We start from the raw sequence: 72089 nt of genomic DNA on the forward strand, positions 1-72089 counted from the left end.
TCGCTTTCATACATTACATGGGCCATGCACCGCCCTTTTAAATTTCTGCATGGGCTGCGCACCGCCCTTTGCATCGCTTTCATATATTACATGGGCCATGCACCGCCCTTTGTAAATTTCTGCATAAGGCTGAGCACCGCCTTTCATACATTACATGGGCCATGCACCGCCCTTTTAAATTTCTGCATAAGGCTGAGCACCGCCTTTCATACATTACATGGGCCATGCACCGCCCTTTTAAATTTCTGCATGGGCTGCGCACCGCCCTTCGCATCGCTTTCACATATTATATGGGTCATGCACCGCCCTTTGTAAATTTCTGCATAAGGCTGAGCACCGCCTTTCATACATTATATGGGCCATGCACCGCCCTTTTAAATTTCTGCATAAGGCTGAGCACCGCCTTTCATATATTACATGTGCCATGCACCGCCCTTTTAAATTTCCGCATAAAGACATTGCACCGCACCTGCCTTGTTTTATTATTATTTTATTAATGCCCTGCATATGCTCGCAGCCGCATTGCACCGCACTTGCATCGCTGTATTTCAATATTTATTCTTACTGACTATTTTCATCTAGGTTTTAGTTTCGCAGGAGCTTTAGCGCAACGTGGAACTATTTCTTCGGCAGCGAACTGGGGCAATACGTCGGGAAGGACAAGCAGACTTCTCGACAAGGGTCAAAGATCTACCTCGAACACTCGGCTCCAAATTCAAATTTCCCGTTCACATTCCAGCACAATCAATTTTCAGGGTTCTATCACAATGCCCAGTATCATCATAATTCGACACTGGGACAATATTTGCAAAGACTCGCACCGATCGTGATTTGCCATATCATAAGTGTCGTAGTCATCCCAGAACTACACACGGCCTGATTCTCGTGCAACCCCAGATATGTAGGCGATTCAGAGACCAGAGTTCGGCCGTAATTTTCTTTACCCTTAGTCCTCCACAATCCTATTAGCCGGGACAAAATAGGCTACTAAGTCAACGTATTTGCCCGAAAATTCTTTCATCATTACCATGCAAAGAGGGACAAGTTGTTGACACCCAATTTTGTCCCGCCTCTCCTCCGAAATACCTATTTACGCTTCTAATATGTTGGAAAATTAAAAAATATATGTTTATGTTTTATTATAATTATTAGCTTTATTTATACCGACATTTCATTATCCTGTCATTATCTTTACTGCCGTCACTACTACCGTTATTATCATTATTAATTATTATCATTATCATTAATTTATTATTATCATTATTATTATTATTATTATTATTATTATTATTATCATTATTATTACTACTAATTATTATTATTAGCATTATTATCACCGCTATTCGTTACTTTCATTTTATTATTAGTATTATTATAATTTTTACGTTTCAGCATTTTTTACCAATTTCTGCACACGTATCGCATTTTATTTCGCACAATTAAATGACAGCGTTTATTTATTGTTAAAATGATATTGCACGGCTATTATAGCATCATATAATTTTATTACCCGAGTCCTAATAATTACACATTTGAATTAGGCAATATTTTGTCATGCTCAGTATATTACTAATTAAAGTGGGCCTTTTGTTCAAATTTAGAAGCCAAGCCATTTCTTGCACTCAGTCCGTATTTTTGATTTATCGGATCCCAAATCAAAGTCCAATCAACCCATAAATGTTTTCTGACCAGCCCGTATTTTGATCCCAATTATTTTAGACAAGTTCATGTTTTAATTCGCCAGCCCATTCTTTAAATACCCAGTCCAAAAAATTGACCCAGTCCAAAAAAGACCGGGTCCGACCCTTCTCATTTTCCCTCATTTCACTTCACCTCCGCCGCACTCTCCCTCTCTCCATTTTCACTTCACCTTCGCCGCTCTCTCTCTCTTTCCTTCCTTTCGTCCTTCTTCTCCGCTCCCACTTCTCCCCGTTCTCCGCTTGTCCCCCACACACTGGTTCCTGTTCCCCACTTGATTCTTGTCTCCCCCGCTCCTCTCTCTCTCTCTTCGTCGACGAAAAACCCTATAAAAGAGGGTTTGATTAGTTGAAGAAGGGGAGTTTTTTTTGGGGATCGAAAATCTGTTGCATTTTTTTTAATTCCCCAAGCATTGAGACCCTTTTGAAGGAAGAGAACCCCAAAATCGCCTCACTAAAACGGGTTCTTGAAACCCCAAGAATCTGTTCGGTTCTCTTTGGATCGATGAAATTCCCTAAGAACTAGGTCTTTTCTTTTTTTTTCAATCGCTAAAAATTCCCAAAAAGTTTTAAACGCTCAGTAGTTGTTGCAGTTTCCGGTATCAAAGTCTATATCGTTGTTTTTTTTGTCTTACTCCTTTGGTATCTGTTTGGATTCGAAGTGGATACAAATTTGGAGCTCTTAGTGTTTCGAAAGAAATTTGAAGTGTTCGAGACTAGATCGAAACCTTCGCCTCACTTCGCTGCGCCCGAAGAAGGTGCGTTAATTCCCTTCTATTTATTTTCATCTTTCGCATTTTTAGCTTCTTAATTGTTATGTGTCAGCATTAGTTTATGGTTCGCATGATTTAGCATATTATTACGTTAGTTCAGTTTGGAATCTGTGAAGCATGTTGTATGCTGTGGTGACTGGATGAAAGGCCTATGCCCTGATTTTGCTTAGTAGTTAGACCTGTTTTAGTATGATAGGTCAATTTTAGCATTGTATGTCTTACGTGTCATAGTCTGTTAGGTCGAATATGACCGGGTGTATTGGGTTTGCAGTCGAGTAATTTGAGAATAGCATGAAGATTACTGATTGTTTGGAAGCGAGATATGATGTTTTTTTATGTCCTATGTTTAAGTTAAGAACTTTTTCAAGAGGTTTGCATGGTCGTCTGTGGCTTACATAATTTCTTGTATATGCTAAAAGGTTAATAATATAGAGACTGATGGATTGAAGAAACCAAGTAGCCTGTGCCAATGATGTTTGTTGTGTTTAACTTTGCGAACATGTAAAGGGATTAAATCAGTACAAAGAGGATAGATTACAATTTCTGGGCTTGCATAAAAAATGGATTATTGACCCTCCCTTGACTGGAACATGGACTAGTGTTGATTTTCTTGTTGAAATCTTAAGTCATGAAAACTAACTTTGTTTAGGTAATGTGATCCTGAGTCTTTTACAACTATCTGTATCTTTGAAAGAAAAAATGGTTTTCCTGCTCTAATTGCCTCGAACTGCCTCGACATACCCTGTTTTACCTGTTTTAATCACTATTGTCCCACTAAGTGTTATCAGAGATCCTATGCCCTCTGCAAACTTAATTTAAATGTTTGAAACTGCCTATGGTCTATTTTGGACTGCCTAAGTGACAATATGCTTAGTCGCATGCTCTTATGTTGCCCTTTTGCTGAATCTGAGTCTATTCTCCATTCTTGCATATAGTCGTTACCCTTTAAAAGCATCACATGAACCTGCCTAACGCATAGTTTCTCCAGTATTGTCATGTCTCTATGCCTATACATGTCTCTCTTTTCTCTGAAACACCTAGATGATGGTCCTAAATGCATTGTATGATACTGAAAGGATGTTGTCCTCAGTGAAGGTTATTTAAGGCTTATAAAACATGAAACGGGAATTGCTGGGTCTATCACCATTATAGTTAGAGTTATAGCATGCTTTCAATGACCCCAAGATCGCATGTTTGAATTCTTGGAATGGATGGACATGATGTACTAAATAGCTTGTTGTTTGTTGAGCCAAATCTTTGTTTTCTTTTAGTTCAAAATCTGGTCAAAGAAGGTGTATTAAAATCCAGTTATACCATCTGAACTTCTTTCATGAAGTTTGGATTTTAAATGAATTAGTTACTGATCAAAGGATGGAAAGATCAGAGAATAATATGTGCTCATTGTTTCGTTAGTAAAAGACGACTTGAATAGGTTTTTTTTTTTTTTTTTTTTTTACTTTGGCCATTCTTTAACAAGATAAAAAATCAGAATAGAGAGCGGATGACATATTTCTCTTAAAGATTCAGCTTCAAATCTGTAATGTCATCTAAACTGGTGCCTGTCTATGTGTTTAAAGACAAAGTATGTCTTCCTTGATGATGATTCCTGATCCCTTTAGTGTACACTTTCAGTTGTCATTTTTTTCGTCGCCTCTCTGTCCGTTGTTGTTGACACTGGTGGTAGTGTCCTAGGGATCCCTTTGATGAAAAAATGTTTCTTTTACAATATGATAATGTTTTTCAGCAATAAAATCTGGTTATGAATCAAGTTGACGGAATTGCTGTGTGTTCATGTATATAACATGATGGTCTCTGACAAAGTCAATGAATTTAGTTATTGGAAGATTCCCCTCTTATATATTTTTCTTGTCTGATCTAAGGATCTGTATACCATTGATGTACTAAAATCTTGTCATTGCTGCTCTTTTTTCGTTATTTTTAGTTGTTGTTGCCACATTTACTTCGGCACTTTATTCGTATGGTTCTTCTGCCTGATTATACGCAATAGGAATAGTTTAAGTTTCATTTATTTCTAGCTTGATGAATTATATTAAGTATTTAAGGTCCCACTCTTTTCTGTTTTGAATGATCTGTGGCCCCTTAGTATGTCTTGGAGAATTACTTTCGTTTCTCTTTCAAAGTGAGCATGATGACTTGTTGTTCAGCGGTAACATTTATCACATTCTTAAAGAAAGAAAAAGGTTAACCATAGGAATTAATTTGTACCCATTTCAGGATAGCTTTTTTTTCATATTATGCTAATACATTATATATGTTCAGCCTTATTTATTAATTACCTACTAATCCTTTCCTTTTGTTTTTTTTTTACGCATGACTATCGCGTACGAGTCCAAGGGACTCGTCTTCTTCCGCATTCGGAGTTGGGCTAAAATCCAACATAATAGCCTTTAAGTCGCCCAACAACAGCAAAACAGATCCGCAGCAGCCATTTTAGGAAATGGGCTGAACCCATTCCAACAGCAGTATGGCTAACGGTCCGAAAATGGGCTGAGCCCATTTAACAGCATTTGCCCCTCTATTTTATTTTTTATGCCGTAAATTTTGTATTGCACAATTAATACTTTACTTTGTTTATTTGTTTCCTTAGATAAAATGAACCTTAGCAAAATTAGTGGGTTAGCTTTAGCATAACGGGTAGTTAATTTAAGAGAGATTCATCATTAGCCCCCCCTAAGTTTCTTTTATATTTACAGCATATATAGTATTTATTTTATTGGAATAATTGATTTGCAAATAGCATGCCTACATATTTTGGGTTAAAGAAATCATTTTTATTCTTACTATCTTAGGAATTTCAGAATTTCACTAACATGCAAATATATTTTATAAATAACTCTTTAAGTTTTGAGTCAATTACACATATCTTCAAGCATAGTTAATAAAAGGATAAAGAAAGCTCACATTAGCTGTTTTTATATTTTGTTTAGGCTCTTAAATCGCAAAATCAATTAATATCTCACTATTTGAGTTGTTTCAAATATTTATTTAAACACTGCACAAACTCGCGTTTTCTTCTACTTATATATTTCATGCAAATCTTATTTTAAACAGCATCCTTATTTAAAGTCTTTGCAACATTTATAAGTTTATTTTAACGGCTTTTTGAAGTTTTCTTTTATGCAAATTATTATATTTTCTACATATCTTATTCTAAATAGCACATTTTTTTTTCTGAGCAACTTTTAAAAGTTTTATTTTAAATGGCATTTAAAATCTACTTTTATGCAAATTATTATATTTTCTCTAAATCCTATCTTAAGCAACATTCTTATATTTTTTCTTAAAAAATCTTAGCAACATTTCTCAGCTCTTTTCTTAAAATTTCAGGTATCTTATTTAGCATTAATTAATTAACCTAAGTTTGGCTGGATAACCGTAGTTAACGGATTCTAAAGGATGCCTAACCCCTTCCCTTTAGGATAATATAGAACCCTTACCTAGAATCACACTGATCAAGCAGACTATTAACGGAGGTTTAGTTAACTTTACCTTAGTTAATAATCAGGTGTCCTAATTCACCATAAAATCAATTAGGTGGCGACTCCTTAAAATAAAACAATATAGGAGTCTCCAATATGTTGTACTCCGCTTCAACCCGGGTTAAAATGGGGTATAACACCCATTATATATATATAACTTGAAATAACTATTTCACGCGTTAGCAGGGTATTTAAGATCCACTCTATATTAACTATACTCATTTTCTTCTTTCATCTCCTTATTAATTCTAGACGTATTTTCATGTAACAACTCATCCTTAAATTTTAAGTTTAACATTCTATTTTAGAACTTAAGACTTTTTACAAGTCAATGAGGAGGTTCAGGTTGGGATCAGAGGGGCTCGGGTGAGTTTTGAAACTAAAACGTTTTCATTTTGGTAGGGTAGGAATGTGGTTTTTTTTTTTTTGGGCGCAACAATAGTGCTTTGCGATCATGAGAGACTAGGTCGCAATTGCCCACTTGATTTCACAAATAGGCTTTTCAAGCCTAAAGTGTTGAATTCTCAAACTCTCACTAATACCCTTAGGGGTCGTTTGGTAGGAGGGATAGGATGGAATTGGATTATTAGTCTCATGGGATTGGAATTAATCCCATCATTAGTTGGTAGGATAACTCATTTGGTATCCCACCCAATTCCATGTACATGGGATAAAAGGTGGGACAAGTCATCCCACATAGAGAGTGGGATAAATTATCTTATCTTATCCCACCCAATCCCATCTACATGGAATAACTTATCTCTCCTACCAAACGACCCCTTAGGGTCTGTTTGGAAAGCCACCAAGGCAATTGGAATGGTTTGTAATTACACAGTTTGGCCTGTTTGTTTGAGCAAGTAATTACTTGGTTAGGTGGGAATTGAGTGTAATTGAGATGGTGTAATTACACTCTCCAATTCTCAAGGGGGTTGAGAATTGGTGTAATTACACGATTACTTTTTAGTTTCTTTCTTTTTTATTTTTATTTTAATTTCTTTTCTTTTTTAATTTATTTTAATTTCTATTATTTTAAATTCTTTTGTCTTTTTACTTTTACTTAGTTTTATTTTTAAAATATATTTTTCTTTATATTATTTATCTTTCATTTCCTTTCTTGTCATTCCTAACCTTTACTTCTTGAAATTCCATGTAATTGCTTGTATTTTTTTATTTTTTTATTTTATTCATTTAGCACAACTGTGTTATTATTCTAATTTTTAGAACTACCGCTCCTAATATTAGAAAGAATGAGTCATTGACAAACTTGGCATATAATGAGTGATGTTATTAAAGTAGAATTTCGTTGTGAATGAGGTTATGGACTTATATTTTTCCTTTCTTTTGAATTATATTTACTTAAGTTACGTTGGAACTTACTAATGTAATCTTGAAATTTGACATAAGAGTATTATGTTAAACTTCTTCTTTTTTTTGGGATTTTGAATTTAGGTTATATTTGCTATTTTAATTTATTTGCTTTAGTACTATTCACTTGTTATTTCACATTGGATATTGTTTATTTTTCACTTACAGTTGATAGATTTTTTTTGTCAAACATTTGAATAATGTTATAGTATTATATTTATAAATATTAAAAAAAAATTTGTCAAACCTCCAATCCATGATGTTCTCACAAAAAAAAGGTGTGCTTTTAATTTTTATAATTAATTAAAATTAAAATATTATTAATTTGAAAAATATGTATCAATTTTTTTTTACAATATTAGTTACAAATATATAATTATTAATTAATATATAAGAAACAATGTGTGGTTAAATACCTAATTTAATATCATTTATAAAGACACATATTTTTAAAAAATTAATTTTTAAGTTTTGATAATTAAATTTTATTTTTAAATTAAACTAACTATGTAATTATACTTGTGCAATCAAACAAAATGCATTGTAATTACATTATAATTACGTTATGACAAACAAACAGGTCATTAAAATTACAATACTACGTAATTGCTACCCTAGTAATTACACCACTTTCAATTACCAGGTGGCTTTCCAAATAGACCCTTAGTTGAATCCCTTTTATATCTAGTTGGGATTCATTAAATGAGATTTAAAGCCCCAAGTCCTAATTAATTTACACATTTCTTAGACTCTAGTTTCCTTTTTCAAATTTAAGTAAAGACCATACGTACAATGGGTGTTTTGTAACCAGCACTTAACTATATTTATGAGGGTAATTAAGTATCCATACCTACAACAACATTATCATGTTTTAAAACTCAACCCATTTACAAAGGCCTATTTAAACCCACAACCCAATTAACTATTCATAGTAAATGAAAGACAAAACATAAAAGTAAATAAGGCAATGAAATTTCACAATGATTATATTGAACTTGACTGGGCTTAAGTAGTTGATCACAGATCGGAATGCGGTCTGCAGAACTGGAATGCGAACCGCAGATGGCCATCGCATTTCAGGTCCTAAGTTCTTCTTTCTCTGTCAAATTCTGCAATGCTGAGTCCTCATCTGCGGCTCGAAATTCGATTTTGCGGTCTGCAGAGAAGATCTTTTCTGTACTTCTTCATTTTGTGTTTTAAGCACAATGTTTCCCCTTAAAATGGATAACAATTAAATTTGTAAGTGGTTGATAGGATATGCGTTTAGATTAATTTATAGTGTAAGATAGTAGCAAGTAAATAGTAATATATTGATAAATTAATAGCAAAGAAACCTTAGGAAGACAAGTTAGCAAGCTCTGCAAACTGGTCCGGTTTGGAAGATGCTCCCTTTAACCGAGCTAAAATACTTAAGAAGATTTCTCTGCCACTTTACTGATTACAAATGTGTTGAATAATGAAAAAACTAACCTAAAAAGGGAAAGAGTAGACCCCCTATTTATAGCTAACAATATATGGGCCATAGTACAATGTAAGAAAAAGTCTTTCTAAAAAAATCCTAAAATAGATAAGGCTGTGTTCGTATGGTCTGACACCCGTACAGTTGTGAGCGCAAATGGCGGAACGGTCAAATGACGCGTGGCCTGTTACATAACGGATTCTCCGGATCTATGTTGAATGTGCTCTCTTCTGGCTCGGGTTATCTATACACATCAAAATACCCTCGGTTTTGGCGTAAAGTTGAATGTACTACGACTCCTCGGTTTTCATTCCTACCGGTTGTTACGACCTTGATTTCCCTCGATCTCATATCGGACGGCCTTAAACTTTACCACGGTTCTTACCGGGTACAAATTGCATCGGTTTTTACCGCATACAGATAGTCCCCACACTTTCCGGATCGAAGTTTTACCGAAGTGACGGGAAGTGGAACAACTGCCTCGGTGACTTCTCTAGTAAGCTTTTACTTTGAAATAAGCGGCAAACAAAACGTCCTTTCATGTCACGTCCCTCTGACTTCGGGCACGTGTCACCTTCCAGTTGGACGGCTTCGATGTCCCTTCATGTCACGTCTTTCTGACTTCGGACACGTGTTCGCTCTTGGTTGGATGACTTCGGTAACCGGCTCAAAACTTTCTCTATATAATGCGTTACAGTGATCTTTTTTTTTTTTTTTTTTACTTTCACTTTTCTCTTCCTTCTGTGAATCCTTAGTTTCTTCTATCATATCACCCATCTTGTTCAGTTCTTGCTTCTCTTTTGAATTCTTTTCTCCGAAATTTGGTTTCTTAAAAAAATTGTTAAGAGAATTCCCCCGGCGTCCCAAAACCTTCACCATTTTCTGCAAAATCTTCTTAAATCTTTCCTTAGCTTTATTTGTTCATCTCCAAACCTTCATATCTACATATTTTTAGCCTTCAAATCTTCATATCTTCAACTCAGATCTTCATACCTTCATCCCAAATCTTTATACCTTCATATATTCATCATCTAAACTCAAGAAATGGCAACGGACACCGACTCTACTTCTCAGAATGTTCCTCTGGGTTCTTCTCCGGCTACCGAGCCTGTCGCCAATCCCGGTGACAAAACACAAACCACTCCCTTTGAACCGACCGCCAAAGACATTATACTCGTGAAATACAATTTTAACCACGAATTCACCGTTGAGAAGGCCGTAAAGACATCTGACTAGGGTTATGACATGAGACGTTACCCATCCTCGATCAAAGAGGAGCATTTAGAGGATCGTGGCCTGCCTCCGTCTTTTTGCCAATAATGCTAAATTGACTTTACCTTGTCCCATCTGATCCGACTACACTTCCCGAGGATCTTTCGAGGCGGTGTTATAAAAGTCTCTAAATGAGCAAAGTACCCCATTCTTTCCTATGTTGACGAGAACAGGGATCGGGGCTAGTACGAGCGTTTTGTCCGGGTTAAGACCGAGGACATTATACCAGCCAAATATATGTCTTTCCCGGAAAAGTGAAATGACAAACGTAAGTTTTGTGGCTTATCTCCTTTACGTGTCTTCGAGCACTTCTTCTAACCTTTTCTATTGTTATAGCTGAAGCATGGATTCCCGAAGCAATTCGCGAATTGGCCAGGTGGATTGAAAAAATCATCGGTCAGCACCCACATGATGATCGGACATGGGGAGAGTTGTTTCGTGACCGATGGATAGCGCAGAACCACAGTATCCTCTTCTTCCCCTAATTCTTGCCACTCTTCTTCGTTCCACTTTACTCCGATTTAATCCTTCGATATCCAGGTTTGGGTAAAGGCTTTTCGACCCCACAGCCTGCACCAGCAGACGAGCCTACCACACCGGGCTCGAATTTTGATATGTCAGGATCAGCACGGCTTATTGCCGAGGCTAAAAAGAAAAGGAAAAAAACCAAGTCTAAGGGTCAAAAGATAAAGAAAAGCTCAAAGGATGCTGCAGGTTCATCCGGAGCTCGAGGTCTGAGAGACGACCCCGAGGATGATATTTGGATTGCGACTATCACCCCGAGTCCTGCTGCCACTGGGGCCGAGGTAACTCCGATGGAGTTCCCAGAAGAAAATGTTGCTACTGACTTGTCGGGCCCGGCCACAGGTGGGGAAGTCGAGGCCCCTTTTCCCTCGTTAACCGAATACCTTCAAGCTTTAGTTCCACTAAGATCTGTTGATTTTATCGATATTACAGGTGACACTTTACTCGAGGTAGTGCCTTTGGTAAAGAGGACCAAAAGGGTCGACACAACTTCAAGGACCAAGTCACCTCCAAGGGCCAAAACAACTACAACTGCCGACCTGTCCCCAAGGGCCGAACCAGTTATTACGGTCGAGATACCACCAAGGGCTGATATAGCCCCAACTTCTCCTTATTGTTCGTCTTCGGAATATGAGAATCTTGATGACATGTTTGACAATACTCCTCCTGCAACGGCGGAAGCCTCGGGGTTCGGACACCTCCATATTCCATGGGCAATGAGAATTGCTAGCCGGTCCACTGAGTCAGGTTAGAGATCTAGACTCGTAGATATTGTTTCGGCTCCAAGTGTAGAGCCGAAGAGGACCAGGTCGACTATGGTCACTGTCCCTGAGGACTGCAGTTTTTTATCTCGCCCCGTGGGGGTTGCTAGTTATGTAAGACCTCTCATTTCAGATTTGGACAAAGAGAAGATGGAGGGACTCTTGTGGCAGTGCCTTTTAAACGGGGGTATGCACGCCGACAACCGGTAAGCATTCTTATCTACCCGTTCTAATAAGTTTAAACTTATCTAATGTAAATTTCACCATCTGCCGATTTCTTAACCTTGTTTATTTTATTTTTGTAGAGTGTTGTGCTTGTGAATGAAAGTTTCCTCCGAGCGCAGCACGAGATAGACGATTTACGGGGCCAGTTAGATGCTCAGGGCCGAGAAACGGAGAAGTTCAAACTTCTCTTGCAACAAAAAGAGGATCAACTGAGCCGGATCATTGCTCCTCCAACTCTCCAATCCGAGCTCGAGGCAGCCAAAAAAGAGAACCTCCGGTTGAAGATTGAGCTCGACGATATAGTTAAAAAAAGCAAAGTCCTGGAAGGGGACAACAAACAACTCAGCCGAGAGAATGCTGAATATGCCACCAAACTTGGTGAGTTCGAAGCTACCATCACCCAATTGAGGGAAGGGCTCGATTCAGTTAAAGGAGAGGCTGCAAAAATGGAGGAGAAATTCAGGAAGCTTAAAGTAGAGAAGACCACGGAAAAGGACAAGTTGAAGGTTATGGAAGAAAAGGCCGAGTCTCGAGCCCGGATAGACGATGAACTCAAAAAAGAGCTCGAGGCCGCTGTCCTAGCCAATGATGCCCTTCAGGCTGAGCTGGCATCTTCCAACGAGGTTCGGGTCACTCTTGTTGATATGAGGTCCGAGTTAGAGGAGAAGTTAAAGAAAGCTCAGGCTGACCTGGAGGAAGCCTATAAAGAAATTGTGGCTACCGAGGCTCGTTCTACCCTTTTAGTAGAACACGAGAGGTGGAAGTCACGAAGGGTTACACTTGAGGCGGTTCAACGGGGTTTTGAAGATCTTCCTGCTCGTATACTCGACACAAAGATGATAGAGGATAGGGCTAAGAAAGCACTCGAGGACAGCTCCGAGAAAGACCCTGAAGGGTCCGGTTCTGATGACTCGGGTTCTTCTTTGACAGAGTAAATAGGGCCCGTAGGAACTTCCTCTTTTTTTTTTTTATCTTTATGAAAACCACAAGTGTAAAGCTTCGGCCCATTATTCTATATATAAAATTCGCATTTCCTCCGATCTTTGAGTCGGGTATACTTTATGATATTGTTTCGTATAGATATTTGCTTCGTAAAAAATGGCTGAGGTTCGACCTTGAGCCCTTAACATTTTTTCTCTTAGAAAATTGAGCCAGCTTAACTTAGGAGTTATGGGCTTTACTTTATCCTATTCCTACTTGACTAAAGACTTATTGATGGCTTGCCCGTGGGAGCCTTTTTATGCTTTGTGAATTCAGACGTCTCCAAATCACTTTAGGCATTTAAGTCGAGGTCTTTAATTATTTGACCCGCTTCCAACTGTTCGAACTTTTTGTAGCTTGGGCTTCGGTTAATTATAACCTTAGTGCCTTCGTCGATTTTTTTGACGACAGTCCCCAGTCGAGGGTATCATTCATAAAAAGGCATATTTTGAAACGTATTTCTCAAAAATATTTCTCTTTGCATTTCACATATTTTTTTCATACAAAAACTAAGGACTTCATCCGACCCCTTTTATTCTTGCCGTAGCAAACACTATCTGGGCACGATTCATTCGATAGTTTAGCCTTTACATCGAAACCTAATACAGAAGGTTCAATTAAATCCAAAAGAAAACGAAAATTGTATCAACATGGACTTCATTTCTTACTTCGCTTCTTTGAGCTTTTCTCCAGTCTTATTATTTCCAACTAGGGTATCATAGTCCCCTAGTGTTTGTTCATGAAGCATGAACGGAGAAACACTATACGAAAATGATGTTGTTGAATGCCCAGACCCCAGTACTTAGTTAGTCTTCGAGTTCACGGCACTTAGCCTCATTCTTCAAAACTAAGGTAACACGTTGTACTTGTTGCCTCGTTAAAAACCTTGCCGAATAACCCACTTTGGGATAAAACCGAGCTAAGGAAAAGAGTGCAACACGTGTTTTCAGACCTAATTCTAAGACCTTTGATTTTACTCCGATTTGACCCTGCAAAGAAGAAAGGTAAGAATTATCGGAATTCACAAAGGGTTAACGGATCGTACCTTAGCAATAGTATTTTTTTTAAGTGTGCTACGTTCCAGTTGTTGTGCAGCTGTTGGCCGTCTCCAGTTTCCAATTGATATGATCCTTTGCCGGTTATTCCGGTCATCTTATACGGTCCTTCCCAGTTCAGACCCAATTTCCCATCATCGAGATTCTTAGTGTGCGGGGTAATCTTTTGAAGCACTAAGTTACCAACTTGGAAATGTCGAAGGTTCGTCCTTCGATTGTAGTATCTTCCCATCCGCTGTTTTTAAGCTGCTAAACGGACCAGCGCATTCTCGCGTAGTTCGTCCGTTAAGTCAAGCTTTACGGCCATAACCTCTTCATTTGACTCGTTTGTTGCATAACGAAACCTCAGGCTCGGTTCACCAACCTCTACAGGAATTAAAGCCTCGGCTCTATAAACTAGGGAAAATAGTGTTTCTCCCATACTTGACTTTGATGTCGTTCTGTAGGCCCATAATACTTCCGGCAAAACTTCCTTCCATTTGTGCTTTGACGACTCTAACCGCTTCCTCAGATTTTTTATTATGATTTAATTCGTTGATTTCGCCTGTCCGTTTGCACTCGGGTGATACGGAGTTGATACAATCTTTTTAATCTTCAGTCCTTCGAGGAAGTCATTAACCTTATTGCCAATGAACTGACGACCATTATCGCAAGTTATCTCGGCTGGGATGCGGAACCGACAAACGATATGGTCCCAAATAAAGTTAATAACTTCCTTCTCTCTAAATTTCTCGAAGGCTTGTGCTTCAACCCATTTTGGAAAGTAATCAGTCATAAATAAAATAAAACGAGCCTTACCTGGGGCCCACGACAAAGGGCCGACGATATCCATTCTCCATTTCATAAACGGCCAAGCGGACAGGACCGGGTGCAGCAACTCCCCCGGCTGGTGTATCATCGGCGCGTGATTTTGGCACCCATAACATTTACGGACAAAGCTTTTCGCGTCCTCTTCCACCCGGTTCCAGTAATACCCCCCTCTGATTATCTTCTGGACCAAGCTTCGGCACCCGAATGGTTACCACAGGTTCCTTCGTGGACTTCCTGCTACACCCCGTACTTTCGGAGAATCATTTGTTAAATTTGAATGTAAGTATGTCGAGCTATGGCTAGGTAAAACAACTTTGGATTGTGAGGAACGAAGCATTATTAAGTATATTGTTTAAGTAAGGGATGAATTATGATCTTGTAAGTCATAATCGGGAAGGACAACCTTGGAACCAAAGGACATGACCATTATCAAGTATGATTAATGATAAACATCATGTATGGAGAGTTCGGAAGACTCCGGGACCAAGCAAATCGAAGAAAATAAGTTTGTCGAAAATTTGAAAAAAGGTTGACAGAATTTTGGGTTAACTTTGGAGGGGTATATCTCCTAATATATTAGGAGTTTTAAGGTGTTTCAAAAGACTAAAATGAAGTTTGTCGAGTCTAGTTTCCAACGCAGCAAACCGCTCGTCGATACGACATCGGAGTAGAGAATTATGGACATTACAATTTAGGCTGATAGCAGACCGCGCGCTACTACAGTAACTGCTACAGTGCCACCGACTTTACCCACCTATAAAAGGGTCAAGACCCCATTTTTCTTCACCAAAAAAATCAGACCAAAGGCTCAGCCCACACAAAGGGCAATTATGTCTAAAAAGTTGAGGGTTTGAAGTGATTTTGGTTAACCGAGGCTCGGGTAGCGTATAGTTATGGTTCTAGTATTTTTTTGCGGTGGATTTTGGCGTGAATTCAAAGTGGATATTGAAGATATTGCTGTCTTAACAAGAATAAGGTATGAATTTCTCCTTATTAGTATTACTTTTAGTGTATTCACGAAGATAAAGTGATTAAATGGTCATATATTAAAGTTGTCGGTGGAGAAATCGGATAAAAATCATATGAGATGTCTTGTGGAGTATTTTGATATTGATGATGATATGGTTGATATTAGTATTGTTGTTGTTGTTGTTGTTGTTGGTTGTTGGATTATGATTTCGGGCTAGGGATATAAGCAGGGGAGATGCTGCCCGAATTTCGGCAACTCTAGAAATAATTATTTGAAGGACTAAGACAAGCGTATAAACGTGAGTCTAACAATAGCATAAATTTTCTTGAATAGAGATTTACGAGCCTGGGAGGACAAGCGTTGAGTAGTTAAAGTTAAGGCGACCAAAAAGGTATGTTAAGGTTGTTCCTTCTTTTCTTGGCATGTTTCCATATATGGTAAGAGCGTGATAAACCTTATGACTCGAGATTTGTCAAAGTAGAGCTTGTCATATTGTTGTCTAGTCCCGGGTGTTATGTTATTCTTTCCGAGGGGCCACATCCCCTCCCTATGCCCTTGAGTTTATAGAGAGACAGAAGAGACATGTTACAGTATCAGTGTCTTCAGCATATGCATGATATACATACATATATATATATTTATTTATTTTCTTTAGCCTGGCCACTTGGTCAGTGAGACAGAATGCCTGGCCTACGGGTTAGTGAGACAGAATGCCTGGCCGACAGGTTAGTGAGACAGATAGCCTGGCCCGACGGGTCAGTGAGAATTTTCAGTTACCTGGCCACTTGGTTAGTGAGATATATAATAGTATTAAATTGCATTTCATATGAGACAGGTCAGGTGAGATTTTCAGGGCATTCTTTGGCGTCCAGATTATATTATTTTCAGTTCAGTTTCAGTTGTTCCACTGCGTTACATACTCAGTACATTGTTTCGTACTGACATCCCTTTTGCTTGGGGGCGCTGCGTTCAAGCCCGCAGGTTCAAGTAGCCAGACAGACGATCCAGCTCAGTATGTTTTTCACTCAGCTGCAATCAGAGCACTCTACTTGGTTCGGAGCTGCAGTCCCTCCTGGTATGCTATTTTGACATATATATATGGGTATGATGGGGCCTTGTCCTGTCTTTTCTACAGCTCGTGTTCCCTGGAGGTCTGTAGACAGTTGTATGTAGTTGGGGTATTATGTAACCTTGTTGGCTCTCAGTCTTGTTGTTCAGCTTACATAGGAGCCTCGTCGGCTTGCTCAGTTGTGTAATTATATTTTGGGTATGTGTGCCAGTTCAGACGACATGGTCAGTATGTATATATATATATACAGGTTATAGCCTCGCCGGTTTGTTGTATTGTTTGTGTGCAGGTAGGCCTTATTAGTTTAAGTTGGGGGTTATTCCCACAGTTGCAGATTTGGAGTGGTTCGCTTGGGCCTAGGCGGGCATCGAGTGCCGATCACGCCACTCCAGATTTTGGGCGTGACAAACTTGATATCAGAGCAGTTCTGTCCTAGGATTTTCTATAGACCGTGTCCAGTAGAGTCTTGTTTTTGGGTGTGAAGCGCGCCACACTTATAAACAAAAGACTACAGGGCATTTAGGAACAATTGACCCTTCTTTCTCATCTTAGATCATGCCGTAGAGTTAAATTATAGGATGTGATGTCCCTGAATCTAATCCTAAATGTTTTGATTGTGGACAAGTAGTTGATTATACCGCTATGAGGTAATTGATGAGAAATGAAGTTGTTCCTCCGAAAGGTATGTTTCCTGCCTTATTGATATTGATGGACTTGGATATAAGAACCTGAGCTAGATACTACGGGTATTTGTGATCGCCCTGTGAGGCATTGGATGTGTTTTCTAGGCTGTGTGCAGGAATGAGGCAGTAAGAAGTATAGAGGAAACTCTACCGAAATTTTTACAACTGAATTGTTTGAATGTCTATGCTATAGAGAAAGAATGAAGGGAAAATGTGACAATCGGATGTTTGGTAAGTCATGATTGAATGAACCATTATGAGACGCTTTTAAAGAGAAGTTTTAGAATGATTTTAATTTAAGGGAAGGACCCTGGAGGGGAAAAATGATTAGTAATTAACGGGGTTGGAATGAGTGCATTTGAGATTTCGGGGAATTGAGATTTATTGAAGATATAGGGAAAGTTGGCACTAAGAATTAAAATGCACTATTACGATTTATAGATTGGTAAGTAAGAGATAATGAAAAGATATTGATATGGGAAAGGAAGTTAACGAGTAGGGGAAAGTTTTACTCTAGAAGTTTATACATACATAAGACCAGGACGGGTTGATGACAGGTGCATGAACTCGTTTTATCGGACTTTCCTATATGATGTGAGTTTACATTTGGATTCAGAAGTCACCAGTCATTCGACATCAAGGGGGTTTCTGAGTATTTGATAGTTGGTACTATTCTGAGAATCATTATGGCTAAGTTACTTCGGGTATTAATGATGACCTTGAACTCAAGAATGAGAAATGGATAGGTAAGTTGGAATGTAATTATGATTGACTTCTAGATTGCTTATATAACTTCTAAATGTGATGTTGCGTGGCCGACGAAGGAAGTAGAGATTGTATCAACCTTAGGAATATGTGGTGTATTTCTAGCTAATCCTTATAAGAAGGATTCACCTCAAATTTGTTTTAGACGGGTGTGTGAAGGTTATTTGACGATAGAGAAATTAAGTGCGATATCGGCTTATCTGTAAGGAAAGAAGAGAGTAGGTGTAAAAGTGAAGATAAAATATTGCAAGGATCGATTCGGTTGCTACAGGAAAGTAAAGGATGTGAGGTTGATTATTTTAGACAAAGAGGCAGGGTACAAGTATGAGTAAAGATTTTTAAGTAAAGTTATATTGCCAGGAGTTACAATTAGGATGTAGGAAGGTATGCTAAGAAGGCTTACAAATTTAAACATACGAAAAAAGAATATGAGAAACCAGAATAGCCCGAGGGAAATTAGAAGCATATGAGCTTTACAATTAGAATTCTCTGGCTAGCTGGGCAAAAAGAGAGAGGAGATGTATTAAAACCACAGATTCAGGACAAAATCAAATGGCAATGGGATATCTTGCAAGAAAAGGTGTTGAAAAGCGATAAAAAGATAAGTCACGAGTGGCTACATCGAGTATCATGTATACCTTTATGATTGATGTTACGACATGTTAAAAATATTGATTGTGTTGTATGTCAAAATTTAGGTAGCAAGCACTACAGAAAGAATTAGGATTGGGTTTTCTCGGAAATTAAAGTCGGATAGCGGTAGCGCGACCAAATATGTAAGCATGAGCATTAGGAAAAAGAAGGTCATGATATCATGAAGGGAGAGAAACTTGGACAAGGAAAACATATACCCATTGAGGGTCGGGTAATATATATTTGAGGAAAAGGTTAGGATAAAAGCAGGAAAGTAGATGATACAATTAAATTTAAATAAATCAACGGGAGATAGAGTAATGTTGTACGTGACAAAGGGTGAACGTGAGGACCCCGGAACCAACCTATACGTCTTCATAACTAGAACCAAGAAGGTTGTAATTAAATAATGGACAAAAGTGCATCCTTGAGAAGAAATAAACAGGTCTTATGAGAGCGATGAGGAAATTTTAAACTCCTGAGATTTAACCAAGAGGATGGATGTGAAACCATAATTGGTACGCCTATTTAAGGGAAGAAAGTACCTCAAGAAGAGATTTTCAGCGTCAGAAGGGATTCACACTCGTAACGAAACTCTCCAAAGTTTCCTATCCTAAGAGTAAAAGATGACTAATGGAAACAGGCATTTTACAAGTAAAAAAACTATGAGGACTAAAGGAAGGACGAGGTGTCGATGAAATGGATAAAGGGAATTATGTGGTCGCCAACAACAATAAGAAGGTTAGTGAATCAGTAGGCTTGCCCAAGGGGAAACAAATTGAAGTTACGAGACAATGGTTGGGTGAAAGATGCAAAGATGCGATCATGATGAAAACCGAGAAAATTCGAGATATATATCTATATATGTGTGCACAAGTTGTGATGTCATAAGGGAAGATGGAGACTTGACGAAAGAAGAAAGGAAAGGGTGTACTTTGTGAGGATTTCATGATAAGAACAAGAACCGACAGAACACTAGAAGGACTATAATGCATAGTTGTGATGTAAACAAGTAGTTAAGAAGAATTACGGGACAAAATGAGCTAAGCTAATGAAAGGCCGAGTCGTGGGAATGGATGGTGTAGGATATAAACTTTAAGGGTATAGTACAGACATAAATCGGAATTGGGAACCTAGAGTATGGAGAATTTCAAGGATATTAAGAAGATAGTCTTAGAGAAAGACTAGGGCTAAAGGAGTGTGGTATAGTTGGACATTCCATAAGGGGCCTAATGAATCCGGTGTCCCCATTAATTCATTAGCCTAGGGGATTACTAGTCATGAAGGTAGAAGTGAAAAGACAATAAAGAAGGCATTTGAATTATATCCGATATGTATAAGCATTTTGATTTGATACAAGAACTCAACTAGCAAAAAGGAAAACAAGTTAAACCATGCGATGAAAAGAACTCCGGCATTATATGGAATCGAGGAGTTGAAGGATCGCTAAAGTCAACCAGATGACTATCAAAGATGGTTAACACTCAAAGGCTATAGTATATGAGAACATCCTTTAAAAAGGGGGAAGAACAAATTCAGTTTTAAGATGAGCTGCAATATTCTGAAGCTCAAGAGAGGGAAATATATTGGATTGGAGTAAGAAGGGTATGTAAGCTGACCAGGGAGTAAGTATAAAGGACAATCTGGATTAGAAAAAGGGAAATCTTAGCATTAGAAGAGATGAAAGTTTTAATAAGAGGAATAATTATAGGGATTTCAATGATCTCCAAAGGAAAGGAAGATAGCGTACTTATGGATAGCAAGACAACAGTACTGCCTGAGATTAGGGAGTACCTCGTAAGTCGTGAAATTTCAAGCCGTCGGTTATATCGATTGTGAGAGTGCATGAGATAGAACCATATAAATAGTCGCCATGATGAAATGGCTAATAAAATAGTGCAAGGACGACGATAAGGAACCGAAGATGAATGGAGGTTAGTTTAAGTCTCAATTAGACACCGGTATAAGAGAGCCAAGGACTTAAGGAGGGAAGCATACTCGTATTGAAAGGAAATTATGATTAAGTAGGATTTTATCTTAGTTCCCTGTTCATGAAATTATTTTGTAATTATGCAAAAACTGAGGAGAGGAAATTGGAGGAAAAGTTCAAATATGAATATGATGATATTGTAAGGAATTAAGAGGGGTCCTTGGCATAATTAAAAGGAATTAAAAGGAGACAATATGGTATGTATATAAGGTCGGCTGATACAAAAAGGGATAATCTAAAATAGCACCAGAGAAGCAAGCAAGGAAAGGTGCTATATCTGAACAAGAGAGCTTGTCTACTAGTAGAGAAATAAGGAGCAAGGAAAAACAGTACGACAATCAAGAGCTCACAGGTCGGCAGGGAGCCGTAGAAATCATGCATTAAGACCGTTTTAATGGCCACAGGTCCCAGGACGGTAACTAGATAGCAGTTGATCACTGGTTACATACATAAGGACTTGAGGATATGGAACTAATGAACAAGTTCGACAAAGATTTAGGGGAATATGAAAGAAGACTGATGAGCCCATAGTATAAGAGTATGGAGATCAGGAACTAAAGGAGGACAACCATTTCAAGAAATAAACGATAGCGTCGTAAGCTAGCAAGTTACAACATTCGAGGACGAATGTTTCAAAAGGGGGGGGGGAGGAATGTTACACCCCGTACTTCCGGAGAAGCACTTGTTAAATTTGAATGTAAGCATGTCAAGCTATGGATAGGTAAAACAACTTTGGATTGTGAGGAACGAAGCATTATTAAGTATATTGTTTAAGTAAGGGATGAATTATGATCTTGTAAGTCGTAACCGGGAAGGACAACCTTGGAACCAAAGGACATGACCATTATCAAGTATGGTTAATGATAAACATCATGTATGGAGAGTTTTGGAAGACTCCGGGACCAAGCAAATCGAAGTAAATAAGTTTGTCGAAAATTTGAAAAACAGTTGACACAATTTTGGGTCAACTTTGGAGGGGTATATCTCCTAATATATTAGGAGTTTTAAGGTGTTTCAAAAGCCTAAAATTAATTTCGTCGAGTCTAGTTTCCGACGCAGCAAACCGCTCGTCGATATGACATCAGAGTAGAGAATTATGGACGTTACAAGTTAGGCTGACAGCGCAGAAATGCACGCTATAGTAGTCGCGCTGCTACAATACTACTACAGTACTGCTGCAGTAACTGCTATAGTGCCACCGACTTTACCCACCTATAAAAGGGTCAAGACCCCATTTTTCTTCACCAAAAAAATCAGACCAAAGGCTCAGCCCACACAAAGGGCAATTATGTCTAAAAAGTTGAGGGTTTGAAGTGATTTTGGTTAACCGAGGCTTGGGTAGCGTATAGTTATGGTTCTAGTATTTTTTGCGGTGGATTTTGGCGTGAATTCAAAGTGGATATTGAAGATATTGTTGTCTTAACAAGAATAAGGTATGAATTTCTCCTTATTAATATTACTTTGGTTTATTCACGAAGATAAAGTGATTAAATGGTCGTATACTAAAGTTGTCAGTGGAGAAATCAGATAAAAATCATATGAGATGTCTTGTGGAGTATTTTGATATTGATGATGATATGGTTGATGTTAGTATTGTTGTTGTTGTTGTTGGTTGTTGGATTGTGATTTCAGACTAGGGATATAAACAGGGGAGATGTTGCCCGAATTTTGGCAACTCTAGAAAGATTTATTTAAAGAATTAAGACAAGCGTATAAAGGTGAGTCTAATAATAGCATAAATTTTCTTGAATATAGATTTACAAGCCTGGGAGGACAAGCGTTGAGTAGTTAAAGTTAAGGCGACCAAAAAGGTCTGTTAAGGTTGTTCCTTCTTTTCTTGGCATGTTTCCATATATGGTAAGAGCGTGATAAACCTTATGACTCGAGATTTGTCAAAGTAGAGCTTGTCATATTGTTGTCTAGTCCCGGGTGTTATGTTATTCTTTCCGAGGGGCCACATCCCCTCCCTATGCCCTTGAGTTTATAAAGAGACAGAAGAGACATGTTACAGTATCAGTGTCTTCAGGATATGCATGATATACATATATATATTTTTCTTTAGCCTGGCCACTTGGTCAGTGAGACAGAATGCCTGGCCTACGGGTCAGTGAGACAGAATGCCTGGCCTACGGGTCAGTGAGACAGAATGCCTGGCCGACGGGTCAGTGAGACAGATAGCCTGGCCCGACGGGTCAGTGAGAATTTTCAGTTGCCTGGCCACTTGGTCAGTGAGATATATAATAGTATTAAATTGCATTTCATATGAGACAGGTAAGGTGAGATTTTCAGGGCATTCTTTGGCCTCCAGATTATATTATTTTCAGTTCAGTTTCAGTTGTTCCACTGCGTTACATACTCAGTACATTATTTCGTCCTGACGTCCCTTTTGCTTGGGGGAGCTGCGTTCCTGCCTGCAGGTTCAGGTAGCCAGACAGACGATCCAACTCAGTAGGTTTTCCACTTTGCTGCAGTCAGAGCACTCCACTTGGTTCGGAGCTGCAGTCCCTCCTGGTATGCTATATATATATATATATATATATATATATATATATATATATATATATATATATGGGTATGACGGGGCCTTGTCCTGTCCTTTCTACAGCTCGTGTTCCCTAGAGGTCTGTAGACAGTTGTATGTAGTTGGGGTATTATGTAGCCTTGTTGGCTCTCAGTCTTGTTGTTCAGCTTACATAGCAGCCTCGTCAGCTTGCTCCGTTGTGTAATTATATTTTGGGTATGTGTGCCCAGTTCAGACGAGATGGTCAGTATATATATATATATCCAGGTTACAACCTCGCCGGCTTGTTGTATTGTTTGTGTGCAGGTAGGCCTTATTGGTTTAAGTTGGGAGTTATTCCCAGAGTTGCAGATTTAGAGTGGTTCGCTCGGGCCTAGGCGGGCATCGAGTACCGGTCACGCCACTCCAGATTTGGGGCGTGACACTTCCCTCATCACATAATCCGTTTCTCCGGGCCCTAAGCACTTAGCCAAAGGTCCGTAGAAAGATCGACGATACAATTGATCGTCGACCAAGCAGAATCTCGCAGCCTTGGTTTGAAATGACCTTGATTCCTTTGGGTCCGTTGGGAGCTTCCCTTCTCGCAAGTAATCTATGCATTTGTTGCGCCAATCCCATGTCAGACCTATTGTATTTATATCGGCGTGACCATTTTCTACTGCCGAGTTCATAAATTGGACGACCGTGCCTGAATTGAATTCCTTCGCTTGAACCGATGAACCTAAGTTAGCCAACATATTTGCTTCGTTGTTCTGCTCCTTCGGTACGTGCTGCATGGTCCATTATTTAAATCGGTGCAATATTACTTGAGTTTTTCCCTAAACTCCGAGCCAATTCCAAACCTGCAATCATAGCCTCATACTCGACTTCATTGTTAGTCAATTTTAATGTTCTTATCGATTGTCTAACATCACCTGCGGGGGACTTAAGAACAATACCCAATTCGGACCTCTTTAGGTTCGATGCCCCGTCCGTATACAGGGTCCAAATGCCCGAGACTTTTCCTGAGGTTAACAGAAGCTCTTTTTTCACCTCGGGAACCATTGCAGGGGTAAAATCCGCCACGAAGTCGGCTAAGATTTGAGATTTAATAGCCGTTTTGGGCCTATACTCGATATCATAACCGCTAATTTCCACGGTCCATTTAGTCAACCTACCTGACAATTCCGGTTTATACATGACATTTTTTAACGGGTAAGTAGTTACTACACATATAGGATGGCATTGGAAATACGGTTTTAGCTTCCTTGAAGCACTTACCAAGGACAAAGCTAAATTTTTGAGGTGCGGATAACGGGTCTCCGCTTCTCCTAATGTCCTATTTACATAATAGATAGGGAATTGCGTACCTCCTTCTTCTCTGACCAAAACGCCGCTTCCCACAACTTCGGATACCGCTAAATACAGGAACAATTGTTCATTTGCCTTCGGTATGTGCAGCAAAGGTGGACTCGACAAGTACCGTTTCAAATCTTCCAAGGCCTTTTGACATTCCGGTGTCCACACGAAGTCATTCTTCTTCCTTAGTAAAGAAAAGAAACAGTGACTTTTATCCGATGACCTCGAAATGAGCCGGTTCAGAGCTGCTATCTTTCCAGTCAACCTTTGTACTGCCTTCACATTGTTCACTACTTCAATGTCCTCAATGGCTTTGATTTTATCCGAGTTGATTTCAATCCCCCGGTTTGATACCATGAAGCCCAAAAACTTGCCAGACCTAACTCCGAAGGCGCGCTTCTCCGGGTTCAGTTTCATGTTGTATTTGCGAAGTATATCGAAGTTATCTTGCAAATATTTTAAATGGTCCTCTGTTTCCAGGGACTTGACTAACATGTCATCAATGCAAACCTCCATTGTCTTACCTATCTGTTCTTCGAACATTTAGTTAACTAAGCGTTGATAAGTTGCTCCAGCATTTTTTAGTCCAAACGGCATTACATTATAGCAATAAGTCCCTTACCGGGTTATAAAGGAAGTTTTCTCTTGATCCTCCGGGTCCATCCGAATTTGGTTGTACCCGGAGTAGGCATCGAGAGAGCATAACATCTCATGCCCGGCCGTCGCATCTATCATTCGGTCAGTGTGAGGTATAGGGAATGAATCCTTCGGGCATGCTTTGTTTAGATCTTTATAATCAACACACATTCTAAATTTGTTACCTTTCTTCGGCACAACTATAACATTAACTAACCAGTCCGGTTATTTCACCTCCCGGATAGAACCTATTTTTAAAAGCTTTGTTACCTCATCTTTGACGAAGGCATGCTTTAATTCGGCCATCGGTCTTCTTTTTTGTTTAACTGGAGTGAATTTTTTATTGCGACTGAGCTTATGCGTCGTCACCTCCAGTGGCACACCCGTCATGTCTAAATGGGACCATGCAAAACAATTGGCATTAGCTTGAAGAAATTTAATTAATTTGCTCCTGAGCTCCGAGGTTAACCCCGTGCCCAGGTATCCCTTTCTATCCGACAAGTGCACGAACAAGATAACCTGTTCCAACTCCTCTATGGTAGACTTAGATGCATCCGATTCATCCGGTAACACGAACGATCTGGGCATACCAAAATCACCTTCTTCGAAATTCAGACTCATCTCTTCCTTCTCTTCATCCGAGCCTGCATTCTTTAACCGCTATTTGGTGTCTTTACCTTTGGTGGATTCAACAGCTCTTTGGACCGGTTCCTTTAGGACGAGAGAGGCTTATTCCACCGTGAACATCCCCTTGCTGCGGGTTGTTCACCTCGAACAGTCTTTATTCCTTCAGGAGTTGGGAATTTCAACATCTGGTGTAATGTTGATGGTACTGCCCTCATGCTATGAATCCACGGTCTGTCGAGTAATGCATTATACTTCATCTCTCCCTCGATGACATAGAACACAGTCTGCTAAATAGTTCCGTCAATGTTGACCGGTAAAGAAATTTCTCCCTTAGTAGTTTCGCTTGCCATATTGAATCCGCTGAGCACCCGAGCTACCGGAACAATTTAGTTCAACAACTTCAGTTGTTCTACTACTCTCTATCGGATAATGTTGGCCGAACTACCTGGGTTAATCAAAATACGTTTAACTTGAGATTTAAAAATAAGGATAGAAATTATCAACGCATCATTGTGTGGTTGAATGATGCCTTCTGCATCTTCATCGTTGAAGGAAATAGATCCCTCAGGCACATAATCTCTGGTCCACTTCTCTCGTACAATTGAAACCTTTGTTCTTTTCATCATCGATCCTCGTGGTGTATCTGTTCCTCCGATTATCATATTGATCACGTGTTGTGGCTCCACGGGCTCGACCTGTTTGTGATTTTCCCTACCTTTATAGTGGCCTTTGGCTCGCTCACTCAAGAATTCATGAAGCTGGCCGTTTTTTAACAACCGAGCCACCTATTCTCTCAATTGGCGGCAGTCCTCGGTTATATGGCCATGAGTCCAATGATACTCACACATCACGCTCGGATCTCTTTGAGCCTGATCGGATCTCAATGATCTCGGTCACCTGGCATCTGTGATACGGCCAATAGCTGAGACAAGATCTGAGGTGTTAATGTTGAAGTTGTACTCTGATAACCTCGGAATGTCCCCATTGCTGGCTGAACTACCGGCATCACCTATAAATAGCAACCTTCGGCTGTTTGATCCACGATCAGCTCGCTTATCACCTCTACTCGAGAGATGACTGGGGCCACTTCTTCCCTTATCCGACCTAAAGCTGGATGGTCGATACCTGTCCCTCGATAGCCTTGTCTCCGGTTCATAATTCCTACTCAACCTCTCAGAGTTCTTACTTCCATTTATCGGACCGGAGGGAAGTTCAAGTTGATCATCCTCTACCCGAATCTTGGATTCGTACCTGTTATGGACATCGGCCTAAGTTACTGCCTCGTATTCCAATAAGTTCTCCTTTAATTTAAACGAGGCAGTTGAGCTTCGGGGAATGAGTCCCTTAGTGAAAGCTTGAGGCACCCATTCTTCAGGGACCGGAGGAAGCTCCATCTGTTCTTTTTGGAACCTATTCACGAACTTTCGTAGCAGCTCATTATCTCTTTGGGTGATTCTAAAAATGTCTGTCTTTCTTGCCTGTACCTTCTTAGCCCCGGCATGGGCTTTTATAAACGCATCTGCGAGCATTTCAAAAGAAGTGATGGAATGCTCGGGCAGATAGTCGTACCAAGTCAATGCCCCTTTAGATAATGTTTCACCAAACTTTTTCAGTAATACCGATTCTATTTCATCCTCCTTGACATCGTTGCCTTTTATGGCACAAGTGTACGAAGTCACGTGCTCCTGCGGGTCCGTCGTCCCATCATACTTAGGAATATCTGGCATCTTAAACCTCTTCGGGATCAGCTTCGGGGCTGCACTTGGTGGGAAAGGCCTTTGAATGTACCTCTTTGAATCTGTTCCTTTCAAGATCGGAGGTGCTCCCGAGATCTGATCCACCCGCGAATTGTATGTTTCCACCCTTTTCTCCGTGGAATCGACCCTCTTTACTAAAGTTTCGAGCATTTTCAGAACCTCGGTAGATGATCCAGCCCCGAATCCATCGCTTTCGACTATACGGGCCTCCTCTCGCCTTGGTTCGGTAGGCAGATTTGGCTTCGTTGATACTGCTTTGTTGTCATTGTTCTGGAGCTGAGCTATAGCAATCGCTTGTTCCTGCAACATTCAACTATCAAACGTAAGCTAATCTCGTCCGGTATATCCGGTGTTTTCTGGGCTTGCGCCCGAAGCAAAGTAGTTGAGTTATTGCTATTCAAAGGGTCTGTGGCCGGAAGGGCGACATTCTCCTGATTGACGATATTCTGGCGGTTAAGGCCTTCGGTTGAGTTGACAACATTTGGATTGGCCGGGTCAGCAGGGGGTACGGTGTTGTTCTTATTTTCAGCGACCATTTCGCGGTTGTTCACGTGTCCGGAATTGCCATTGCTTGCCATCTTGAACGTATCTGAAGCACAAACTTTTAAAGGACAGGTGAAAGAGGGAGTAGCGAATTAAACCACCACTATTATCCTATGCCCCACGGTGGGCGCCAAACTGTTTCCCCTTAAAATGGATAACAATTAAATTTGTAAGTGGTTGATAGGATATGTGGTTAGATTACTTTATAGTATAAGATAGAAGCAAGTAAATAGTAATATATTGATAAATTAATAGCAAAGAAAACTTAGGAAGACAAGTTAGCAAGCTCTGCAAACTGGTCCGGTCTGGAAGATTCTCTCTTTAACCGAGCCAAAATACTTAAGAAGATCTCTCTGCCACTTTACTGATTACAAATGTGTTGAATAATGAAAACACTAACCTAAAAAAAGGAAAGAGTAGACCCCTATTTATAGCTAATAATAAATGGGCCATAGTATGTAAGAAAAAGCCTTTCTAAAAAAAAAAAAATTCTAAAATGGATAAGGCTGTATCCGTGCGGTCTAACACCCGTACAGTTGTCAGCGCAACTGGTGGAACGGTTAAATGATGCGTGGCCTGTTCTATAACGGATTCTCCGGACCTATGTTGAATGTGCCCTCTTCTGGCTCGGGTTAGCTGTACACATTAAAATACCCTCGGTTTTGGCGTAAAGTTGAATGTACTCACGACTCCTCGGTTTTAATTCCTGCCGGTTGTTACGACCTTGCTTTCCCTCGATGTCATATCGAACAGCCTTAAACTTTACCCCGGTTCTTACCGGGTACAAATTGCATCGGTTTTTACAGCATACACACCACTCCATAAGTTTCAATTAAAGTGAAAAGTATTTGCTATCGCCACGACTAATAAGTGGGTGTTTGGACATAAGAATTGTGAAACATGGAAAAAGGTAGTATTTATTTTTAAGTTGAAATATATTTGAAAATTAGAGTTGTGTTTGGACATGAATACATATTAAAGTTACTTTTTTGGATTTTTGTGAGTGAAAATTGTGAAAACAACTTTTTGAAGTTTTCCAAATTCTAAAAAATTCCGAAATTCAACTTCAAATTGAATTCCGAAAAATTATAACAATTTTATGACCGAACAGTTTTCCGGAATAATATTCGGGGGAAAAGTGACTATCCATGGCCAAACGTGCCCTAAATATCTCACGTTTCATATTTTCTCGTTCTTTAAGAAAAAAAAAAGAATTATAATATCGGTTTGCTAAAAGAAAGCTTTTTTTTTTTTGTGCGGAATGCCCTGCACTGGTCTTTAATTTTTGCCCCTCAAATTGGTGGTCTTTAATTTTTGTTCTTCACTAAAAATTTCTTGATTCCGGGTTTGAACCCCTGCATGGTCAAAATTTTAAAAAAAATCACAAGGTAGAGTTTGGATTCACAAGGTAGAGTTTTTCCTCAAACTCTACCTGATCAGGCAGAGTTTGAGGTAAGGAAAAGTTTAAAACTCTGCCTGATCAGGCGGAGTTTGATTGCAAACTCGGCCTGATCAGGCAGAGTTTGAGGCGAACTTTGCCTTAACGGAGAGTTTTGCCTTCAGGCATGACAAAACTCTACCTTACAACAGAGGTTTGCATTAAGACAATTTTTATTTTTATTCAGTTAAATTTTTGCAGAACTCTGCCTTAGGTCTAACTTTTATCCGAATAGGTCTAATTTTGCTATGAAACTATGAATTTTTATTTTTTATTGAGCAGAATTCGAACTCAGGAGTGTAAAAGTTAAAACCATCAATTTCAGGGCCAAAAATTAAAAATAGTACCTTTGAAGGTCAATCGTGGTCCAAAAGAAGGGGGTTTTGTGAAGGTGAGTGAAGTATGAATTAAGGGCTTTTTGAGTAGCATCTCCTTCCAGTTTTTCTGCTCTAAGTGTCTCCACAATGCTGTCTCGTCTGATCTCAAAATCGTCACATCTCCGGCTGTTAACCCTACTTTCCCCTAAAACCCAATCCCTCTTAAACCTTAAACCCCCCATTTCCCCTAAACCCATCATTACCCACCCATATTCCAACTCCCATTTCTTCTCCACTGGTAACAATGGCAAAGATGATTTCTGGAAACTGTCTTCTGAAGCCGAAGAATCACTATTCAATGAAGACTCAGAAAGTAGTGTTGAGGGAATAGAAAAGCAGGTTGTTGATGATGATGTGTCATGGGCTAAAGAAGAAGAAGAGGGGAGTGATGTGTTTAAGGAAGAGAAGGGTGTTGGTGCTGGTGGGGAAGAGGAGATTTGGGCAACTGCTGAAGGCTACAAACCTTGGAGTTTTGACGTTGAAGGAGAAAGAGTGTTTGATGTTGGACAAGTGGTTGAGGAGCTACAAAATGAAATGAAGGGTTTTCAAGAGGGGCCTAAAGTTGACGAGAATCCTGAACAGAAAAAACTTCTTGAATTGGAAGAAAAAACTCTCACTGAGGTTCTTAAAGGTAAGCTTTTTAGCTTATTTCAGTTTTTCTTTTCTGCGATTCTTTCTATATTTCCCTCCTTGCATACCAGTAGCATTAGTACTAGTCTCGTAGTTACTTTTCCTTCAATTTTCTGTTACTGCCTGTTGTTTTCTTTGCCTCGATTATGTTCCACTTTTGAATGCTATGCAATGATTTCTCTATTCTTTGCTATGTCTGCTTTACTGCTGTATTAACTGCTTTGATATGCGTTACTTGAGCCGATGGATTACACTGGGTATGTTGTTGTTTTATTCTTTCCATATTTCATCTCAGAACACTGTAAAAGATTTGTGCTTTAGGGTGTGTTTGGTATGATGGAAAATGTTTTCTTGAAAAACAAGTGGGGTTTTTACATGTTTTCTAGTATTTGGTAAGTAAGCAAGAAAAAAAAAAATATTATTCCAAGAACATTTATATATAATCTAACATAACATTGTGGGAGTGGAATTGGGACGGAGGGGGGTGGGAAAGAGAGGGGGGGGGGTTGTTGGGTGGGTGGGGAGCAGATAATGAACTTGAAGTGTCACTTATGGAACTTGTTTTTCCTACTTCGAGGTCATTTTACTCATTTTTAAGGAACTTGTTTTCCTAGAGAAAATGTTATCCAAAACATTTTGACCAACCAAACATAGGAAAATTGAATGTTTTCCTCCATGCCAAACACATCCTTATTGTCTGGTTGGGAAGTCTTATGTTTACTGTCATTTCTTTTCATTAGGTGCACTATTTGTGGAGTAGTGACTAGCCTAAATTGTCATGCTATTTGAAGGTGATTTTAGCTTCTTTCAGCTCATTTTCCTTGAAAAGGTGTCAACTTTTCAGGGATATTCTTAATCTAAAAAGCACTGTGAAGATGCATACTTTATGGTTTGTTAGTAAAGTTTTGTGTTTGTTGTGATTTGTTTTGCATTATGTGGCGTCTCTGTTGAGTAGCTTATGACAAGGCTAAACTGTCATGCTTTCCTAGAGTATATAATTTGAGATAAGGTAGGAGATTAGCTAGGAAACGCTTAGTCTTCTGTAGTTGCAAATTTCTGTCTGACATTTTTCAAGGCTGGAGAGTATTAGAGAAAATGACCAAAATGGTCCCTTAATGTATGAGGTTTGGTTCTATTTGGTACTTAATATATAAACTTGATGGAAATAGACCTTGATGTATCCTAAAAGGTGATGACTTGGTCCTATGCGCTATAAGTAAGGAAAATCTCTACTTTTCCCTTCAAAATAAACGGAGCCCTCACACGACGTATATGTGAGCAATCAAATTACAAAAGAGTTGCTATCAATATATGTTTTGCTGCTTGTGAAGAGGCACTTAAGGCTGGTTTTGCTGCTATCCATGGCTCCTACTATTTTCAACTGTAGTGCAATTTGCTCATAGATTGTGCATATATTATTTTGGCTCTATTACAGGTTGATACCTTTAAGGTTATCGGTTATGTTTAAGTATCTGATATCTTGGTTTCATTTTTATCTTTAGCTCTCAGACAAATGTAGCTGCTGATTTTATTTTTTTACTTTGAGTTGGCAATATTAATGGTTATTAATGTTACCAAAGACTGAAAATCTCTAATCTCAGTCAGATCTTTCTCTAATTCTGCATTGTATCATGCAACCAAGCTGCCGTTCTCTAGTTCTCACGGTTTTCTTACTTTAAATTATATGCTACCATCATATGCATCTGGCTATCAGATGCTACTAAATAGCTCACTTAATTCACCTGGTGCATCCAAAGCAGAGACAAAAATGTGCACTGTAGAGTTAAGTCTTGATGCAAGAAGGCAACTTTTTATTTTTGCAATTTGATAGCTCCTGTATATATCACGTGTGAGGGCTCTGTTTATTTTGACGGAAAAAGTAGAGATTTCCCTGAATTATGGGACTTAGGACCAAAGTCATCACCTTTTAGAATACATTAAGGACTATTTCAATCAGGTTTATATATTAAGGACCAAATAGAACCAAAGCCCACACTTTAAGGACCATTTTGATCATTTTCCCAAGACCTCCATTATGAAAGCCCCATGCTCAACCAATTGAGCCACCCTTGCGGGTGATAGTTTAAGTACATTCTTGCTAACAGGAAACATCTTTAACTTTCCAAAACTCGACAACATTTTCCCAAACCAAGTGGCACTTACCGTATGACTGGCTTGATTATATTTCCTATCCTTTTGCGTTAATAAAATTTTAGTGCATAATCTAATGAGATTGTTCCAATTTTCTTTTGATTTGAAGTAATAATTCATGGACTCCATTTGTTCTTTGATGTTTGGAAAAATCTAATATTTCTGGACGCATGTTATAGGTGCTGTAGCTACTTCCTGATTAAGTTAGTCTGTTTGATACTAACCTGACAATCAAAAATTAGCTCCATCAACTTCAATTACATTTCAGTTTCCATAGGTTAGAGATTTTGAGAAAGAATATCACTGGAGAAGTGGATACATGTCAGGGGTGGGCAGTATATGCTCTCCTACTGGTTATGCAAAACTTGATACTGCACCTCTTCTTATTGCAACAATGATTCCTTAATCCTGTTTTTGGAAATTTCTTAACAAAGTGCCTTTGGTTTCAGGTCCTAATCGTGCATTTGGTGATCTAATAGCGGCATCTGGAATCACGGAAGAAATGATGGACAGTTTGCTTGCATTGAGAGACCTGGATGGCATTCAAGGACTTCCTCCTTTAAGAGAAATCGAAGAAATGCGTTATGAAAAGAACACTAGGAAGTCAACCAGAGCTGACATAGAGCGCCAAAAACAGGAGGAAGTAGCCAAAGCACGAGTCAAACATGTAGATGAAAAGGGGAGGGCTTATGGGACAGGAAGAAGGAAGTGTAGTATAGCCCGTGTTTGGGTTGAACCAGGGGGTGGTAAATTTATGGTGAATGACAAAGAGTTTGATGTATACTTCCCAATGCTTGATCACCGGGCTGTTCTTCTTCGACCTTTTACTGAAACAAAGACATTGGGCATGTGGGACGTGAGATGTACTGTAAAAGGAGGGGGTGTGTCAGGTAAGCAGCAGTATCCATGAGTTACACTCATCAGTACCTTTACCAATAATTTCTTTTTTCTTGCCCCTTCAATCTGATAATAGTTGCTGCCAATTGATCTGTAAGCATATGACATCCTACTGATTTCCTTTATGAAGCTTTCTTGCTTGTATGTATTGCTGGGTGCATTCTAGAACAGCAATCAGACAAGGAGATGGGTAAATAGGAGTTTTGGCAACTGCATAGTTTCCACAACTGCACTGAGACCACCTGTTTATATGTGGGAGTTGGAGCCCATATGTTTTATTGACATAAATTCAATCTACTATTTAGGGAAAATATAGGAAATTTAAGAAGTATGTTATGAAGCATACTGTCCTTTACTAATAGGCCTATACCTCACATTTTCATTCCCTTTTCATTCCTCTTTCACGTTGGTGATCATTTTAACTTAGCACAAGCATTTTGTACCCCAAAATCTCCAAATAAAAGATTAGAGGTGATGTTGGCATGTTACCGTATGAAATATGTTTTTTTCCTTGAGAAGGAAATGCCAAAGTGGCCACTAGACTGAAACACTGGCCTTTTTACTGCATGAAATATTTTTTGATGTTTTGAAATACTTGGATTTTTTTTTTAATGCTTTGAAGCTTGGAAATTCTTCTCTTATAGTTGTATTTTTTCGACTGCTTTCTTTTCATCAGATTGCCCATTATGATGTTACGCTTTTAGTTAATCGTTTCATGAGACCAGTGTTTAGGAAGGCAAGCACCTTACTCCTTTTGGCGTGAGGCGAGGCGTGGCGAGCCTTCGTCGCCATTAACAGCCAAGGCGTGGCGTTTTTGGAAAGGCGAGCTGTGGCAATTTTTTTTTTTTTTGAAACTGGTAATTTTGTATTCCTCAGCATTAAGGGTATGCTGGCCACCTCCAAAAATTTACACTTTACTGAAAGAGATATACTTACAGTAATCCTAAAAAGTCCACTAATTGAACTTCCTCTTCTACATATTGTTCTTTACACCAAAAACTTAAAGAAGTAAAGACCTTCCATTGGATCTTCTGCAATGAACTTTCTCTGCCTTTAAAAATTCTGTCGTTTCTTTCCTTCCAAATGTTCCACCAGATGCAGGCAGGAACTGTTTTCCACCAAATCTTCTGACTCTTGCTCCCTCCCCTTCTTATCCAACAGCTTAGAAGGTCTGCAGTGTGTTCAGGCATAGTCCAGTTCACCTTAGCCAAATTAATGAACAGTGCCCAGACTTGTGCCGTAACTTTACAATGAAGGAAAAGGTGATTGTTTGTCTCTAAGGCCTCCTTGCATAATGTGCATCTTGAAGCAATGTTTATTCCTCTTTTTTGCAGTGCTTCATGAGTCAAGCAGGCTCTCCAAGCTACCAGCCAGGTGAAACACTTCACCTTAGTTGGTGCCACACTCTTCCAAATGGATTTCCAAGGTCCTGGTGTCCTCCCTGAAATTTCAGTCAAACCCTTGTTGTACAATCTGTTCACAGAGAACAGTCTATCTTGATTATGCTTCCATGTCAATTTATCTGGCTCAAAATTAGTTCCTTGAAATCCACCAATTACTGTCAGTAGTTCTGCTACCCATGCTATTTCCCAATCATTTAGAAGTCTTCTGAAAACCAAATTCCAACCTTGGGGAGACCACATCTCCTCTATTGTACTATCTGGATTTGTGCTTATAGAAAATAAGCTAGGAAACAGTAGTTGTAATGTCCCCTGTCCACTCCAATTTTCCTTCTAGAAAAGAATCTTGTCACCCCTACCCACCTTGTAGTTAACATTTGCCTTCAGAGCCAGCCAGAAAGCTCTAATGGTCCTCCATACCCCCACACCATAGGTATTTGTCACCTCATTTGTACACCATTTCCCATTTTGGCTATACTTATATTGGATTACCTCTTTCCATAGTGCCTGATCTTCCTGATTATATCTCCATAACCACTTCATGAGTAAGCTTTTATTTTGTAATTTTAGGTTCTTCACCCCCAATCCTCCATGCATTCTGCTTTGTTGAACTACTTCCCAATTTACCAAGTGGAACTTTTTTTCCTCATTGTTTCCTTGCCATAGAAAGTTTCTCCTTAGAGTGTCCAAAGCCTTAACCACCTTGCTTGGGATAGGAAATAAGGACATCACATATGTTGGCAGGGAATCCAAGACTGAGTTGATTAAGATGAGTCTTCCTCCCAAGGATAGGTATTGAGATTTCCATAGAGCTAGTTTCTTTTCAGTCTTCTCTATGATGCCATCCCAGATTTCCACTGCTTTATGCATTGATCCCAAAGGCATTCCAAGATAAACAGTAGGCAAATTCTCAATCTTGCAATTCAAAATGCTTGCAAGCACTTGGATCTGCTGCACCTCCTTGACTGGGAATATACTGCTTTTCCTCCAGTTGACTTTCAGCCCCGAACATGCTTCAAAAACCACTAGTATCACCCTCAAATGGCAGATCTGTTCCTGATTTGCCTCACAAAAAACTACTGTATCATCAGCATACAGTAGATGGGAGATTTCCATAACCTCATTAGCCATATTTCTCACATTAAATCCTCTGATCCAACTATTTTGAGAAGCAATTCTCATCATGCTGTCCAAGCCTTCCATAGCTATAATGAAAAGGAAAGGGGATAAAGGGTCCCCCTGCCTGAGCCCCCTTTCTGCAGGAAAAAAACCCACAGGTTCTCCATTTACTAGAATAGAGAACCTGGTAGTTTTAATGCAGAATTCCATCCACTTTAGCCACCTGCAATCAAACCCCATTTGTCTTAGAGTGTTGATAAGAAAATTCCAGTTCAAATGGTCATAGGCTTTTTCAATATCTAGCTTGCACATCACTCCTGGCTCTTCTTCTCTAAGTCTGGTGTCAATACACTCACTTGCTATTAAAGCAGCATCCATAATTTGCCTCCCCTTTATGAATGCCATTTGGTGCTCATTGACTAACTTGCTCATCACTCTCTTTAACCTTTCTGCCAGCACTTTGGAAATTATTTTGTACACACCAGTGATCAAACTAATGGGCCTAAAGTCCCTTAGTTCAATTGCACCCACCTTCTTTGGAATCAAGGCCACAAAGGTGGCATTGAAACTTTTTTCAAACTTCTGTTGAGAATGGAAATTCTGAAAAGTCAGCATCAAATCCTCCTTCAGAACATCCCAAAATGCCTGGAAGAAGGCCATTTTGTATCCATCCGGGCCAGGTGCCTTATCAACAGCACACAGTTTGATCCCTTCCCATACTTCATCTTCTTCAAATTGCCTTGACATCCATATTTGCTCTTCTCCAGTAATGCTTTGGACACCTTAAATGTTCAAGTTTGGTCTCCATGCTTCTGTCTCACTGTAAAGGTTCTGATAGAATTCTAGAATTGCATTCTGAATATCCATAGGTTCAGAGGATCTAACTCCATCAACCATTAAAGTGTCAATAGTGTTGAATCTTTTGTGAGCTGTGGCCATCCTGTGAAAATACTTTGTGTTTTTGTCTCCACTCTTGATCCATTGCACTCTAGATCTTTGTCTCCAGGCTATCTCTTCATTTCTAGCCACTTCTTCATACTCCATAGCCAACTGAGCCTTCTGCAATTGCTCATCTTCAGTCAGAGGTCTTTGTTCTTGAATAACTTCTAGACTGCCAACTTGTTCCAGTATTTTGTCTTTTCTTTCCCTCCAGTTTCCCTTATTCTCCTTGCTCCATTCTTTAAGTTTTCCTTTTAACAGGTTTAACTTTGCAGCTAACTTGTAGTCTGGTCTTCCTGTAACATCAAAGGAGCTCCACCATTCTTGCACTTTGCTTCTGAAACCATCCACCTTCAACCACCAATTTTCAAACTTGAAATAAGTTTTCTTAAAGGACCAATCTCCGCATGTTAGCATGATTGGATTATGATCAGATCCCAGGTTTGGCATTACATCCTGTTTGATCTGTAGGAACGTTTCATCCCAAAGTGTTGAAAAGAGGAATCTGTCAATCCTAGAGGCAGTTCTATGATTTGTTCCCCCTCTCCAAGTATAGGACCCCCCCAAATAAAGGAGGATCCACCAACTCCACCTCATTGATGCACTCAGAAAATTCCTTCATAGCACCAGATAGCCTGCTACATTCAGTTCTTTCAGATGGGAACCTTGTGACATTAAAGTCACCACAAACCACCCACGGACCCTCACATAAAGCCCTCATAGCACCTATCTCCTCCCACAGTTCCCTCCTTACAATTCTCCCACAATCAGCATAAACTGCTGTAATAAACCAGATGAAATCCTGATTTATCCCACACAATTTACAAGTTAAACTTTGATTCCCATTTTCCACTATTTCTCCTCTCCACTGCCTCTTATCCCATAACACTATAATGCCCCCCCTAGTGCCTAATGACTCAAGCCATACACCCCCCACCCATCTGTTTCCCCAGAGTTGTTGTAGATAATTTCCCACTTCCCCACTCAATTTTGTTTCCACCAGAACATAGATGTCAGCCCCCCATTGTTGTATTCTACTCCTTACAGTATTCCTTTTACTCTCCATATTCAACCCCCTCACGTTCCAAGAAACTATTTTTATCCTCATTATAAAGGAGTTATTAGATTCCTCCCCCTACTTCTTGATTCACTCCTTGGTTCCCCATCTTTGAAATTCATATCAAGTATCAAATTTCTTAGCTCCCTAGGAACTGTCTGTTTATCAGCATTGTGTTCTATTGAGATAACTGAAGTTATCCCTTTTTCTCTCCTTTGGTCAATCTTTGTGAATAAAGCTTCGGCCTCCCTAGAGCAACCTTCAAATGCTGCTCCGAATTCCTGGCTCATCCTCACAATATTACCCTGAACCCACAGGTTCGATCTCATCACTGCTTCCTTGTCACATTCAGAAAAATCTGTTTGTATGGGAGTAGGCTCTCCCAGTAGAGTTATCTGGTTTGTGTTCCCATGTTCTTCAATTTTCTCTTCATCTTCTTGACTTTCAGTTGGCAAAACCATCTGTCCATCTTCTTCTTCTTCTTCTTCAAACTCTTGGTACTGATCCATTCCTTTATCTCCTGCATCTTTCCTCCCCGACCCAAAATTTCAATTCGCCACTTTCTTGAACCCTAAAACTGGGGAATCTGTGTGAAGTGGTAATATAGAAGAGGAGGGAATTGAAATTGCCTTTTGCATGTTGGTAGAAGCTTCCCAATTGGCAAAGCACTCGAGGAATTTGGATGCCATCTCTTTCAAGTTGTTGAAGTGATTCTTATAGCCATCTACAGTGGAAGTATCCGGAGTTTTAAGTTCTGTAGATGAAGCACGTGACCCACCATGTGATTCACTTAAAACTGGTCCCTTTTCAGACTCATATTGGGCCAAACAGTTAAGTTTATTTGGGCCCAGAGTTAAATCCTTCTCAGATCCAACATAAATCTGGCCCTTCTCAGTATTTGAATTTAAACCTATCGCACGTGCCACTGCAGAATCACGTGCAAAGTCAGCAACATCTGACTTTTCCTTCTGCTTAGCGACTGTATCTGTACTTTTACCCAGTGTCTTCGATATCTGCTGGGTAAAAGAATGTAACACCTCTTTCTCCTCTTCTTCTCCGATGACAACTCTCGCCGGAGATTCCACCCAAACCTGGAGGGTAAAAAGAAGTCTGCCTTGCTGCAGGGTGACTTCTTTAGGAACCTCTCTACCATCTCCTTTGACTCTGATTCTAGCCCACTTTACATGATTCCGGAGTTGAGTCTCTTCCTCTGTTTCCAGCCAGCCTCCACAAAATTCATCAATGACTTTGAAAACTTCAGATGACCAGAATTGGAGCGGCACACCCACGACCCTAATCCAGACGGAATTTGGCATATTTCCTTGTTCTATGACTCCTGATAAAGAAGACCACCACTGAAGATTGATTTGGGCTCTTTTCCAGTGCCACTCCCCTTTCAGGACTTGCTCAGCTATGCTTTTGGATGGAAATTCAAACAGAAATCGATTTTCTCCCATGGCATAAATATTGAGCCCATGGATCTGTTTCCAAGTGGAAGAAGTCCATCTTCGTAGGTCATACAAAGTTGGAATTTCCTCATTTACAAAGTAACCCACCAAGCATCTGCCAAGTACCATATTCTGATGACGTGCCATACCTTCCTTTATCTGAATAACCTCTCCCCTCTTTAATGTGGAGCCTCCAACCACTTCATTGTTCGACCATTTACAGCTTTTAATTGCTTCTGCATATTGGAACTTTTTGTCTACAAACCTAGGTTCCCTCACATTAAATTTGTCAACAAAGCTATTAATGAATCTGCCAATCTTGTCAGCCAGATAGGTCCAACCAGCATTAAACGATACTTCGGGTATGATTATCACCGCTCTCCTTCTCCCTCGTAAACTGATAATGCTAATATATCTACCAAAGCCATTAAAATTCCTGGAACAAAAGGTCTCAGAGAAACTGTCTCTCCTCTTCCATCTTCTCACTACATTGCCTCGTACCTTTGATGCCTCCCTCATGTTCTGGACTATCCATTCCAAAGTCTTCTTGTTCAAAGAAACTCTTCTGATGAAATTTTTCCCTCTTTCGGTCCAGTCAAACCAATGTTCTGCTGTGTTTGAGGATCTAGTGATATCATAAGACTTAAAGCCTACCGCGAAGTAAATGCTATCATCCATCTCCTAGAAGGTTGGAAAAAAAAGGAAGTAGAGTGAGAAATCTGGTGATCAGAAGGACCACCGGAGTTAGGGGCTAGTTATCACAAAGCAACTTTAGTGCATTGCCTCGGGATAAGTGCCTGGGAGCATTTTTCAGATAAAAGAGAAGACTTGTTTAAAAAAAAAATGGCGAGCATGGCGACGCCTTTTGATTAAAAAAAAAACGTGTGACTTGAAACAAAACAGAAAAAAGATAGCAAAAGATTAATTTTTACCCTAGGGCTTCGCTTTCAGTTGTTTCATCTTCCATCTTCCTCAGTCGCAGCTGCTAGGAAAATAGAAAAAAGAGAGCAAAAGATTAATTTTTACCCTAGGGTTTCACTTTCAGTTGTCTCATCTTCCATCTTCCTCAGCCGCTGCTACTAGGGTTTTCAGGTAAGCCTTTTCCAGCAGCAGATCTGACTTTTAGACTTTAGTATCAACTATCAACTATCTACTTTTAGTTTTTTAATTGAAATATTTGCTAGTATTTTGTTGAGTATTTGAGTTTTTGGGTATTTATATATGCATATTTAATATTTTAATTTTTTGTGTTAATTCTCGCCTCGCTTCTAAAAGGCGCTCGCCACGCCTCGCCATGAGGCGTGAGGCAAGCCCTTGTCGCCACGCCTCGCCTCTCGCCATCCTAAACACTGCGTGAGACTATTCTAACAATTCCAAGAACAGCCCAATTGCGTCAAATTTCTGGGCTAGCTCCTTTTTGGTGTCCAAGTCAGATTGCGTGCACGCCGACTATTTCTCTTTTCCCTTCTTTCCAACCATAATTAATATTTTTGATTGGTTCTCTTGTTGTAAACTTCTCATTGTGAAGTTACAGGTCTTATACGCCTAAAGGAGATGAAATACGTGTTTGCATTAAAAAAGTGTGTTGAGTCCCTTTACGTGGACCAATGTTGAAGAAGGAAGAGAAAGGTTTTCTTTTGGTTGCATTTAGAAAGATTGAGAGAACTGGAATAGAATTTTACCTTCATATATTCGTCAGCTGCATAATTGATAAGGTTATTTGGTATATATCTCTAAAGAAAAGAGAAAAAGAAGAAGAAGCTATTTGGTATTATAAAAAGTGCTATGATTACTTTTTATATCGAACCTCCATTTATACTGATAAGGAAAAGTTCAATAATAGGTAATTGTAGCACTTCTATTTCTATAAAATTTTAGGGGCCAACGATGAAGCATTAATGTGTACATCCTTTACTCAATTAGCTTAATCAATTCAGATAATAGCTAGTGACCTGACTTCCTCAATTCTATCTACCGAAGAGCCGTTCCTTGACCTAATCCTTCCCAATTCCTTGCTCCTCTGCCAATTTGTTTAAGATAAACCGTGTTCTTTGTTCTTTTATCTTTCTCTTTGCCAGGTGAAGTGCTTATCAAATACCATTCTTTGGTAGTCCTGGTTCATGTAATTTGTTTAAGATAAACTGATAAGTACGGTTGCATTTGAAAAGTTGCATAATGCAAGTATCTGGTGAATTCTGGCTATCAATATGAAATTGCATAAGCTTCGTTTTCAGTACTCACGCTTTACATTCTAAACTTAGCTCCTATTTGCCCATAGATTTTGGGAGCATATTTTGAACATTTGTTTTCAAATATTCGTTTGGCCATAAAATTTTGATAGATTTTGAAAAACAAATCTTCAAATCCCAAATTCTGGCTCAAACCTGTTTTTGGGCCAAAATCTATGTTTTGGCCTTTTCAAAACTTTTAAAAACTACCCCAAACTTTTATATTTTATAAAAAGCCCCATCTATTTATGACCCAACTAATTCTATATACCGTGTTCCTCGGTTATCTGATCTGGAAATGCATACTTGTCGTGAAGAGATTGTTCGTACAATGTGGGAAGATTATATTAAAGAATAGCTAGTTACTAACGTTGGTTTTTTTTTTTTTTTTTTGCACGGATGGATCTTTGTATTGTAATTTGAATTGTAGTAGCTAGTAAGTGTGTTATTAGCAGCGGTTATTAAAATATCATGTTCTGCATAATTTGGAATTAGCAAGTATGTATGTTTTGTATGGTTGGGTATTCTTGATAGTTTTTAGAACTTATGGGTAAAAGTAATGTTTCATGTTTTCCAAAACAAAAAGTGAAATATGTTTTGAAAAACTATGGCCAAACACATTTTTAAAACTTGAAAAACTTCACCCAAATCAAGTTTTTCAATATTTTTTTGGGAATCTATGGCCAACCGCTAGCTTATACTGTTGTTAATGGATCTCAGTAATCAAGCTGTCTAGTAGTAATTGCGAATAACAACCATCTTTCAATAACCGGCCCAACCTGCCCATGTTTAAACGGGCTGGGTGAGTGATATTATAATATGGCTCAAATGTGGATGAGCCCATACTTGACCCGTTACAAAATGGGCAAAATACGGGGTACTTGCTAACCCAATAATAACACTAACCTAATTCCCCTTCACAGTCCTTCGGCAGAATCCAAACCACTTCCCCAGAAAAGAATTACCAAGTGGGATGTGGAAGTCACAACTTAGTTCCGCTTTCAAAGATCACCTTTAGAGGCAAAGGTCTGCATCAGTGTTATCAAAGGCGCGCTTAAGCCCTGAAGCGAGGCTCAAAACATGTTGAGCGCTTCACCTCGCTTTATATGCGCTTCAGTGTCATCATCAAGGCTCTAAGACATACTTTTCCTTGCCAATGAGCCTCTCTTGGAGAGGTGACACTAGATGATTGATATTTCACTTTATCGTAATATTTTTACAATTTCTTTGTCCATATATTTGTTATTCATGCTTATTATTATCAATCTTGGACTAAACATATATATACACAGTCAAACCTCTCTATAACAGCATCATTGGGTTCGAAATTTTTTGGCCGTTATAGAGATTTACTGTTATAACCTATAACAACATCGGCATTTAAATAATATTTTGCCGTTATAGGCAAAAAAGATGCATAAAATCTAATTTTTCATTTTTAATTGCCAAATTCTAAGTTTAATCACACTTTGTATAACGAAGGAAAATCTTTTAATGATGACAATATATATATATATATATATTCATATGATATTTTTTGACAATATATATATATATATTCTTTGTCCATATATTTGTTATTCATGCTTATTATTATCAATCTTGGACTAAACATATATATATATACAGTCAAACCTCTCTATAACATCATTGGGTCCGAAATGTTTTGGCCGTTATAGAGATTTGCTGTTATAACCTATAACAGCATTGACATTTAAATAATATTTTGCTGTTATAGGCAAAAAAGATGCATAAAATCTAATTTTTCATTTTTAATTGGCAAATTCTAAGTTTAATCACACTTTGTATAACGAAGGAAAATCTTTTAATGATGACAATATATATATATATATATATATATATATATATATATATATATATATATATATATATATATATATATATATATTCATATGATATTTTTTGTCATAAATATTGTATTAAAGGATCAAATATTTGGTCAAAATCTCTACACTTATTATTGGTAATCATAGATATTCTATTTTTATAAAGATGGTTAATTATTATATTACCAAAAAAAGAAGATAGTTGTTATATGGGGGGTAATTTTACAAAGAGCGTACTATTATAAAGTTGGATGTTGCTGTTATAGGTGAAATGCTGTTATAGAGAAGTAAAATATAACATAAAAAATCGGTTCCGAAAAAACTTGGCTGTGATAGAGAGGTGTTGTTATATGCGGATGCCGTTATAGAGAGGTCTGACTGTATTTGTATTTTTGCACCATTGCACTTTTTTTCATTAAAGCCCACGCTTTATTTGCGCTTTGCGCTTAAAGCCCCAGCTGACCTTAGAGCTTTTTTGCGTTTTTCGCTTTTGATAACACTGGTCTGCATTTGGTTTCACTTTGTTCCAGTATAGGCTGCTATATGAATCTGTTTTATATTGAAATAGATCTTATTTTTGTATCGACCTGTATGGAATTAAATGAATATTTCGTTATATAGATTTTCAGTTTTCACTCAAATAGAGTACTTTGTTATTTTTTTTCCTGAGAGTACTTTCTAGATTAACTTTATAGTTACTTCATCTAGTTTGGCGAATAGTAAGGTCTTTCGGAAACAGTCTATCTACCTTCCAAGGTAGAGATAAGGTCTGCGTACGCTCTACCCTCCCCAGACTCCACTTGTGGGATTACACTGGGTATGTTGTTGTTGTTGCTAGTTTGGCGAATAGTATGACGTTACTTAGAGAGCGATCCTGAACTAATAATTATAAAGACTGCTTAAGTACTTCCAGCTTAATGCTTTCTTTTAGAGAGGCTTTCCTTTCTAGTTTCTACAAACATCATTCTGTCATGTGTTCTCTGGCAAGCTGTTGAAAAGCTTGATTGTTGTGAATATTACAAAGACTTCTAATTACTGTATGCTGATTATGCCTCTTGCTCTCATGTTGACATGACCAAATATACTTTAGATAGAAGTTTAGGGGGGAACCACAAGCTGATCCTCTGCCTTATGTGATTGAGTTTTGGCCTATGTATGCCTTCATGATTTTACCATGCTCCCTCCCCATCATTCCAAAAACCCAAAAATAGAAGTACTTTATATTTCCAGGATTAGGTAGGAATTGGAACTTCTTTCCTTTCAACTGTCTGTGTATAGAGTGTTCTTTATTTTATCATTAAGTTGAAGTTGATATTTTTTAAGCTCTCAATCATTTGCCTTAGATTGTTTTACGTGTGGTTTTGGATGACTGATATGGTCAAAATCAGGTCAAGTTGGTGCAATTCAGTTGGGTATCAGCAGGGCATTGCAGAATTGGGACCCAGAGTTGCGGCCTCCCCTCAGAGAAGGTAATACTTGCTACATGTACTGCCTCACCTAGATGTGTTTGTAGGGTTCTTGGCTTGTCAAATCTATGACTTCTTCCTCCATATCATGTCAAGTTAGAGGATGTATATGTTGGTTATTGTTACAATGCTACTCAGTTGCACTCGAGCTCACACTTGTTTTGCATCCCAAACATATGGGAATTGAGTTTCCGTGATCAAAGCTGCTTATCATTATCTTTGCAGGTGGCTACTTGACGAGAGACTCGAGAGTTGTGGAGAGGAAAAAGCCTGGTAAAGCAAAAGCAAGAAAGAGCTTCCAATGGGTCAAGCGTTGATCTGTTATGGCGCTTACATTTGGATGTTGCAGGAATTTGCATCTCGAAGGATTTGGCATCAATCACATAGTTTTCTATTTGAAGCCATGGTTTACTTAAGGCACGAGCATACAAAAATTGTTGCCCAGAATATTCTGAGTTGGCTGAGTTTTAGCCTTTTAGGATGCTTGCCTATTTTTGTTGTTTAAGATATTTGCTTTCTCACTCTCATTTTTGTAACATATTAGCTTGATAGAACTAAATTTTGTATCCAAGAGGATAGATGAGCAATGCCATTGAGAGCTTTAATAATGCAAACTACCCTACCTTTGATGTGTTCCAAGTCCTGCAAAATTTCTCCATTGTTAGCTATCCTCTTGAGTACAAGTTGTAGGTTGAATTCTTGTAAACCCCAGCTAGCTTAAGATTGAGGTGTTATAAACCCACATAAATCCCTTGGCGACATTAATGTTTTTGTTATCTTAAAATAAAAAAAACTTTGTTGATATCATCTTTCTTTTTATATAAAATTATAACTTGGTGGACAACTTTCACTAACAGCTTACTTTAAGAGGAATCCCACTTGGCGTTTTGCATAGTCTTTATTTTGTTTTTGCTTAGAGATGTTCTCCCGCGATATTTGTGATCAGGTAGATATCAGAACCTGAATTCCTATAAAAATATCATAACCGCAGTATTTATATTCTTACTCTTATGGATAGAATCACTCCGTACAATTGCTATACTATCCACAGTTATGTTGACGGGACAAAAATTAGCTCACAGTAAAAAATTACTGTCTCCAACAACTGTACTAATTCTTTAAAACAGCTTAGATCTTCATACTCGACGTCCCTATTGCTACTCACTTCGGGAAATACCATGCTTTCCTATTTTTTACTGAAAAACCCAAAGATAGGGACTTCAAATTTATCCTTGTTACTGGTAAGGAAGTTTTCCATAGTGCTCAGGAAAGTAAAGGTAATACTTATTAAATGGCATCCTCCACCTCTTGGCTTCTTCAAATTGAATATTGATGGCTGTGTGAAAGACACAAGTAATGCATTGGCCTGAAAAATATTAAACCCTCTAATTGCTCCCCTCTCTTCCAAAAATAACTGACTAAAACCCTAAAACCTTTTTTTCATGGCCACGGCGGCCGGCGGCCAGCCTCAACCGGTGGCTGGTCTGCCCTCAACCATCCCAAATAACAATACCCCAAAAACTAAACCATATCACAACCTTTCAACCACCAGAACAAGTGGAAAATCTAGACCTTAAACCTATTACATATTTGCATGGAGAACCTACTATTGTGTGGACAAAGAGAGAATTTGAGGAACTATCACGACGCCAAAATTTGAAATATGCTATTATTGCAAAGTTCTCGTATGGCCCGCCAGATCAACATGAATTGAAGAGGATTTTGCCGATTCAATTAGAGATCAAAGGACGTTGTGACATTGGATTTTTTGAGGAGAGACGCATCTTATTACGACTATCTTTGCTGGAGGATTATGCTGCACTTACGTCAAGTGCTTTTGAATTGGATCTTAATATGGGATCCTTGGTTTAAGCCGGAGGAAGAAACCACGATTGCAGTTGCATGGATCTCATTCCCTGGATTACCCACAAATTTATTTGACAAAGAATCAATGTTCTCTATGGCCCAAGCAGTGGGCACTCCATTGGTAATTGATAAAGCTACGAAAAATCGGACTAGACCAAGTTGTGCTCGTGTGAAAGTGGAAGTTGATCTAATGAAAGAATTGCCAAAAGAATACACATCAGTTGTGTTGATGAGGATACTGGTGAAGTAATGGCAAAAAATTCAATATGATTATCTACCAAATTATTGTACACATTGCAAGCTACAAGGGCATGATATACATATTTGTTGGGTAGTCAATCCAGAACTTAGGCCCAAAAAGGAGGAGGAGAACTCCAAACCCAAAACTGCTCCTGAAAAGCCGAAAGAAAAAAGTGAGGATGCAAAGCAGCAGCGTACAAAAAAGCAAATACAATGGGAAGCATAACAATGGGAAAGGTGCACATTACAATGAGAAGCATAACAATGGGAATCAGCCTAAAATGGAATGGAATATGGCGATAAATAAAAAGAAAAGAAATTATAATATGGGGGAGAATCAGAAAGTGAATGACAAGATGGAAATTGCTGGTAGCAGTCAACAGAACTTGAAAGGAACAATGCAAGGGGTTAATACTAATAATAACTTTGCAGCAATGACTAATGTAGAGGAAGAACAATCTGTGGAATTGGTTCAGGAACAAAAAAGTAAAGAAACTGCAAAACCATGGATTGAGGCCTCCTTTGGTAAACAATTGCAATCTTCGGGGGAAGCACACAAGGAGAATGACAGTTTAAATGGGGACAAAGATAACAAAGTACACATAGAGAAAGAAAGTAGCTCCAGCAAACCAGCGAGTGACAAGGAAAACAAGGTGGATCAAAACAACAAAGTATCATACAGGGGGAGAATAATGATCAACAACAACATCACAACGAGAAGAGGGATAGTGACAATGATACAAACCAGAGGCAACACAATGAAGAGGCAACACAATGAAGAGGTTCATGGTAACAACCAATCAACAACTGAGGCTGAGCAGGAAGTAGCCAAACCTGAATTTGGTGAAGAAGAAATGGAACATGTGGTTTTTGATGTGGATTTGAACAAGGAACCAGACAAGTCTCCTGATGATAGTACTGAAGTGGCATTTGAGGAAGAACATCCTGATCCTGCAAACAAAGATACAATTGGGGATGATCAATCTTCTTCAAAAGGGGAAAAGGAAGCAGAAATTGAAGTCCACAACACAGGGATTCACCAGAAGCAAAATATTATAGAAGTCAGTGATGAAAACATGCAGAATATTGAGGACAATAAAAGAGAGTGGAAAATACAAAACAGGAGACACATAGAAGAGACAACAAGTTGGCTACCAAAAATTTTGAACCCGGAGAACAAACAAAAGTGGAAAGCAGCAAAGAAATTGACATCAGTGATAATGCTGAGTTGAATAATCAGAATATCACACAGCATATGCAGCAGGCAATGACCAAGGGAGGTGTATCACCAAGAAATTTTTCAAAATAAAAAAAAGCCAACAAGAAACTAGCCCGAGAGAAAAGTGTACCTCCATCAATTGGTGGAGGTGTACAGACAAGGAAAACTGCCTCTAAATCAAAAGTTTTCCAATGAATAGCGCACTTATATGGAATATTAGATATGTTAATACGAAGCAAGCTTTTGAAAGAGTGGTGGTGTTAAACAGACAGAAGAAATTCAATTTTACAGCTTTAATGGAGCCATTTCAACATTAGAGACATATTGAGATATATAAGTTATAGTACGAATGTCAACTGCATGGCATAACATTAATGGGAAGATCTGGGTGTTTTTTGATGAGGAATACCAAGTGGACGTCCAGATGGATACATAACAACTTTTGTTAATCAAATTGGTAAACTTAGATGGAGGTCAGGAGCTTATTGTCACTTTGATCTATGCTAGCACAGATAGAAGAACTAGGGTGAATTTATGAAATGATTTGTACTATATGTACGGTGGCCTAAATTCGCCATGGCTAGTAGGAGGTGACTTCAACATAATAGTGAAGTATGGTGGATTAGAAGTGCCATTTGTGGAGGTTAAGGATTTCAATCAGTGCAATAATCTTTGTCAACTCACAGATATGGGATTCAAAGGTAGCATGTATACATGGTGGAATGGAAGATTAGATGATCAATGTATTTTCAAGAGATTGGACAGATGTTTAGATAACCAGGAATTACAAGATATGTATCCTAATTTTGAAGTGGAGCATCTTATCAAGCAAGGATCTGATCACTCTCCATTGATGATTACTTGTTCAGAAGATAGAAGGATAATTAAGAAAATTTTCAGGTTGTTAAACTTCTGGGTAGAACATCCTACTTTTGTGGAAATGGTGAGATCTAACTGGTCAGGATATCATGGATCAAACCCTTTCTATATCTTTCATAGCAAGTTGAAGAATCTCAGTAAAGTGTTGTCTAAATGGAGTAGAGATACTTATGGGGATATCTTTAGACAGATAGATACACTAGTAGAAGTGGTCAAAATTCATGAATTGGAATTTGAAGAAAACCCCACAGGAACTAACAGAGAAAGATTGCAGAAAGTACAAGCTGAGTTGATTAAATTCTATGCTGTGGATGAGCAATTCTGGAAGCAAAAATCTGGTATGCAGTGGTTCATGGATGGGGACAGAAATACAAAATTCTTTCATGCACATGTGAAAGGGAAGAGGAAAAAGCTGCAACTTAATAGAATCCAGGATCAGAATAGTATGTGCTTAGAGAATGGAGATGATATTGTGAGGGAAGCTACTAATTTCTTTCAAAATCAGTTTATTGCTGAAACAGAGGCAACTGATTTTGAGCTACTGAAACACATCCCTAAATTGATCACAGCTGAACAGAATAGAGAACTACATGAGTTTTCTGAAGATAGTGAAATCAAAAGTGCAGTGTTTGGGTTGAATGCTAATAGTGCAGGTGGTCCTGATGGATATACAGGAAAGTTTTTTCAAGCTACATGGGATATTATTGCTAAGGATGTCATCACTATGGTACATTCATTCTTTTGTGGACATGAACTACCAAGATATGTAACCTGCACCAACTTAGTGTTAATTCCCAAAAAGAAAGAGGTTCTTACTTGTTCAGATCTAAGGCCTATCAGTTTAAGTAACTTCATCAGTAAGGTTTTCTCAAGAATAATACATGAGAGAATGGTGAAGTTGCTATCCCAGATAATATCACCTCAGCAGGCAGATTTTGTGAAAAGAAGAAGCATTGTGGAGAATATTTTTCTTGTTCAAGAAATAGTCCATGACATAAGAATAAGGGAAAGCCAGCCAATGCAATTATCAAACCGGATATGGCAAAGGCTTATGACAGAGTTTCTTGGTTATTCTTAACAAAGGTACTGAGGAAGATGGGTTTTGGAGAGATGTTGATTGACATGGTATACAGAATTATCTCTAATAATTGGTATTCTGTATTGATAAATGGGCAAGCTCATGGGTTCTTTAAATCATCAAGGGGAGTAAAGCAAGGAGATTCTCTGTCTCTTACTCTATTTATCATAGCAGCAGAATGCATGACAAGGGCCTTAAATGCTTTACACAAAAAAGAGGGATATGTTGGGTATGATATGCCAAAATGGAGTCCATATATCAATCATTTGGCATATGCAGATGATACCATTATATTCACATTTGCACAGCCAGAAACATTAAAGATGATAATGGATACTTTGGAAAAATATGAGAAGATCAGTGGCCAAAAAATCAACAAGGGAAAGAGTGCAGTGTATCTCCACCAGTCAGCTACTCAGACAGTGGTCAACAGAGTAGTGGAGAGTACAAATATTCCAAGAAAAGAGTTTCCTTTTTTTTATCTCTGGGTGCCAATCCATTATGGACAGAGAAGGATAGCATACTTCAAGGAAATTACAGATAAGATTCAAAACAGATTAAGTTCTTAGACTGGAAAGTTGTTATCAGTAGGAGAAAAAGCTACTCTCATCTGTCATGTGCTTCAAAGCATGCCTATTCACCTACTTTCAGCATGTGACCCACCATCAGGGTTTTTTGCACAGATGCATAGGTTGTTTGCTAAATATTTCTAGAATAATTTTGTTGGAAATTCAAGTAAGCACTGGGCCTCTTGGACTACACTGTGTCATCCTAAAGAAGAAGGGGGAATGGGATTCAGATGCTTGCAAGATATGTCCAAAGCATTGTTTGCCAAACTCTGGTGGAATTTTAGGACAAAACAGTCTCTGTGGAGAAACTATATGAGTAACAAGTATCTGAAGAAGAAGAATGCTGTGTTGGCAGAGTGGAAGGGGCGAAACTACGTATGGAAGGAGATGCTACAATGTAGAGATGTCATAGAACATGAAATCTGGTGGCAATTGAAACAAGGAAATTCTTATTTTTGGCTGGACAACTGGACCGGAATGGGAGCATTGTGTCATACAGTACCGCCTAATTTTTAATGTGATTACACTGTGGTACTAGTAAATGAGATCCAGGAGGAAAGGACATGGAAGGAAGAACAAATAAGAGAGATACTACCTGAGAATTTGGCCAATCACATTATTCAAAAGGTTAAGCCACCTACTGAAGAAGATATACTAGATAAAGCTTACTAGAAATTAGACACTAGACGTATCTTCCCAGTAAGTTCAGCTTACCAAGTTATAAGACAGAGAAGGGAGCTTAATAAAATCTATGAATATATGTGGACTAAGGGCTTGCCGATCAAAATAAGTTTCTTTGTATGGAAACTTTGGAAAACCAAGTTACCATTAGATGATACTATGAAGAAATGGGGTTTTCAGTTTGCTTCAAAATGTAATTGCTGCCAAATAGGACATGAAGAGACAATTGCACATGTCTTTCTGAAGTCTAATGTGGCACAAATGATCTGGAAGCATTTCAGTGAACTAGCAGGTATTAACATAACTGGACTTCAATTGACACAGGTAATATTAGCATGGTGGGAAGCAGCAGTGAACCAACACATGAAGAAGGTTTATCAGGTGGTTCCGGCAGTCATAGTATGGGAGTTATGGAAAAGAAGGAACACTATATTACATGGGGGAAGATGTCCTTTAACAAATTAAAGTATCAAATCATGCATACTTTAATTTTGTTCATGAAAGCTAGGAGAAAGAACTTCAAGTATGCCCCATACAATTGGGTAGAGCTAAACAAGGCATTACAAACTTACACCCCTAGCTTGAAGGTCACTCAAGTGTATTGGAAGCCCCCAGAAACAGGCTGGATTAATTGCAACACTGATGGAGCCTCTAGAGGCAACCCAGGAAGAAGTTTATGGAGTTTCTGTATGAGGGATCCTAGAGGGGACTTGCTATATGCACATTCTCAAGAAATGAAGGAAGAAAACTACACTAACACACAAGCAGAGGCAGAGGCTATTCTACAGGCGCTGAAGTTTATGGAAAACAGGCAACTACCTCAAATGGTGGTGGAAACTGATTCTTTATTAATCAAGAATGTCATGGAGAAAAGATGGCAGTGTCCCTGGAAAATCATCACTATAATAGAGGAAATCTGGAGTATTATAGGAGAAAGGACAGTGGTGATTGCTCATGTGCTAAGAGAAGGTAACAAACTTGCAGACTTCTTAGCAAATCTGGCTTTAGATAAAGTACATTGCTCACAATTTCCTTGAAATGGAGACATTGGGAAGGAAATTGATCAATAGTGACAAAAGAAACATACCATACCTGAGGATTAGAAGCTGTAAGAGATGTTCATGGAACTTGAGAATGAATGGAATCTGAGGAGGAAATCAAGGAAAAAGTAAATGAGGCCGGCTAATGACCAAACTTCTCAAGTTTCTTGGAACATGAGAAGGATGGTCCTTTTTTATACTAATGTAATTTTCTGTTTTGCAGGTCTTATAACTGTGGTATATTCACTATTGAATGCCCAACAGGTGGTATTAGTATCCTTAGATACTCATCCTTTTGGACAAGAAAATAGTGAAACATACACCATGTGGGAAGGAATGCTAGCAGATCAGGACCATTTGGAACAACACACCACAGTTACAATCAGAAATCCATCCTAACTCATTAGGTAAAAAAGGAATTCAAGGACAACAGACAAGCAACTTGAAGGAAGCAAAAAAGATGAATTTCAGAAAAAGCAGTAGCACAGGTACAACAGGTAGAATCATTGAGGATGCATAAAGTTAGAAGTGAGTGGGCAAATAAGTGTAAACATCAGGTGATTTGTAGCAACATATGTTTCATACTAATTCATCTGGTGGTTGCATTTTGGTGGAATTAGTACCATTAGGTACTCATCCCCTTCTGTAAAAACCAGTACGTTTTAGGATGAAGCAACATGAATGTCGTTATAGTCACAAAGTTAAGGAACATCAACAACAAGGACAAAATGGGAAACACAACAAAAGGAAATGCAAAGCTCATGAGGTTGAACAGAGTGGGTTAGAGCATAGATGGTTATATACACAAAAATTAACTCCACTCTGAAAAATGGAGTCATGATAGATCGGAAGAGCAAAGGGAACAACAGAGAAATCAATAGCCAACAAAATCAACAACACCAAACAAGTAGATCGAGTATACAACAAAAAGGAAACATGAGCATAACAGGGGAGCATAGATTCAACAACAAATTTGGAAGCTGGAACAAAAATTGCAACAGGCAGGACAACTATGGCGAATTGTGGCAACAAATCGAACAAACAAACAACACATATAGCAGCAGCTACCAGCATCAACAACAACAACTATGAACTGGTTCTTGGAGACAACTAACAAGAAAGAGGAGAACACAAGCAAGACGGAGTTTCAGCAACAAACCGGATATGAGTCAAACCGGAGAAACGAGGAACCAAAGGAAGAAGAGGACGAGAGCATATATGAAGATTCTAGTTCTGAACCGGGGGAACGCTTGGACCGGAGCTAAGCAGAGGCACCATTTGGTCCGGTTTCTTCGTCACCGGACCGGTCGAGGCCGTTAGTCCGGTTATCCGTAGTCATTCGTCCGGTAAAGCCGTTGCGCGTGAGCCACGCGTCGGTAGCGTCCTGTCATGATCAACCACCAACCATGCGTGTGTCAGACAGTACGGCTTACCTAATCCGCTCAGAGCTGTCCTTCTCTGTATTTTTTAATGATTTGTATTGTGTGAGGCCCATAGAAGAGACACTATAAATAGGGCTCACCCGGGGTTGGCTTCTTCATTCTTCCAAGAACACTTGTAATAGCAAAACATATATGCAATTTCTCTCTCTCTAAGATTGGATTCGGTCCATAGCAATTATATGCATTTCCGTTGTATTTCTTCAAACAAGTATTGTACGTCGTTTGGCAAACATTAATACACTTCACCAATTGCTTTGCTACATAACGTTCATACATTCCATTTTCCACACGATTTATATCGGGATCCAAACACATATCCTATACCTACTTACAAATTCAATTGCTTATCCAAATTCGGGGTACACAGTTTGGCGCCCACGTTGGGGCTAGGATAATAGTGGTCTTTGGTCTTGATTTCTATCGTATTCATCAAAATCAAAAGCATCTCCTGCCCGTCTCCTGCAAAAACGAACTAAATGGCTGGCATCGAACAATCTGGCCATGTCAACAACACCGAGATTGTGGCGAAAAATGAAGGCAGTGGACCACGGGGATTGCCAAACCCTGCTGACCCGAACCCCGTCGATTCGAGGGAGGGCCTCAACCGGCAAAACACCGTGGACCAGGAGAATGCCGCCCTACCGGCCACTGATCCTCTAAATACTCACAATTCCGTTACATTGTCCCGGACCCAGGGCCGAAGAGAACCGGATGCACCAAACGATAATGTTAACTTACGTTTAATTTTTGAAATGTTACAGGAACAAAAGGAGGAAATTGCCGAGCAAGGAATCGCGATTGCCCGGTTGCAGAGCGGAAAAGATGAAGCAGAGTCGGAGAAGACAAAGGGTGTTGCCGAAACCGAAAGAAATGAGGCACGAATGGTTGAGAGCAACAACTCCGGAGCCGGTTCTTCAACCGAGGTTCTAAAGATGCTCGAAACTCTGGAAAAACGGGTAGACTCAACCGAAAAGAGGGTCGAGACATACAATTCTCGGGTGGACCAGATCCCGGGGGATCCGCCTTTACTGAAGGGGCCGAATTCGAAGAGGTACATCCAAAGGCCTTTTCCTCCAAGCGCAGCCCCGAAACTGATCCCAAAGAGGTTCAAAATGCTGGATATACAGAAATATGACGACACAACGGACCCGCACGAGCATATGACCTCGTACACTTGTGCCATAAAAGGCAATGATATGGAGGAAGATGAAATTGAGTCAGTGTTTTTGAAAATATTTGGGGAGACCCTATCAAAGGGAGCATTGACGTGGTACGACCACCTGCCCGAGCATTCGATCATTTCTTTCGAAATGCTCGCCGATGCCTTCGTAAAAGCTCATGCCGGTGCCAAAAAAGTACAGGCCCGCAAGGCTGATATCTTCCGAATAACCCAAAGGGACGATGAGTTACTGCATGAGTTCGTCAACCGGTTCCAGAGGGAACAGATGGAACTCCCCCCGGTTCCAGAGGAATGGGCCGCGCAAGCTTTCGCAAAGGGGCTCAATGTTCTAAGTTTAACAGCTTCGTTCAAATTAAAAGAAAGTTTGCTGGAATACGAGGCTGTGACATTGGCCGATGTCCATAATCGGTATGAGTCAAAGATTCGGGTGGAGGATGATCAATTCGAGCTCCCCCCGGGCCCGGTAAATATGGATAGAAGTTTTGAGAAACCAAGGAAGGGTTACGAAACAAAGGCCGAATCTTCGAAGGAAAGGTACCGGCCATACTCCCATTCGGAGAGGCAAAATTTTAGGTCGAAAAAGTCAAGGGAGAGCCCAAGCCGTTTCTCAGGTCGGGGTATCAAACGGGGCGAACGCCCGTCAATCAACCGGGGTCTCTCATTCAGGAGCGATGCCGGAAGTTCTGCCGGTAATAAGGGTTTGCCAAAGATTTCAGATTACAACTTCAACGTTAGTACTTCGGGCCTCGTCTCGGCCATCGGCCGTGTCCCGGATGTAAGATGGTCAAAACCTCTAATGTCGGATCCGGGTCAACGGGATCCGAGTATGGTTTGTGAATATCACGGAACCCATGGCCATAGAACCGAGGATTGTCGCCAGTTGAGAGAAGAGGTAGCCCGGTTATTGAAGAACGGGCATCTCCGAGATCTGCTGAGCGAGTGGGCCAAAAGTCATTACAAGGAAAGGGAAGCTCATCGAAGAGCCGAGCCGGTCGAACCCCAACATTCAATCAACATGATAGTTGGGGGTATTGACGCCCCTCGGGGGCCGGTAATGAAACGCACCAAGGTTTCTATTGTTCGTGAAAAGCGCATCCGAGATCACTCAACCGGGGGCTCTATTTTCTTCGACGACGAGGACGTAGAGGGCATCATTCAACCGCACAATGATGCATTGGTAATTTATGTACTTATCTTTAAAACTAAGGTTAAACGCATTTTGATTGACCTAGGTAGCTCGGCCAACATCATCCGATGGAGAGTGGTCGAACTGCTAGGGCTGTTCGATCAAATCGTACCGGTGGCCCGGGTACTTAGTGGGTTCAATATGGCGAGCGAAACCACGAAGGGGGAGATCTCATTGCCCGTGAACGTCGATGGCACCATTCAACAAACGGTGTTCTACGTGATCGAAGGGGACATGAAGTATAATGCATTGCTGGGCAGACCCTGGATACATAGTATGAGGGCCGTGCCCTCGACGCTGCATCAGTTGCTGAAGTTCCCCACCCCGGAAGGAGTAAAAACTATCCGAGGTGAACATCCCGCTGCAAGGGAAATGTTCGCAGTGGAGGAAGCAGCGCCTCGGCCCATAGAATCGGCTCAGAAGGAAAAAGGCGTGACCGGAGGAGAGCACGCCCAATAGCAATCAAAGCACACCGGGTCGGGTCCAATGCACGAAGAGGATGACTTCGAGGTGCCCAGATCGTTCGTCATGCCGGATGACTCGGATGCAACTAAATCAACTGTAGAGGAGCTGGAGCAAATCATCCTGTTCTAGTACCTACCGGACAGAAAGGTATACCTGGGCACGGGGCTTACCCCGAAGCTCAGGCGCAAGTTAATTGAATTTCTTAAAGCTAATGCCGATTGCTTCGCATGGTCGCATATAGATATGACAGGTATATCACCAGAAGTGGCAACTCACAAGCTCAGCTTGGACGGGAAGTTCTGCCCGGTGAAGCAAAAAAGAAGGCCCATGGCTGAAGCAAAACACGCCTTCGTAAAAGACGGGGTAACAAAACTTTTAAAAATAGGTTCTATCCGGGAGGTGGAATACCCGAATTGGCTTTCTAACGTGGTAGTGGTACCCAAAAAAGGTAATAAATTTCGAATGTGTGTCGATTATAAGGATTTGAACAAAGCATGCCCAAAGGACTCATTTCCGTTGCCCCACATCGATAGAATGATCGATGCGACAGCCGGACATGAGGTGTTAAGTTTTCTCGACGCTTACTCCGGGTATAATCAAATTCGGATGCCCCCGGGGGATCAAGAGAAAACGTCCTTCATCACCCGGTACGAAACTTACTGCTATAATGTGATGCCTTTCGGCCTAAAAAATGCTGGTGCAACTTACCAACGCCTAGTTAATAAGATGTTCGAAGAACAAATAAGAAAAAAAATAGAAGTTTACATTGACGATATGGTTGTTAAGTCCCTGGAAACAGAGGACCATTTGAAGCATTTGCAGGAAACCTTCGACGTGCTCCGCAAGTATAACATGAAGCTCAACCCGAAAAAGTGCGCCTTCGGTGTCCGATCCGGTAGGTTTTTGGGATTCATGGTGTCAAACCGGGGTATTGAAATCAACCCGGACAAAATCAAGGCCCCGGGGTATTGAAATCAACCCGGACAAAATCAAGGCCATCGAGGATATCGAGGTAGTAAATAACGTCAAAGGAGTACAGAGGCTCACCGGAAGGTAGCGGCGTTGATTCGCTTCGTATCAAGGTCTTCGGACAAGAGTCATCGTTTCTTCTCCTTACTGAGGAAGAAGAACGAATTCGTTTGGACACCGGAGTGCCAAGAAGCTCTGCAGGAATTGAAGAGGTGCTTGTCTAGCCCCCCGTTGCTGCACACACCGAAGGCGGACAAGCCGCTTTTTCTCTACCTTGCTGTCTCCGAGATAGCGGTAAGTGGCGTCTTGGTCCGGGAAGAATCAGGTACACAGTTCCCTATCTATTACGTAAGTAGAACTTTTGGGGATGCGGAGACCCGTTATCCCCATCTGGAAAAATTGGCATTGGCATTAGTGAGCGCCTCTAGAAAGCTCAAACCCTATTTTCAATGCCATCCAATATGTGTAGTAACCACTTACCCTCTCAAAAATATCATGCATAAACCGGAATTGTCGGGTAGGTTAACCAAATGGACTGTAGGAATTAGCGGTTATGATATCGAGTATAAACTTCGAACGGCCATCAAATCCCAGATCTTGGCCGACTTCGTGGCAAATTTTACACCGGCTATGGTCCCCGAGGTCGAGAGAGAGCTTCTGCTGACCTCGGGAAAGGCCTCGGGCATTTGGTCTCTACATACGGATGGAGCCTCGAACCTTAAATGTTCCGCGCTAGGGATCGTCCTTAGGACCCCGACCGGGGATGCCATTCGGCAGTCCATTAGGACTGCTAAATTGACTAACAATGAAGCCGAGTATGAGGCTATGATTGCAGGTTTGGAATTGGCTCGGAGTATGGGGGCCGAAATAATCGAGGCAAAATGCGATTCGCTTTTGGTCGTGAACCAGGTGAACGATATCTTCGAGGTCAAAGACGAGCGGATGCAGAGGTATCTTGAAAAAATCTAAGTGGTACTTCATTGATTTAGAGAATGGACCATGCAGCACATTCCGAGGGAGAAGAACAGCGAGGCCGACGCATTGGCAAATTTGGGATCCTCAGTCGAAGGGGAGGAAATCAACCCCGGGGCGACAGTGCACTTGTCAAACACAGCCATAGAAAACGGACACGCTGAAATAAACACTATGGGTTTAACTTAGGATTGGCGTAACAAATACATCGACTACTTGCGTTATGGTGAGCTGCCAAACGACCCGAAGGAATCACGGTCACTAAGGACCAAGGCTGCCCGTTTTTGCTCGGTAGACAGCCAATTATATCGGCGGTCTTTCTTCGGACCGCTGGCCAAGTGTTTGGGCCCCGGGGAGACGGAGTACGTGATGAGAGAGGTGCACGAGGGTACATGCGGCAATCACTCCGGTGCCGATGCTCTGGTCAGAAAGATTATCAGGGCCGGTTACTATTGGAACCGGATGGACGAGGACTCAAAAAACTTTGTACGTAAATGCGATGGGTGTCAAAGGCATGCTCCGATGATTTATCAGCCCGGAGAGCTGCTGCATTCGGTGGTGTCACCCTGGCCTTTCATGAAGTGGGGAATGGACATTGTCGGCCCATTACCGAGGGCACCAGGTAAAGCCTGTTTCATTTTGTTTATGACTGATTATTTCTCCAAATGGGTTGAAGCGCAGGCCTTTGAAAAAATCAGAGAAAAGGAGGTCATCGACTTCATATGGGATCACATCATCTGTCACTTTGGCATCCCCGCCGAGATAACTTGTGACAACGGACCCCAGTTCGTAGGCGGCAAAGTGAACAAATTTCTCGAAGGGTTGAAGATCAAGAAGATTGTATCAACTCCGTATCACCCATGTGCAAACAGACAAGCGGAATCCCCGAACAAGACAATAATACAAAACCTGAGGAAAAGGCTCGAAGCATCAAAGCACCAATGGAGAGAAATATTACCGGAGATATTATGGGCTTACAGAACTATATCGAAATCGAGCACCGGGGAGACGCCCTTCTCGTTGGTTTACGGGGCTGAAGCTCTTATCCTCGTAGAAGTTGGTGAACCGACCCTCCGGTTCCGATATGCAACCGAGGAATCAAACGGGGAGGCCATGGTCGTAAGACTCGACCTCACGGACGAGCTGCGCAAAAACGCATTGGTCCGTATTGCCGCTAAAAAATAAAGGGTGGAAAGATACTACAATCGGAGAGCCAATTTTCGTCACTTCCAAGTTGGGGACTTGGTACTCCGAAAGGTTACCTTGAACACCAAGAATCCCAACGAGGGAAAACTGGGCCCGAACTGGGAAGGACCCTACAAGATAACCGAGGTAACGGGCAAGGGATCATATCAGCTGGAGTCCATGGACGGGCAGCGGTTGTGCAATAACTGGAATGTGGCCCATCTAAAGAGATACTACTGTTAAGGTAAGGAAACCCCATGTTTTCTCTCTTTTTGACCTTTTCTTTTTTGCAGAGAGCCAAGCACCAGGCAGAGCAGAGAACCCAGAACTGAAAACACGTGTTGCACTCTTTTCCTTAGTACGATTTTGTCCCAAAATGGGTTTTCCGACAAGGTTTTAATGAGGCAACAAGTACAACGTGTTACTTGACAAAAACAAAGGACGAGTGTCCGGACCATCGAGGTCACGCCCTCCGAGTGGGGACTTAATAGCACTCACCCGACTTTGCAGCTTGGATAAATGCTAGGGGAATACTATGCCCACATCGAAGACTACCTCGGTCAAAGAAGACAGGGAAACTCAACACTTGCTACGACAAAATTGCCCCGGCCACCGACCATAGCCTCCGATGTAAGGACCAAACGATCATAATGAATCGTGTCCCATTTAGCATTTGCTACAGCAAAACTAAGGCCCGGCCATCGGCTATAGCCTTCGATGTAAGGACCAAACGATCATAATGAATCGTGTCCCATTTTATATTTGGTACGGCAAAGGCAGAAGGAATTAAAATTCTCATATGTACAAACATTTTGCAAACACAAAGTTATCGAAAGTTTGGATAACAAAATCTCGGGTGTCTTTCTGTTAAATGGACTTTACCCCGATGATAACCGCCGTATTTCGGCACTGCCTCATTCACATACCCTATACCGGGCACTGTGGTCGAAATTTCACAAAGGCGACGAGGTCACAATGATCCAAGCCAAAATTTGATAAACTTCCCCAAACGGGGACTGTTACGGCAAAATTTAGCCAAGGCCGAAAGACGCTCGGCCCTAAAATATTGCCGAAAAATACCGGCCCTAAGGAAATGCCTAGCGTTTCGGAGACATCTGAATTCACAAAGCATCGGGTAAGACCTACGGACACAATGAATTAATGACCGCGAGTCTACTTGTCCTAAAAAGGCATTACACAAGTCCTACGGGCACGAGGAGCTAACGACCACGAGTCAGCTCGCCCACAAAACGGACCAACAATTCTGGCAAAAATAGTAATGAACATTCAAGCAAGGAAACCAGAAGGATGGATTTCTCATTCATGTAAATTTATACAAAGGTGTTTTACATCAAAACCAAAGGCAAAAAGTAAAAACCAAGTACAGGCCCTATGCTATCCGGCTTGACTAGAGGCGGAGTGGTCGGACTCGATCCGCTCGGAGTCGTCTGATTCAGACCCAAGAGCGCGGTTGGCCTCCTCCTCGATCCCTTTGGCTTCGAGTATCTGGGCCGAAAGATTCTCAAAACCATGCTCAGCTTGCTCGAGGGTAATCCTCCGAGACTTCCACTTCTCATATTCGGCAACAATGGCAGTATGAGCCTCGGTGGCCTCCACATTCTTCAAAGCCTCCTCCAAATCGGTCTCGTCCTTGGCCAACTTTGCAGCCAAAACACCCCGGTCCTCTTCGAGGGCATCTTGCCTTCGAGTGGCCGCTTCGAGCTCGGCCTTGAGAGCATCATTTGCATTTACCGCCTACGCAAACTCAGTTTTCAGGTCCTCATACATCTGAGCCCTTTTCTCAGCTTTCTCCTCGAACGTCCTTATGCGCTCTTTGTACAGGGTAGTCTCAGATTCGAGCAGCCGGTTCTTCTAGGCCAAGCCCGTTGCATCGACCTTCACCAAATCTATCTCCCCCCGGAGTTGAGAAACTGTGACCTCGAGCTCATCCAGCTTCGAGGAAAATCGAGCATTCTCCCGGCTAAGACCGATCTTGTCAGCTTCAAGACTCCGATTGTACTCGGTCATCGCGGACAGCTCACTCTTCAACTGACAGTTCTCGTCCTTTGCCACATCAAGCTCAGGTCGGAGGTGGGAAAGAGCGACCGCCCGGTTCAACTCCTCCTCTTTCTCTCGGAGGAGGTGCAGATACTTCTCCGTTTCCCGGCCCTGGGCGTCCAGTTGGCCCCTAAGATCGTCCATATCTTGCTGGGCACGGACGAAGGCTTCGTTGACAAGCACCACACTCTGCGAATAAAACAAATTAAAAACTTGGATGAAACGAAATGGAAATTCTCGATGAAGCTGTGCACAAACGGCTATATATCTTACCCGGTTAGCAGCATGCATGCCCTCGTTCATAAGACATTGCCAGGAGACCCCGGTCATCTTGCACTTGTCTGAATCCGAGACCAGAGGCCTCAGATAACTCGCCACGCCCACCGGGCGAGAAAGGAAGCTACAATCTTCAGGGACGGTGATCGTAACCGATCTTTTTCTCCTCGGATCCACACTTGGGGCTGGAAAAATATGCACCAAGCTATCCCTAGCCCCAGAGTCGGAGGTCCGGCTAGCCGACCTCGTGGCCCGAGGGATCGGAAGATGCCCGAATCCAGCAGCTTCGCCGGTCGCAGGAGGAGTACCCGCGAACTTGTCCTCAAAATCATCGACCCTCGGAGCGGGACTATAGGAACTTGGACCGGCCTCAGTATCTTCAACAAAGGCCGGGGGCTCCGCAGTTCCAGCAGGCTCAAACTCGGGAGTCGGATGAGCGTCTACGGGGCTTCGGTCTCCAGTTCCGGCCCAGTCCTTTGGTCGGCTTCAGTAGTGGCCGCCTCTCGGGGCCTCTTTGCCCTTTGCAGGGGAGCATCTTCCGAAGAAGTTTCACCTGAAATGTCGACAAAGTCAATCGACCGAAGAGGAGCCGGGGAAAGAATTTCTTCCGCACCTGGGTATGGAACAGGAACCAAGAGACCTTCGCCAGCAGAAGGCAGGGGTGGAACGGAGACAGCCTCCTCCGGTATTGGATCCACAGAAGGGATTGAGCCGACTCTCCGAATGACGATATCGGGCTCTGTTTCGTCCCTTGAGGACCGAGCAACACCCCTCGCCTTTTTTTTTTTGGCTTTTGCCCCCTTTCAGAGGGCCTCTTCCTCTTTGTAGCATCGGCAAGAATACGAGACGAGCCAGCTGTGTCAAACTCGGGTGCCGATATTGTGGGCGCACTCGCCGATTCCGGTCTGGGGACCACCGAGCCCTTTGGCAGACCTGAAAATTAAAGATGTTAGCGAAGGTTGGAGGGTGTGACGGCTACGGATAATAAGAGATACGATAAACTTGGGTAAAAACAAAATACTACCGTGGTTTTGGGCGACCCATCGGCCACGTGACAGGTGGGTCCATGTCCGGTTGTCGTGGTCATACTGACTGAGGAGTGCCGTGACCCATTCATTGAGGTCACGGACGACCGGGGAAATGTATCCGTTGGCTAATAAAGATAAGAAAAGCAGTGAGAAAATAAGACCGAAGAATGACAAAACATATAAAGGCGATAACTCGAAGTACAGGCTTACGGTTGTTGCTCCACTCCTCCGGGAAGGGCATGAAATCATTCAGAATGATGTCCGAGGTCCGCACCCGGATGAACCGCTCCAACCAGCCTCGGTCTCTGGCTTCATCCATCTTCGAAAAGAAGGGATTCCGGTTGCGTTTTGCCAGTTTTATTATGCCGCCCCGGAAAAGCCTCGGGGAATATAGACGTATCAAGTGGGCCAACGTGAGCTCTTTTTCGGCATTATTGGCCAGTAGCCGGAGACACGCCACGACCCTCCAAACAATTGGGCCGATTTGGGCCAAGGTCACGCCGTAAGTCCGGCACATGTCAAGGATGACCGGGTCAATCGAAGGGTCGAGTTTGGGAGTAAAGGGGTAGGTGTAATCGTACAAAAAACCCCTTCGGTGGTCGGTGACTGATTTGTCCGGTCCGGGAGCAAAAACTTGGACCGAATGTGTATTCCACCCGCAGTCAGCCTAGAGCAGGTCGAGCTTATCCTCGGTAATGGAGGAAGGGTATCGTCTCACATCGAACCCCCTGTCGGACACCGACGAAGGTTTTTCAACCTCGAGGTCTTTGTTGAAGTTGAGTTTGGCCGGTATGATATCCGAGGTTGTAGGCTCGAAGGAGCTCTTTGCTTTAACCGGAGATACGGCCTCGGTTCCTGGGGATGAGACTGAGGGAATGTCATGAGAAGTGGTTTCAGACATTTCTAAAATATGAAAAAAGGAGATTGAGTGGGTTCTGAAAAGGAAGTGAAAAAGAGTAAGGGAACAGGCTGGCCAAGAAAGTGGCAGAACAAGAAGTAGCGACACTCGAGTAAAAGCAGTTAACAAAGGTGGTAGCAAGTTTGCTTCTTTTCACGTGGTGTGAGTGATGAATTAGCAGCAAATTTGTATTGAAGGAGAAGTAATGCATCAAAGAGTGAAAGAGAAGGGGAAATGGATCGTGAAATGTGAAAATGAAGGAGTGAAGAGCCTTATATAGGCATGGGAAGGGAGCGGTTACCAATGCCGGCCAATCAGGGGAAGCCACGTGTCCCCATAATTAATAAGAGGCGACTCAAAACGACGTGCGTACGGCGGTTGTCGGAATAGACCGCCCGGGATAAGACACGTGGCCGATGGAAAGGGAGACGTGACGCAACCGTTCCCGCCAAAATGAGAAGATAACGATGAGCCAATAGAGTCACCGGTTTCATGATTCATCCACTTCCCGTTACTCCGATAGATCGGTGGTCCGGAAAGTGTGGGGACTATCTGTATACGGTAAAAACCAGATATGAGTCATACCGGAGAAACGAGGAACCGAAGGAAGAAGAGGACGAGAGCATATATGAAGATTCTAGTTCTGAACCGGGGGAACGCTTTGACCAGAGCTAAGCAGAGGCACCATTTGGTTCGGTTTTTTCGTCACCGGACCGGTCGAGGCCGTTAGTCCGGTTATCCGTAGTCATTGGTCTGGTAAAGCCGTTGCGCGTGAGCCACGCGTCGGTAGCGTCCTGCCATGGTCAACCACCAACCATGCGTGTGTCAGACAGTACGGCTTACCTAATCCGCTCAGAGCTGTCCTTCTCTGTGTTTTTTAATGATTTGTATTGTGTGAGGCCCATAGAAGAGACACTATAAATAGGGCTCATCCCCCTCCATTGGGGGGTTGGCTTCTTCATTCTTCCAAGAACACTTGTAATAGAAAAACATATATGCAATTTCTCTCTCTCTAAGATTGGATTCGGTCCATAGCAATTATATGCGTTTCCGTTGTATTTCTTCAAACAAGTATTGTACATCGTTTGGCAAACTTTAATACACTTCACCAATTGCTTTGCTACATAACGTTCATACATTCCATTTTCCACACGATTTATATCGGGATCCAAACACATATCCTATACCTACTTACAAATTCAATTGCTTATCCAAATTCGGGGTAAACAGACGGGACACCAGATTCAACAGCTGGAACCAACAGAGTCGGTGTAGCAACTATCAATCGCAGCAGCAGTACCCATCAAATTTGAGCTTCCAAAAGCAAGATTCAAGCTTGTCAGAAAAGAAGGCGTCACTTGGACCTTTGATTTCATAGATATGGACCGATGGAATTTTCTAGATTGGAGCTCAAATGGTGTCTCCATGGGTTACCGTACCAGTTTCTTTTTATTTTTGTTGTTTTTTGCTTTAGACCATGTATTTTGTTGGATGATTTGATTAACATAATAAAATAGTCACTAGGACCCACCCAGTGACCTTGAAGTTTTTTTTTTAAAAAGATACAGGTAATGCAAGTATTGGTGATTAAAAACTCAAATGGAGATTGTATTAGGGAAAATTCAGAGAGTGATCGAGTCAGACGTTGATACGTGGAAATAACCGACAAATTAGACGTGAGTCAGCGAGTGAGGCACCGAGCAAGCAGTGGCCGGTGAGGGCCTAGCTCGAATCACAGTCTCCGAAGACGAAGGCTATAAGTATCTGGAGAAGCATGCCAGTCTACCGGTCAAATGCGAGGAAGCCAAGCAGGCTACTGTTACGGCAGATACCGGGGCCTCCTCTAGGCTTTATTACACATTATTGCAGGCATTAATATTTGTAATTAAGAGGGCATGATTCATGGATCATGCTTCCCCTAGCTCAACCAATAATGGAGGGCTTCACTCCCCTTGTAACACATTCGGAATTCAGCTATCACAAATGCATTGTAAACACTTAGCAATTTCTTTAAGATCACTTATTCTTCATAGTGCCCGTCTAGCTCAGTCAGGATCCCTGTTCGGAGACTCAAGCTTACGACACCTCCAAGATCCAGGCTATTGTACTCTTAATATCATTTTATTGTCTTCTTTAAGCATATGCACTAGTTATTGCTTATTATCTTATCAATTTGGTCATTTTGATCAGCATGTCCATAAACCACGTATAGAAATTCAACTGTACTGTTTTACGGGTAAACAAAGATTGTGTTCCTATTGTTTTTATGCAAGGTGCATGCATAGTAATCATACACAATTGGAAATTCTAGCCTTGTTACAGGGATTGAAATTAGTTGCCCAACATGGACTAGATTCAATTATAACTGATTCACATAGCACTAAGGCAATAACATATATTACAGAATGAATATTTTTGCTCTAACAACATTATTATCGAGTTCAGGTTGTTAATAGACTAGTTAGAGAGCTCGAAGATCAAGTATTGATTTAGAGAAGGCAGTGTTATTGCAGATGTTATGGCACATAAAGGATCCAAGCAAGCCAAAGCTTTTGTCCACATCTATCTAGTTCCTCCTCTTTTTGCTTATTCAATTGTAATAGCGTATATATAGGTTAGGAACAAATTTTGCAAGAAACATTTTGACTGGTATGTGTACGTAATTATTTTTCTAGACCTGTTAGTGAAATCATCCTTGTTGATATTGTTTACCCTAAAAAGAGTACAGTTGAATTTGTATTGTGGTTTAAAGGATATGCGAATTGATTGTTATAAGCAAGAGTTAAAACTTAGTAATTGACAATTGAACTAAATAAATATAAGATAAATATTAAAGGATTTAGCCTGAGCCGAATGATCTTATAAGGTATCCTTCAATATATTGACTTCGGATGACCAATTTTCCTTCGGTGAGCTTGAATATCCGGTACAAAGAATAATAGAAAAAGCTTATAGAATTTATACTAATGGTCTTTAGCCAGTGAGAGTTGTCCTTCAATCATGAGATTATGATCCTTTTATAGGTGCAAATCATCAACCATTCATTTGCCAATTAATCACCACATAATGAACAATTATGGATAATTAATGTCCTTAGTTGCAGAGACATTACACTCGGATAAGCAGCTGGTCCGAATTCATAACAGTCATAACGTGTAAACCCTTCCGTGTCAATTGCTATGAATCGATTGCTCCGATCTTTAAATGTTATCTTATTCCTTCAGTTATTTCTCACAACAGATTCCTTCGAATTTCGTCATTATACATATGTCCACGTTACCTCATGCCATGTGTAAATAAAGAAGTTTTTACCCTATACAGATAGTTCCCTCACTGTAACACTCCGTAAATATGGGTTAGGTGTGAACGCGTTAAATGAGTATTAATGTGACATAATAGTTGTAAGAGTCCTACCAAAGGTGAATATGGGTGAAAATAGTCGTTTGAAATCAAGCGTAAGATTTGATAAAATCGTCTAAGTCTGGGTAGTCCAGGCTTCCAGCCTGATTATGTGAAAATCCGTTGAGACTTTGAGAAAACCTAAAACATGAAAGATGTAGGTCTTTGAAATACCTTTCCAACTATATATTATGGAGCTCAAATGGATCTTTGTACTAGGAGTTATGCTCGTTTTACTAGTCACTACGCAGTCTGCGCGACCGGCTTTAGGTGTGATCACGCACCAGAGGCAGTGTTACTGCCTTTGCTGCGTGATCATTGCATGGTTGGGCCTCCAACTGCATGGCTGCGCACTGAGAACGACATTTTAAAAGCCTAACTTTGTTATAACCCTTCCCCATCGTTTTGGCTGACTTTTTGGAGGAAAATAACCATAAGGACCTCAATCTCTAAGGTAAGTTCTTGCTTAAACCCTATTAGTTTTACACCAATCTTACATCAAATTAACCCTTGTTTATCATTCAAAATCATAGATTGTTGAAAACTGAAGAAAGAGAAGTTGAAGGAGACTTTGGGAAACTTCTTAAAGGTATGTTTTATGATTCTTCCTGGGATTATTGTCACGACCCAACCGGAGGGCCATGACGGGTACTAGGAGCTAACCTATCAAGCACCTCTTAGCATACTTCTTATAATCGTATCTAGGTGGAACACAAAGGATAACTCATAAATATCATAATCTATATGAGCATGAGTTCAAAGATAAAACACATCTATATAATCGTCAACAACTGTGCCCATATGTACGAGCCGACAAGGCTGCCAAAATGATGTACAAAAATATGAATCGATGAGCTTATAGAACATCTAACTATATACATTTGTCTACGAGCCTCTACAAGGAGTACAAAACATCATAAGGACGGGACAGGACCCCGCCATGCCCATATATATACACAAAAGTATAGTTCCAGTTGAACTGTAGCTCCAGAACAAATGGAGCGCTCCTGTATAGTCGCTGATGAAGCAGCCTAAGTGTCCGGTTTGTCTATCTGTCTACCTGCAGGCATGAACACAACATCCATAAATAAAAGGACGTCAGTAAGAGTAATGTACTGAGTATGTAAGACATGAATAACAACATAATAAAAATATGAATGAAGTTTGAGATAAGAGAAACAACCTGTATATCTGATGGCCTCTTAAGGCTGATATCATGCATGCTTAGCCTTTTTAAAAAAACATTTTCATACATACATATATAATATAACTGTTAGTGCTGCGGAACGTGCAGCCCGATCCATATATCATATCATCCTGTGTCCCGGGAAACATCATAATCTGCCCACTACAGTGATGTGCACATATACGTGCCTGCCCGGCCGACTATAGCCCAGTGCGGTGTGAGAAAATACATACATTTATATAAAGCATGCATGAGAGCTCAAATGAAAGCTATAAATCTATCGGAATGACGTAAGGTCGGTAAACCTCCGATTTTTATAGGGAACCATCATCTTCGCTATATCTCACCTTGAAAGAATAACTAGTATAAGGTGAGATCAACAACAATGAATAAAACCAATAATCATGGAACAAGCTCGATAATATCATAGGATCATCAAGAACCATAAGCTTTGGTATCTCTAAAAATGAACTTATCATCATCATGAAGAACATTTAACAATAGTATCATAAAAACCTTGAGAATCATGAGCTTCTAGCATTTTTAGGAATAAGGATATTATAGATATTGTGTTTAGGTTCACAACAAAGGAATCATGCCTTAAGAAAGAAAGGGTTAGCCTTAACATACCTTTACGTCTCGTTAACTATTTAACGTTCTCCTCACAAGCTCGCAAATCTACATTCAAGGGGATTCATACTAAGGTTATGTCTTGAAAACACTCTTAAATTCAAACTAGAGTAACTAATGGGCTAGCGGAATTTGTGCAGCAGTTCCCCGATTTTATTGATTTCCACCAAATTCTAAAACAACTCCCAAACAACAATAACGATATTAACAATTCCATATTTAAGAAATTATATACAATTTTACACCTAAAACAATCCAAAACTTCCTTCCAAATTCCATTCATGAACAACAACTACAACACAATGTCTCATAACTTTTCCTACCACAACTTCCTTCACCTTTATGACTTACTAATCTCCAGATCAACTCAATATAAGAATAAAGAGAGAACATACCTTAATATTGAAGAACCCTAACTTTCCCAACCATTTTTGCAACCCAAACTATCACAACTTTAACTAAGGGCAAGGACCATCACCATCTATGAGCTAGCTTAGGGTTTTTAAAGATTGATTCTTACTTGATTTAGCTTAGGATGTGTATGGATAGCTAGGGAGAGTAGAGAGAGCTTGAAGAGTCTAGAGAGTTCTGATTTTTTGGTGTAAAAATGATCCAAGTCGTGGCCCTTTTAATTTATAGGAGAGAGAAAAAATTTCACTGCCTGCAGATCGACGGCAAGGTCGATGGTCCATCGACTCGCAACGTCGAATGGCGGCAGCCCCTAATTCTCAGAGAGCTGTTCGACGGTGTACGTTGACGATCCATCGACCAGTAGACGGTCCGTCGACTTGCAACAGTCGAGTTGCTCAGCTGTCATACTCAGTTTTTCTGGTTTATTCCGCCTCTAATCTTTCCGATACTTGCTGTACGCAACTTAAACTCCCGCATACGTGGAATAATCATGTAGAATCTCTTATAACCTTGACTACAACCTCGCTTACTAACTTCACGTCGACTATCTTACGGCGAAACTCAACATATAAAATACGGGGTATAACATTCTCCCCCCGAATAACATTCGTCCCCGAATGTTAAACTCTTAAGGGTTCTACAAAATTTTTGCCGGAGTTTCTCCTGTAACGGTACCTTTGCCACCCTATCATAACAACCCAAAATACATAATGCGTCATAAGGATACAACAACAACAATAACAATAATGTCCCCATACGACCAAGAAATCATAAAAAGAAAACATTATGCATCTGAAGACAATGGTGTCCCTGTCTGAACCTCCTCTGGCAGTGGAAACAATTGTGGATACCTGGACCTCATATCATCTTCAGCTTCCCAAGTCATTTCTTCCTTATTCCCGTTTCTCCATAAAACTTTAACTGAAGCTACATCTTTAGTCCTTAATCTCCGAACTTATCTATCTAGGATAGCAATGGGAACCTCTTCATAAGCTAATTGCTCGGTAACCTGAACATCATCTACATATACAACCCTGGAAGGAACTCCAATACATTTGCGAAGCATTGATACATGGAAAACTTGGTGAACTGTCTCCAAATTTGAAGGTAGATCTAACTCATAGGCTACCTGGCCCACTTTGCGTACATATTTTATGGCCCAATATACCAGGGACTAAACTTCCCCTTTCTACCAAATCTCATGACTCCTTTCATCGGTTATACCTTTAAGAATACCCAGTCACTAACTTGGAATTCTAAATCTCATCGGCAATTTTTCGCATAGGACTTTCGTCGACTTTGGGCTGTCAATAATCGATCCTGAATAAGCTTGACCTTTTCCACTGCTTGTTGGATCAACTCTGGCCCTACTAACTTTGTCTCCCATGATTTGAAGCATCCAATTGGTAATCTACACTTTCACACATATAAAGCTTTATACGGGGCCATTTGAATACTGGAATGATAACTGTTGTTGTATGCAAACTCAATGAGCGGAAAATGATCATCCCAACTGCCTCCGAAGTCTAACACACATGCTCTTAACATATCTTCGAGGTTCTGAATAGTACGCTCAGCTTATCCATCAGTCTGGGGGTGAAATGCTGTGCTAAGACTTACCTGAGTCTCCTAACCCTGTTGAAAGGACTTCCAAAAGTTATCTGTAAACTGCGCACCTCTGTCAGAGACAATGGATACCGGAACACCATGGATTCGTACTATCTCTTTGATATAGAGCTTTGCATAATCTTCAGCTGCGTACGTAGTTCTAACAGCAGAAAATGAGCTGACTTTGTGAGTCTATCCACAATTACCCCTTTAGAATCATACACCATTACCCATATTAAATCATACTTACGCTGAGAATGAGGTAAGCCTGTAGTGAAATCCATATTAATTACTTCCCTTTTTCAAGTCAGAATCTCCATAGCTTGTAACAATCCTTCAGGTTTCTAATGCTCGATCTTTACCTGCTGACAGTTAGGACATTGAGCTACGAACTCTGCTATGTCTTTCTTCATTCATCCCACCAATAAATAGACTTAATATCATGATACATCTTCGTCGCTCTCGGATGAACAGAATAACGGGAACAATGGCCTTCTCCCAAAATCTAGCGACGTAACCCCGCTACATCAGGAACACATAATCTGCCTTGGTATCTAGGAACTCCATCTGCAGGAATATCAAATGGTGACTTCTTCTTCTGAGGGACTGTATCTCGATAATGAACTACCATAGGATCCTCATACTGGCGCTTTTTCACCTCAACTACTAAAG

General features: G+C 40.4%; 3 protein-coding genes across 3 annotated transcripts; all 3 read left to right on the forward strand.

Annotated features, from left to right (window-relative positions):
• Positions 1-11406: 11406 nt before the first annotated feature.
• Positions 11407-12512, forward strand: LOC132607914 (uncharacterized). The gene is made up of 2 exons (XM_060321994.1): positions 11407-11466; positions 11658-12512. The coding sequence occupies exons 1-2, from the start codon at positions 11407-11409 to the stop codon at positions 12510-12512; spliced, it is 915 nt and encodes a 304-aa protein (XP_060177977.1).
• A 17253-nt stretch (positions 12513-29765) lies between these two features.
• Positions 29766-45591, forward strand: LOC132606256 (small ribosomal subunit protein uS9m-like). The gene is made up of 4 exons (XM_060319665.1): positions 29766-30401; positions 33001-33441; positions 44875-44955; positions 45178-45591. Exons 1-4 carry the CDS (start codon positions 29858-29860, stop codon positions 45267-45269), a joined length of 1158 nt encoding a protein of 385 aa, XP_060175648.1. The 5' UTR covers positions 29766-29857; the 3' UTR covers positions 45270-45591.
• A 3239-nt stretch (positions 45592-48830) lies between these two features.
• On the forward strand, positions 48831-50234 carry LOC132607915 (uncharacterized). Its single transcript, XM_060321995.1, has one exon. It carries the CDS (start codon positions 48831-48833, stop codon positions 50232-50234), a length of 1404 nt encoding a protein of 467 aa, XP_060177978.1.
• The last annotated feature ends 21855 nt before the right edge of the window (positions 50235-72089 follow it).

The sequence above is a fragment of the Lycium barbarum genome, chromosome 8 (genome assembly GCF_019175385.1).
Source record: "Lycium barbarum isolate Lr01 chromosome 8, ASM1917538v2, whole genome shotgun sequence".
NCBI classification, from domain to species: Eukaryota; Viridiplantae; Streptophyta; class Magnoliopsida; order Solanales; family Solanaceae; genus Lycium; species Lycium barbarum.

What these genes read in the sequence shown, in the direction of transcription:
- LOC132607914 (XM_060321994.1), top strand. Translation starts at nt 11,407, where the DNA reads ATGGTCACTGTCCCTGAGGACTGCAGTTTTTTATCTCGCCCCGTGGGG. An exon ending in CCGTGGGGGTTGCTAGTTAT is followed by an intron (nt 11,467 to 11,657) that starts GTAAGACCTCTC and finishes TTATTTTTGTAG; the next exon opens with AGTGTTGTGCTTGTGAATGA.
- LOC132607915 (XM_060321995.1), top strand. Translation starts at nt 48,831, where the DNA reads ATGTACGGTGGCCTAAATTCGCCATGGCTAGTAGGAGGTGACTTCAAC.
- LOC132606256 (XM_060319665.1), top strand. Translation starts at nt 29,858, where the DNA reads ATGCTGTCTCGTCTGATCTCAAAATCGTCACATCTCCGGCTGTTAACC. An exon ending in AAAAGGAGGGGGTGTGTCAG is followed by an intron (nt 33,442 to 44,874) that starts GTAAGCAGCAGT and finishes GGTCAAAATCAG; the next exon opens with GTCAAGTTGGTGCAATTCAG. An exon ending in GCGGCCTCCCCTCAGAGAAG is followed by an intron (nt 44,956 to 45,177) that starts GTAATACTTGCT and finishes TTATCTTTGCAG; the next exon opens with GTGGCTACTTGACGAGAGAC.